The sequence below is a fragment of the Lynx rufus genome, unplaced genomic scaffold (assembly GCF_022079265.1).
Source record: "Lynx rufus isolate CCGP_SWC_20201006 ecotype Redwood Valley unplaced genomic scaffold, mLynRuf1.p SCAF_18, whole genome shotgun sequence".
In the NCBI taxonomy this organism is placed as follows: domain Eukaryota; kingdom Metazoa; phylum Chordata; class Mammalia; order Carnivora; family Felidae; genus Lynx; species Lynx rufus.
Window position 1 is genome coordinate 33,023,934 of NW_025814832.1, and position 72,089 is coordinate 33,096,022.

A 72,089-nucleotide genomic window follows, 5' to 3' on the forward strand; every position below is an offset into this window, starting at 1 on the left:
AGCAGTGACCTAAAAAGTGCAAACTAGCTGCCTGACTCCAGGGGGGTGACTGACTGATTTGTGCAATGTGTAAGCATTTCTTAAAGAGATTATCAAGAACATTTGAGAGGGAAATTTAGTAAAAGACAACCTTCCTGTGTCTCAGCAGAAAGAAACTCCAGAATTTTTTTTTTTTAATCACTAAAAGGATGTGCGATCCTTGAAACATGGAGATATCTGGAAGTTAGGTCACATAATATGTGTGTTACCTTGATTATGGAGTACTTGGCACATGTAGGGGAATGAATCAGACTTAAATTCATCTCATCCCCCAAATCCCCATACCCCATTACAGCCTTAGCGGTGCTGGAAAGAGAAGTGTTAGTGAGATTAGCTACGGTCCCTGCTGTACAGTTGATCCCAAGGCAGTAACTGATACTCGTCATCTCTTTCCTCCATTACCTTTTCTAGACTTCTTTCCGTGCCTTCAGCATTTCTGCCAGCCTGGGTGGCTTGCCTAGGGGGGTGACACAGATTCAACATACTTTTGTTGTCGTTGTTGTTTTTGATACTTAACCATGTGTAGTTAAAACTGGACATGAGAGTAGTAAGACATGTCCCAGTGGCCAGCCTCTTCCTCCCCGACCCTATTTTGTAGTAATGGTTTTACCTCGTCATGATAATGACTCTCTGTGCTTGCACTTACTGTCATGAAGATTCCAAAATTATATGTGGCGGCTTTAGCTTTAATTCTAGTGGAATTTCCCCTGCTGACAGCATACCTTCTGAAGCCAAGGATATCTAGATCATAGAGCCTAAATTTGTAGGGACAGGAAGCACACATTTCTCCACATGGGTCACCAAATGTGTGAATGGGACCATTCCTACTTCTTCCCTTGACTGCCAAGCTCACGTGTTCTACCTACTGGGAGCACAGCACCATACGTGAGACATTGGTTTGAGATGTATACTGCATCATGAAGGATGGTACTCCATCTTCATAGGGTGTCAACTTAAAGCTGGTGCCTGGGCTGAGTCTTTAAGAGGCCATACTCTTTCAATCCAGTACATTCTGGATGGTGTGGTGTGTAGTAGGACCAGAGGATCTGTGGCCACTGCCACACCTTATGTGCTGTAAAGTATGTTCCTGTGTCCAATATAATGTCATGTGGGATCCCGTGCTAAAAGGTGAGACACTCTTATGAGACCTGGACAGTGATGATGGCTAAGCTACTATGTGCAAAAAAAAAGGAAAATGCAAACTCATATCCAGAGTATGAGTCAAGCCAAGCCATGATGAAATACTGCCATTTCTAACTTGTAGCCAAATGACTGGCTGATATACTGGAGGAACTGGACTCTAGAAGGAAGAATGGGCCACAGCCTTGGTCCCTATTGCTAGCCGGTCAGCCACCTACCAGCTCCCTTGGTGGGAGGCCACCCTTGCTTTGAGTCTGCGCATTAGCTCCATCTCAGCCATTATACTCTGTACACAAGCCCATTGCTCAAGCACTGAGATGTCCAAGGATGTCAGAGTCTGGCAGACGTCAACTGGCCTATATCATTCTATCAACTTAGTTGTCCCTTCTGCGGTGGGCATTGGTCTTTGCTAAACATAAATGTGAGATACAGAGATGTTCACTCTGTGTTCATTCCCGTTGGGTCATGTACATGCCTCTTCCCCAGCACTCTTGTCCCCAGTCTTCCAGTATTCCCAGGTCCCTAGCCAATTAGCCAAGCCATGTACCACTGCACAAGAGACCATGTGTATTCTTATTCCAGACCATTTTTTCTCTTCACACAAAGTGGATAACCAGGTGTACCGTCCAAAATTTTGCCCACTAGAAGGTCTTTCTCTTGACTGCTTCCCTTTGGGGCCACGTGTGAGTGGGGCTGTAGTCCATTTTTTTATTGACCCCTACTTACTTAGCTAATCCTTCTGTTGTTGTTTGTGTCTGTTATTTCATTCACAGAGATTTGACTTTTTGTGAGCTTGGTGATAGTGAATGTGAGTGAGCTCATTGGTAGATCTTAACCTGTGTGGTATCTAAAGACCTAAATTGGATATTTTTCCTCCAAGGAAGACTTGCTTTGCTGTTATCCAGGAGTCTTTGCTAAATTGCAGTGTCTCAGCTGATCACCAGAGTTCTAGATTCATCTTTCTTCCTACTGTAGCTGGCTCCAGCTCCATGTTTCAAGGGCAGCGCTACCCTTGGCATTTGCCCTCAGAGTTACTTCCCTCTCTCTTTCTATTCTAGATCTAGTCCATACTTCTGGTGTGGCCACCAATGTCTCTAGAGTGAGCCTTCTCTAAAGTCTAGTTGTTTTGCAGTGGGGCAATCCCTTAAAGAACCCCAGTTGGCATAGTGGCAGAAGAAAGAGTTAATTTCAACTTCCAGAGCATAATTTTTAAAAATTTAATATTTGTGTATTTTTGAGAGAGAGTGAGATACAGTGCAAGCAGGGGAGGGGCAGAGAGAGAGGAGAGGGAGACACAGAATTTGAAGCAGTCTCCAGGCTCTCAGCTGTTAGCACGGAGCCTGATGTGAGGCTCAAACTCACGAGCCATGAGATCATGACATGAGCTGAAGTCAGACGCTTCACCAACTGAGCCACCCAGGTGCCTCCAAAGAATCATTTTGATTGCCATTGAAATAAGGGAGATGTCTTAATGAACAGAAATTCCGGGAAGTTTAACATTGAAGGCATTGACTGATTTCTCTACTGTGATGTAATAATAGTTCACACTGTATGGGTTGTATACGTTTTCTCATTGAATCCTCACCAGACTCTTACAAGGTAGTTCCATGAAGGCCCCTGATTCTAGATGATGAAGTGAAGACACAGAGAAGTTATATAGCTGGCTGAACTAGCAAATGGTGAACCTGGGAATACTCAGCTATTCTTACTTCAAAGCCCAGGCTAACCCACCATGCTCCATTAGCTTCTGCAGTGTTAAGGTATGAAAAAATGCATTGCAACAGACAACAAAGCCAAATAGTCTTGACTGAAGTTGATATTATTATATGCTATGAATTTAAGCAGCCTGATGTTTGAACTGCTCTAGAAAGTTCCCTCTGACCATTCCTTCATTGCTCCTAACACTTCCCCAAGAGCCTATTTTAGTATTTGAATTCTGAGTTCATTGTCAACAACAGACATACTATTAATGTTAAGGGCACTTAACTCTGTCCACTTTCTTTTATCTTGTATTTTTACTACAACCTATTTTAGAAACAGTACGACTTTCCTTTTAATCTGCATTTCAAATTTTAAAGATAGCTACAAGGAAAGAAACAATAAAAAGCACGAGATGAAGAAAACAATCCGTTTCACCAGGAATTATGTTAAATGTGGGCAGTGAAAAACTCAGATAATGATGATGTGAGTGCCTTGTTCAAAAGAATAATTTCGAACATGACATTCAATCCAGAGAAATGGCACATACAACTCTGTTGCTTTGTTCTGAAATAATCCAGAAAACAGTGCTGGGAAATGCTCTAATCTCTCCTTACTAGGTCGGTATATCAGTTTTAATTGACGCCTTGTGCCAAAAAATGTCTTTGGCAATGTTTTACTCTAATTCTATGCCAAGAAACCGCTCCTTGATGGATAACAATAAAAGGAGGTCGTTTACAATATAAAGTTCAATATGAAAGGAAAGTTAATAGGAAATAAAATACATGTAGTGTATTTGGCTGAAGGTGCAGAGTGTCAAGCTACAGGAAATCTTCTGTAGTGATTTTATAATGTCTGTGGTCTGAAATAAAATTGCTCATGGAGTGTCTACTCAAGGCACAACCTTCCACCTTCAGTCACAAGCGGACACATGTGTTTGCCTTTCTTCTGTAGGATGCTTTTGATTCCTTGACTGGTATTTATATTCTACACTGTGAGCTTTCAACATGGTTTCATAAAACCAGTGGACAGCTGGGGGCCAGGTGGTTAGAACGACACAAATAGTTGTGCGACGACCGCGAATTAGCGACAGGAAGAAAACGAAACATCGACAGAAGTCACCAGACTTAGACGCATGGCAAATTGAGCAGTTTATACCAAGAACAAACAAACAAACAAACAAACAAACAAAAAACCTTCCCTAGAAACCTTTGTAATTTAAACTGCCACTGCTGGCTTCATTAAGGTTGGTTTATGTTTGAGTTAGAAACCTGTTGCAATGTCCAAAATGATACCAAAAAAAAAAAAAAAAAAAAAAAAACACCACCACCTAAACAAAATAAAACAAAAGAACAATACAACTGAGAAATCACAGGAGGAATAATTTTAAACATTCCCTTTAAATTTTATGAACTTAGAGGATCCAAAAGACATAGACCTAAAAAATGAAATGATGGTAGTTACGGAACAGTGCTCACGTTTTCCATGCCGAATAGTACCAATATGTGCACGTGCTTTCACACGCTCTGTCTCACACTTAGTCACATGAGAATGGAATAAGGTACATATACGGAGGAGAACTCTATCTCAGCTACTTACCTTTATGTTCTAGCAATCAAAGGTGGGGTACAGACACCTTGGAAGGAGGATTTGATACTTGGCTTGTGGTCCTTAAAGCAAAAGTGTTCTTAAATTTTTGTAGAGACAATTGGCCGTAGAGGTAGTAGGGCTTCTTTTTTTTTTTCTTTTTCCTTCCCCATCTTCTTCTCTTTCTTCTTCAAGAAACCGTAACAAGCATGACTGAACAAAGAATCAACTTCAAAGTCTTGCTGTTTGGTAGGAAGTGCTTTCGAACAAAAATCACAAGCTTTTGTCAATGAGACCTTTGTGAGGAATGATGAACGCCTCTCCCCCACCTCTTGTCAAAGTCATTAAAACGAAAGGTTTGTCTACCATACAAAAGAATACCTCAGTCAGAGGAAGAGTCCTGCCCTAACAGACCTTCCCTTTGCCCCAAGCATGGTCCTGGCACTGAGTTGAGTAGTGATTTTGTAATATATCACAAATAAGGAAACACGGGGCTGTACTTTTTTCCCCCTCTTCTTCCTTTCTCTCTTTTATTTATTTATTCATTTTAATCTGTACCATCCTGCCCTATCTTTGGGGGAATTTCTAAGGCAAGATATTGTTAAGGCGCACATGACAGTTGGAAAATCAAAATAGGTTTCCATAAGGCAGCTGCATTTGTCCAGGCTAGTCCACTGTTTCTTTAGCTATATTTCATGGGAGTGGAGAAGAAATCTGTTTTCTGGAATAGGGAAAAAGCGTCTCTCATCCCTCTTCCCACCTTTCAGATCCCAGTTTGAATACTCCCCTGCACAAATCAGATTGGTCAGAAGAGGACCAGACTAGTAGCAGAAACATTCTATTTTGTGGTAGACGGTAATGCTATTTTTGTTACTTCCAAAGTCAGCCACTTTAGAGCTATATTTGAAGGTTCGAAGAAATAGTCCAGACCAGAAAGGTTTGGCATCAATCTCTTCACGAAAAGTATAGAAGGATAAGTGTAAGGAATTTTGGTTAAGTAGCTGTCATTTTAACTAAAATCGTAACTTGATAAACATCTGTAGTGAGGACAATGAATTAATTTGAACCTGCAGCCCACCTAATTATCATTTCTGTTTTACTTGTCCTCATGATATTTCATCCCCAATCCATTTTCCTTCCATTAAGGGTCATTTTGAGTCCGCTGATGGAAACGAGGTTCTGCATTTCACCCTTGACTTGTCAAAACAAAGGAAATGATGTTTGGCAATTATCAGTCATTTTTTTAAACCTAGATTTTCAGCAATATATTTTGCAAACAGTGAGCATAGAGCACAATTCCTATTGTGTGTGTGTGTGTGTGTGTGTGTGTGTGTGTGTGTGTGTGTGTGTGCTGTGGGATAAAGACAGTTTCTAAATGTAGGAAGTGGGGAAGGGTGATCTATGCTGAAGTGGGTGCAGCCACTTATGTTTGGAGTAACTGAAAGGTGAGAAGGAAACTTACAAGGTGTGATTTGACAATTGGCCCACCTTGGTGGGCTGAACTCTTATGAATGAGAGACCATCCCTTCCCCCCTCACACCCACTCGGCTTTAGGCAAGCATGGAGATAGGAATTAGACACCTGTAATAATAGAGGACCACAGTGAACCCTTTATGGAAGAATTAGTCCCAGCACAGACAATTCCGTCTAAGTTACAGGCTTTTAATTTTCCAAATTATAATGATGTTGCCATCAAAAGAGACTTTCTTAAAGAACAAGTCATTACTTTGTTTTCTGTCATTTCACATCGGGCTTGTTGCTATCAGGCTCTACTGAGAACATTTCATCAAATGGGAATTAAAAAAAGGAAATTGTAGAAATTAAGAAACTGAGCAGTAGCACTTTGATTCACCATGTAATACTAACACCTAACTACCATCTTGTATACAAATGGAATCCAAAACCTATGCATTTACTTTGCTTTGAAAGAGAAGCAACAACACAGGAGCTCTTAACAAGAGTTTTCCGTCTCGTTGATACTCCCAGAGACAGTCTTGTAAAATATCTAGTTCCGCTTAGAGCAGCCTCGAAATGTCTTCATTTCAGGAAGCGAAAGGTGTACTACCATATACCATTGACTGGAAAAGGATGTCGTCCAGTGATATGAGTTCATCTTCCGCCGGTTGAAAGGATTAAAATGTTTCAGATTCTTAATTCTATTATTAGACCACATGTAGCCCAAGGACTAGGAGATTTATGATGCCTGGTTTTCTTAATCTCCTATGTTTAGTAAAATACTTAAAAATGCCAAGGCATTTAATCATTGTATATTGACTTAAGCCTCAGAGTGTTCTTCTAAGAGGGCTTTAGTTCAAAAAGTCTACCTTAAGCACAAGTCTAGACTGAGTAACGTGTTTGGCTGAGAAAATCAAGTTCACGGTGTCAATCCTTACCTCTGACATTCAAAAGCTTCCTTCTTATCTCCACCTAAAACTTTTCCAAATTTTACTGAGCAGGCAGTACATGCATGCAGGAAGCATGTTTAATCTATCTTTCTGTATTTATCTCTCTTTGAAATATATCTCAACCCCACCAGAATCTCTTAATCTGGTATTTTATTGTTAAATGTCATTTAATAATGCAGCATGAATGCTTCGAAAATGTTTTAAAAAATTAAAGCGAACTGTTGCCTCCTGCAAGAGACTGTCATTAGTTTTTGTAGATTACTTGTTCACAGGGATTTTTTTTTTTTTTTTAACAGGAGTGGAAATATTGATGTTTGCACATTCTGGCAATATGTTCAGCATCAATGACAACACAGCAAAATGGCAATGATATGTGGCATTGAAAATGTATGCTATAAAAAGTGTAACTTTTAGAGTTTGCCTTCCCAGGGTTTGAAGGTTGCTAAGATCTGTAAGCCCTCTGCGAAGTTCCTCAACCTGAGTCTCAGTTTCTCTTTCCTAAACCCTTTGTTGCTGTAAAAATCAGATGGTGCAGTAGATGTGAATCCCTCAGCTCAACTTTTGACTCAAAGTAAGCACTTAATACCTCTAAATCATTCTTTCTCTAAATTACTAGAGACATTGCATTACCCTTTTGTTGGCTAAGAAGGCTAACAAGGCTTTTGTTGGCTAAAGGCTAACCTCATGATTCTTGATACCTATGATTTCATGTTAGTAATAAAGCACCAAGCAAATACTTCACTTTCTCCTGAATCTACCCAAAAGAATTGAAATCAGGATCTTGTAAAGATATCCACACTCCCATATTCATTGCAGTACTGTTCACAGTAGCCAAAATGTAGAAACAACTTAAATGCCCATCAGTAGAAGAATGGATAAAGAAATGTAGTATATACATGCAATGGAATATTATTCAGCCTTTAAAAAAAAAAAGGGAAGGAAAGCCTATAATACGTGACAACATAGATGAAACTTGGACATGATACTGAGTGAGATCAGCCAGTCACAGAGAGGCAAATCCTGCATGATTCCACTTACAGCAAACAATAGGTGGTGGTCGCCAGGGGGAGAGGAAATGACTTGCCAATCTGCAGGTGTAAAAAAATTCAGTTAATGCAAGATAAGTAAGTTCTAGAGGTCGGCTGTGCCACACTGTGCCTGTAGATAGTGATACTGTGCTTTACACTTACAGTCTGTTAAAAGGTGGATCTCGTGGTAGGTATTCTCACCACAATTTAAAAACAGAAAGGGAAATTTAGTATGTGCTCTGATAGGGAAAAATAACAATTATTTTTTTAAAACAAATAAAAGCTGTGTACTTAGCTCTAAGTGCAAACTTAAAAAAATAAAAGTTTAAAAGTCTTTATTTCTTTAGTTTCATATTCATAAGAGATTAGGCGTTCCTTAGTAAAATTCTCTTATTTTATACGTGAAGAAATCGATGTCCAGAGATGCTGGAGGTAAGTGATTTAATAAGAAGAGGGTCTTTCCTGTCTGCCACCCAGCCAGAAAGATCAGCAGGAAAAGGAAAGACATTTGCATAGCAGGAGATCAAATTCAGCCTTCCCTACATAGGAAGGGCAGTCGGAATGACCAAAGATCAGATATGTTTTCAGCCTGTTTCGGCACCTGTCCATTCTGAAATCTGTACAACTGAATACATAATGGACTTTGCATAGCTGGCCCCTGTTCTTGTTAATTTTTTCGTCTGTAAGCAAACAAAATATATGAGACCTGGTATAAAACAAAAAGACTTTTAAGCAGGGTCCTAGATTCAAACCTGAGTTCCAATCCAGCCTATTATTTTCAGAGGTAGACAGAGTAATGTTTCCTTTGCTCCATTTCCATGTTTACTAGGATACAACATTGTTACACTTGATTGCATCAGAAAATATGGGAAGAGTGCTAGAAATGGACCTTACCACATGATCTCAGAAGGCTCTGCTCTGTCGCCAGGGAGTTGACCAGCACAAACAAGCTCCAGTAAAGAACGGGCTGCCACTAACAACTGCAGAAAACTGAACCCGTTTCCAAATTGAGATGGGAAGGTTTTGATTATGTTTCAATGAATGTATACATGAATATATATGAGTACATCAACTGCAACATCATATCCCCCCCCCCTTTTTTTTGTATTCCCCTGGAAAGTATTGGTTTCATAAATGCTTGGTAGAAGCAGAAGCATCTCTCACTTCACTCAGTACCTTTGAGACATTTGGCAGGGAAGTGGGATTTGTCTTGGCACCCTCCTTCCTCTCTTGGTGCCTCTCCTTCCCTTTTCCCGTTTCATTCCTCACCCCATCAGGTTTTAATCTTGCTCTCATTTTTCAAGTACTTCCCTTTAGGTGTTTGTGATAATGGCTTAAAGCATTCTGACTCCCAGAAGCTTAAGTAAAGGAGTTTTAACATTTTACTCTGGAGCTTAGAAACCTGGAAAGCCTTCAGAAAAATTATTTGATGACCCTGGGACAGAGACGTGGGGAGGAGATCTTTGAATAGGCATCCCAGGAAGGTTCTGGGTGCCCACAGATGGTCCAGAGGTGTGGTCTGCCCATTCATAAGTGTGATCTTGTGTTCATATGATGGCATCTAAAATATCTGGGGGCACCGTGAATGAGAGCTCCCCCTAAAGGAAAGGAGAGGACACTAAGAAGGCAGAAAAGAGCTGAAAGAGGAGAGTAGAAGTTTGAGGTAGCCTTGTTTAGAAAACAAAACTAAACTCCATGCTGTCTTTTCACTGTTCTTCCTCCCTTAACCTGCCTGCCTTCTTCCTTCCTTCCTTCCTTCCTTCCTTCCTTCCTTCCTTCCTTCCTCCCTTCCCTTCCCTTCCCTTCCCTTCCCTTCCCTTCCCTTTCCTTCCTTCCCTCCCTTCCATTCCCTTCCCTTCCCCTCTTCCCTTCCTTTCTTCCTTCCCCTCCCCTTCCCTCCCCTTCCTTTCCTTTCCCTTCCATGCTCTTCCTCCTACACACCATGAACTTGACCCCCTTTTCTCTATTGTAAGCACTTGGTGCAATTTTGAAGGAAACTTTCCCAGTTACAAATGAGGCCCACTTGAAGTAGATCACGTTGCAAATGAAGTAAGTAAATGCTGACTGACCCTTTGTGTCTGTGCTTTAATGGCTTGTAAGTAGATACAAGCTTGTTAACAGTTGACAAGCAGACCTCTGTGGAAGTTGCCATTCATCCTGTCTTGTCAGTTAAAATTTAATCTTACTTAGTCAAAAATATTATCTGACCACCTACTAAATGCCAGGCCCTATTGCAGGTGCTGGAGATAGAGCAGCACAGTTGCTGGAGAAGTTCTTCGTTCCCATGAGAATGGCAGACATAAGCAATAGTGACAGTGATGAGAGACGTGCTGGTAGTTTACTAGAGAGAGACTGGGTAGCTACTAAAATTTTGAGTGTTCAGGGGAAGTCTACTTGAGATGATGTTTTAGCAGTGACATGAATGTCCAGAAGAAGTCACCAATGTAAAAGATTAGAGGAAGAGCTGGTTCGGTCCTCCTAAAAGAGCAAATCGCTTGATGTGTTTGAGATACAGCCTGAAGGCCAATGTGTTGCAGTTTAGTGGGCTAAAGAGAGTTTGTTGCAAAATGAGAGGTGGATGCAGCTCTGCAGGGCTTTGCAAGAGAAGAAGGACCTTTGATTTTAATTCTTTTTTTTTAAATTTTTTTTCTTTCAACGTTTTTATTTATTTTTGGGACAGAGAGAGACAGAGCATGAACGGGGGAGGGGCAGAGAGAGAGGGAGACACAGAATCGGAAACAGGCTCCAGGCTCCGAGCCATCAGCCCAGAGCCTGACGCGGGGCTCGAACTCACGGACCGCGAGATCGTGACCTGGCTGAAGTCGGACGCTTAACCAACTGCGCCACCCAGGCGCCCCAGATTTTAATTCTTGAAGGAAGTGCTTGTAGAGCTTTGGGAAGAGGAGTAATCCAATCTGGTTTATGTCTTGAATTCCTCTGACTGTGTTGAGTACAAGTTCACTTGCAGGAGAGCAAGAGAGAAGGAAAGATTGCATTTCAGAGACTATTTCAGAATTCCAGATAAAGAGCTGATGGAGGCTTTGGCTGAGGGTATGGTAGTGAAGATGGAGAGAAAATGAATAGATTTTTGTCTTTTGAAGGTAGAAGCTGAATTGCATGGGGAGTATGGAAAAGACGTAAATCAATGATAATTCCTGTATATTTGGTTTCAGCAATAGGGTGGGTGGTGGTGTAGTTTATTCTAGTAGGGAAAAAAGTCTGTGAGAGGATAGAGTTTAAGGGAAAATACCAATAGTTGATTGATACACATTAAACTTTAGATACCTATTGGGCATCAGTGGAGATATCAAGAAGGCAGCTGGAATCCTGAATAGAAGTTAGGACTGGAGCTACTGTGGGAATCAACGTCACTTACACTAGATTTAAAGTCACAGAAGCAGATGATTCAACTCCCTGGAAAGTGTAGAGATAGAATGGAGAATTATTCTCAGAGTTAGGGGTCTGCCAGAAGAGAGTGAAGCAACGCAGGAGACTCTAAGGTGGTCTGTAGGGTGAGATTAAAGCAGAGAATGTGATATTCAGGAAGCCAAGCAGAAGAGTAGTCCTTGAATGCAACCGAGGTATTCAGTGAAATCAGAAAAAATAGAAGTGATCATTAGATTTGGTCACATGAAGGTCATTCAGGATCTTGAAGAGAGTAGTTTCAGTGGAATAATGGGAAGTGAATGGAGGTAAAGAGGTAAAGAGAAGAAGGATCCTAAGTCAGTTCGTCATCATCGTTTGAAATAATAATTACATAATCAACAATTTAGTTTTTATGATCATTGGCCTCAAGGTCACTTTCTGGTTGGCAATCCGTGATCTTTGGGATTCATAGCGAATGAAGCTTGTAGTCTGAAGCGATGCAGAATCAAAGTAGTATTTCTACCCTTGAAAATTGTGGATGTTAAGAGCTACTGTGAACTCTGCAAATATAATTTCCCACCTGAAGTAATAGAGCATTTTCCTTCCCTTTCTCTACCCATCCCTCCTTCAAATTAAATCTCAGGCACACTTCATCCTCCTGGCTTCCCAGATCTTGCCTTTTCTGCAAATTGGTTTGTGGCAACCCTGCAGGGAGCAAGTTTATCAAAGCCATTTTTCCAACAGCATTTGCCCACTTTGTGTCTCTGTGTCACACTTTGGTAAAATATTTCAAACTTCTTTTTATTGTTGTATTTGTTATGGTGATCTGGGATCAGTGATTACAACTTGCTAAAAACTCAGATGATGGCTAGCATTTTTTAGCAACAATGTATTTTTTAGTTAAGGTACATATATTGTTTTTTTAGATATAATTCTGCTGCACACTTACTAGGCGGCAGTATAGTGTAAACATAACATTAATATGCACCAGGAAGCCAAAAAAATTCACTTGACTCGCTTTATCATGATACTCACTTTATTGCAGTGGTCTGGAACTCAACCTGCAATACCTTGAGTTATGCCTATAATGATCTTTAGAAAAAAATTCAGTCTGTTTAGGAACAAAATTCACTCTGCATTCACTCTGCAGAACTTTAAGTTCTGAGGAAATACAGAAAAGAAAGGACAGGACTCTAGATAGAATATCTTGTATTTTAATAAGCTACATGTGTAAGTGGAAACATTTTATGACGTGGCAATCAGAGGGACAAATATGTTAAAGGGATAGATGTATGAATGCTGGCAATCAGGATCTCAAATAAAGAAATAAAACAAAAGGCAATGATAGAGAGGAGAGAGACATTTGGGTTTGTTTTAATCCAGTTTTCCTCTTAAAAACGATTAGCCATAAACAGCAATGGAAGTGGTTTTCATGTTCCTCGAATCCTGAAATTTCTAAACCTTCTGAGGGAGACACCAGAGACCACAAGAATACCTCCATCTCTGGTGTTAGTTGTATTATGGAACAGGATGGTTGGATTTCAATTGATAATTACATGCCTCTTGTATTAACTGTCCATTCTAATTGTTGTTTTAAACTTCTTTGAGTTTCTTGCTACAAAAACATGCGGAACATGTAACATTATGGCTTCAATTAGGAATGATGGTTCTTAAATAACTTTTATTATATATTTTTAAATATTTTGTAACTATTTGGGAGTATAATTTTCCTTAAAATTCCCAAAGCTATGTAACCCAGTAGTTTGCCGATGAAACATTTTGTGAAATAATTTGTTTCCACCCTCATCCTTTTTTAACCATCCATCCGGTCTAGAAAATGGAGCATTTTAATGATAGAGTTAATGGTAAAGTGATGCCCATTGGTTTCTTCCAATATCAGATAGAAAGCCCTAGAAATCTATGGAGCTTTGTTATATCTTGCACTTGAACATTGCTTTTCATAGAAAGTGCTAATGAGAAATAGAAGTCACTTTAAGAATGGAACATGACCTGAATCATCAAAAGGAACTCTTTGGGTGTCCCTAGTTCTCCAGAAACGAGATTATCTTCTTTACCTTTTAATTATCTCAATTTTTCTTTCTTTTTTATTGCTACAAGTCACTTGATTCATTAACAATTCATGAAGGCTTTACATTTTCTGTAAATAGTAGTTTCAGAAAAGTACTTTCTAACAGAAGAGACATTACTCATTTTCTCAGGGGAAAAATAACCACTCATTAAACCATGACATCAAATCTAGACTATCAATGGGATTATTAAAAGCCATATGATGCTTCTTGATGACTCTTATTTCTATTATTACTGCAATTATTTTTTATTCACAACTGAACTATAATAGCAAAATATGTTTGGAATTCTCCATGACAGAAAAAAAAAAAAGATAAAATAACATCTTGGTAACAACAGTTTTAATAGTTTGGGCAGTGTAGGGGCGCCTGGGTGGCTCAGTCGGTTGGGCGTCTGACTTCGGCTCAGGTCATGATCTCACGATTTGTGAGTTTGAGCCCCACGTTGGGCTCTGTGCTGACAGCTCAAAGCCTGGAGTCTGCTTACGATTCTTTGTCTCCCTCTCTGTCTGCCCCTCCCCTGCTCACACTCTGTCTCTCTCTCTCTCAAAAATAAATAAACATTAAAAAAAACTAGTTTGCGGGGCGCCTGGGTGGCGCAGTCGGTTAAGCGTCCGACTTCAGCCAGGTCACGATCTCGCGGTCCGTGAGTTCGAGCCCCGCGTCGGGCTCTGGGCTGATGGCTCGGAGCCTGGAGCCTGTTTCCGATTCTGTGTCTCCCTCTCTCTCTGCCCCTCCCCCGTTCATGCTCTGTCTCTCTCTGTCCCAAAAATAAATAAATGTTGAAAAAAAAAATTAAAAAAAAAAATAAAAAAAAACTAGTTTGGGAAGTGTATTAGAACTTACTTTCATGAGTTAAACAGGCAGGACATACTAACAAGCCTATGTTAACCTGAAAAATAAAATGGCCAGTTACTTTATTAGCAAAATGGTTTGGGCTTTGGGATAAGCGAACTATGGCAAAACCATAGGCAAGTCTAACAAAGGAGAGGAACGTTATTTTACAGAGAAGAAGAGGAAGTTGGGAGGGGTTGTTTTGAAGAAAAGTCCACTAAAGGAAAGCAAGAGTTCAGAGTGATGACGGTTTCTCATTGGCTAAGATTGCCGGGATGATCCATTTCTTGTAGAAGATGTGAGATACACCTTTTCCTGTTGAGGATTCTTCTGTTGGGCTCTGTATTTGACTATTTTTCCTGTGTTTGATGTCACATGGTAGGCTCCCCTATCTAGCCTTCGGACTCCACTTTGGTGAGGTTTTTTCATTTATTAATTTTCACACCTAACGACTCCTGTCAGACGAGGGCCATGTTCCCAAATGTACATTGTATTAAGATGCCAAAAAGAGGCTTTTGTTATCTTTCTGAATTTGGATTATTAGGAAGGTCCTGGTAAAATGTGGGACAATGTCCTTATAAGTAAGTGTTTCATCCTAAGGACATCAGTGATCCAAAGGAAAGGTAGAGCTTTTTAAGACCACTATGGTGGAAGTCTCCTAAATACTTCCGTTTGTAACATTTAATGTTGGCCTCATCAAAGGATTATCTGAATTTCCTTCTGCTAGGAGCATTCACCTTCTTTTTATACTGAAATCAGTGCTTGAAGTTTCGTATGTGTTTGGTAGTAGGATATATTCACAACAAAGGAAAAACGAAATCTTACACTTACAGAATGTGAGAAAACAGTCGTCCTTGTGAGGCTTGTACTGTCACGTCATTTATCTGACAGGATATTAGACAGCTACATGTCCTCAAATGCTTCCCCGACTCCTTGCGCCTACGCTCAGTCTTTAAACACCATTGGGCTTGTGGGGTTACAGCTTACCTCCAAACATCCCCCATCTGTGTTCAGTTGATACCCTTCGAAATATCCTTTTCCTCCCTGCTCTAAGCCCTGCGGGATAGAGCTCTGTCCTGAATGGCTGCCTAGCGCTGACTCCTCATTTCTCCCAGATGCTGTTTTCGGTATACATACTTCCAGAAAGTGCCTCAGGGTTCTTGGTTCTGTCCAGAAAGCTACTTCCTAGAACCAAGATCCTCCCTATCACAAAACTAAATATAAGTAATGCTGTTAGTTAGAGGGCAGATGTACACGCAGACAATCACTAATCAATTACAGAGCTCCTGGTCACAGGACTAGGGTGCAGCTTGGGGAGCTTTCTTTAACACTACCCTCTGGCAGCTGCCCCGTATCAATTAGACTTGGTATGTGGGAGGAAACACAGTTTCCATCCAGGTTTAAAGACCATTACTACTCTGCCCCACCCCCAGATTCCTGCTCTTGTCATGGCAAGACCTAAAGGACACCCAAGATTGCAGCTTCCATGATTTTCAACTGCAAGCAACTCCTGTGGGGAACAAGCCATCAATAGCCTGCCATTCCTGGACCTTCGGATGCCAGTTACTTTGCTTTCCATACTGTCATACCCCTGAGGGCTTTTGTAGAAGTTATGCAGAAGTCCCTTCTGGCACATATTACTTTGGTGGCTAGTTGGTCACTACTTAAATATTTCCAGAAATCCAATTCAATTTCCTTTTTGGGTACTCGGATTCCTAGCCGTGTACCTAATTGTATCATGAGGGTCAGGCAGAGGTATGGCTTGGTCATCACTCCGGTCCCCAGAGACCACCTGGACCTGGGAATGGGATAAAATGTTACTCCCAAGCTCCACTCTGCTGGTGGGCATGGTTGCTAAATGTAAGAGCTAAACTCTTCTGCATTGGCTCCTACCCTCCTGCACCAGCTGAGCAAGTTGGAGATAGCAGAAACCGATATTCTTATGCACGGAATATTGCTGTATCAATCCTATGAGGTGCCAGCATCCAGGCTACAACTGAAATAAGTAATATTTTGGAGTCTGATGTGAGGACATGCTTCATGTGTCCCTTAGAAGCTTTTCCATGATACTGTGGCCTGTTGGAATGGTTTTGAACCTTGATGTCATTATTTATTATTTATGAATTCTTTATACGCTAGAGGAAGGTGAAGTATCATGATTGATGATGTAACCTCTGGAGCCAAAGATCCCGAGCTCTTAGCCCAGATCTGCATTTACTAGCTGTGTTACTTTGGGCAAGTTACTTAACCTCTCTATGCCTTAGTTTCCTCTTCAATTATTATCGCAATAGGGTTTTGTGACTAGTAAATGCAGTATCAATGCAAACTAATTAGTAAATGCAAATATTGATGCAAAAATACAAAGAACATAGGTAAGTGCTAAATGCATGGAAGAATTGATTGCACTAATTAGCTATGTATCCCACAATTTAACTCATTTAAAATTTAATAAATGTGCCTTCTCTGAAAGTTGTTTATTATTTTTGTCAAGAGAAAAAAAAAGGATGACAGATGTCCCATGGGACGGAATTTGCAGGATAGTTTTGGTTGACGCTTCTTAGGTATTGCAAGTCATTCCAGATATAAATTTACCTGATAACATTATTCCGTACAAAGGTCTCCACCTTATTAACTCTTATGACAGGAACAACTACCAATATTTTGTTGGCTGAAATGACTATGTCTATTTCACTTGATCTACCTTTTTATTTCATAAAAACGTAAATGAAATTTCTTCATGCAGTTTATTTTTTAGGACTCCTGTGAACTTCCAGTGCTGCTGACCACACATTTTCTGTCTCTAAACCATTTCACAGTGTATTCTAGAACTTTTCAAAGGGGAGGCATTCTGATTCTACTAGTATACCTTTATTCAAAATTGTCCATTGTCTCTCTTTGAAGTCAAGGCAAATTTTGTTTATGTCTCTTGTTTTTCATTATTCCAAAGATTTCTGACAGTTGCCTTAAGATCATTTCTTTATATATTATAGTTTATCTTGTTCCAGATATTCTAGAAATCATTTATGCAAAGGGTTATTTAACTTCTGTTTTCTAACTTGAATATAGCTTCCAATAGGGGGCAAAATTGCCTCCATTTGAGAACTGCTGGTATACATTATTTTTGTATGCATATAGAAAATTTCTGGAAAAATACAGAAGACACCAAATGATTGCTTCTCTGGATAAAGAATAACTTTCAATACTACCTGAAGATTTTACTCCATTTATGTATAATTTTAATGCAACCGTAACCGTATGTGTAATATACATTCTCAGGTCATTCTGGTCTTTAAATACCTTTCACAGTGTTGTAAATGTTTCTAGTTGTCCATGATTATATATCTCACTTCTCCTACTTTTTAATAATCCCTTTTTCTTTTTAACCTTGCAAGAGGACACTCAAGTCTGCTGCATTGATTTCTTTGGTTTTCACGTCACCCACCATTATCCGGATTAGTTACTGCATGATAAGGGTTTCTTTCTTTGTCTGGAACTCTCTGGGACTCTCCTTCTCTGTGCGTGTGTGTGTGTGTGTGTGTGTGTGTGTGTGTGTGTGTGTGTGTCTTTCCAGTTATTCCTCATTACTAGGTCTTAAATCTGGGATTATACCCATATATTCGCAAAGCTTTTGAAACGGACTTTTCTGAAGTTTGCATTACTTATTCAGACAGGCACTGCTTCTAGCAGCTCTAGACCCTGTAAGGCTTAACCAAAATGCCATTTCACTGGCACAGGGGAGCTTCCAGCTGGCGACAGTCAGAAAATAGCAGTTTCTACTTAGAACAGAGCCTGGCAGCTGGGGAATCCCAGAGTAGCAATCCTCATTTCTAAAAATGGTTCTGATATTCCATTTAAAACATACAGTATATTTTTTTTATTTAGAAAATATTTATTTAGCTGTCAGAAACACTTCAGCTAATCACTACTCTTTGAAAAGGCTGGAATCTGGTTACACCCTCAGACATCATCAGAGCTCTGGGCTTTCATAAGAGGAGTATAATGAACTATAGTTGAAGAACCCTTGATAGTTTCCCCATGTGGAATTTTCTTGTCACCTACTGTATACACAACACAAATATCTCAATCCTTTGCATCTTCTAAGATCCTATTCCTGCCTTGTCTGCACTCCCTTATCTTGCATGGTAAACAGAGACACGCCTTCAATAAGGGGAAGTAGAGAAGATCAAGGGGAGTCAGTGACTCAGTTTAATCTCCTTATGTACCCAGACTGTGAGATTTCAGCACTACAGAGTCAGACATCTCTTAATGGAGGAAATTAGAAAGCCCTGATAAGATAAGTAGGGGGAGGTGGTAACTGATTAGCTGTAAGGGCCTTAGGAACAGACTGACCATGAGAAAAATCAATGGACTTTTTTTTTATTTTTTTCTGTTTCTAAAGCAAGTGGCATCCAAGAGGGTTCAGAATCAAAGCTAAATCAATAGTCTAGGAAGAGAAATCTAGGTTAAGGGGTCCATAATTGACTAAGCGGGGTCAAACTATGACCTAGCTAATCTTTCTTTCTGTTCCTCTCTGCTTTCCTATTTCCTCTCCCAGGTGTTGACTTCATTTTAGAAATTACGTCTTCCAGAATATCTGTATTGAGCGGTTCTACCTGGAATTAGTGTGCATACACACACATATGGTAACATACAGAAATAGACATTGCTCTTTATATTATCATATGCACATACGCATGCACATCTGTTTTCTCATCACTTTGGCTCTTGTGTCCTTAGAGTTTCTCATTCACGTGTATGTTCTGAGCACTGAATCCTGTTTCTTTTCTGCTCTTCCTCATTCAGTGTTCCTTAACCTGTTCTCTTCACTCTCCCCTACAAGTTTCTGTTCTGCCACTTTGTGTGGCCACATATGCTTACCTCTCATGCCACAGTCACTGCAGGATTCTGCAAACGTGACATATGCTTCCAACACGTGATGACCTCCTGAACTTTCTGAATAACCTTTGGCAAATAATAATAAAGATGAAAATCTTAGCGATGTGCAGTCACTACATCCTACGGGACAAATCAGTCAGTGCCCCTATCCATGAGCTTCTTCAATGTATCCCCTCAAAGTCATCACCTACCTCACATAGGAAGATTTCTGCAAACCTTATACCTAGATTGGAATACGAAGGAGCAGTTTGCTCATTTTTATGTGATAGCGTGGACATAGAATGTAAATTTGGCTTTCATGGACATGAAGAATTCTAAGATTTAGGTCTGTGAAGTACTTACTTTATAGCTCATCTAATCTAATAAATCTAATCCTGTCATTTAAGGTCAGTTGGATTATCATTTTGCACGTGGGCATGAATTTTCTGAATAATGTTGTCATTATTATTTTGTAATTCCCGGGGGGTGGGGGGTGGGGAGTGAATTTGCCTATCTCAGCAGAGAAATTTATATTATTTACATTTGTCATTGCTGAGGATTTGTGAACATATCGTAGGCCAGCCTAGGTAAAAGCTTCTGAAGAAAGGGCTCTTTGACAGTTGCAAAAGTTGTTTTCTGTGAGACTCCATTATGCTCAGGCTGAGCTGGTTTTAAACTGGTTGATATGAAGAGTTGCCATCTAGATCCCTGCTGAATTCAGTATTCTCAGAGTAAGACTGGTCTGCATGGAAAATGGTTTTTTACTTCTTTTAGGTTTCAGAGAAATACTAAGTGAGTTGACTGAGGCTGTTGGTAATGAAATGAGTAACCCACATAGTTTATCTAGTTTATTTTGCCTGTATTGGCTACTTTGAAGTATTATATAACTTTTTGGTAATCTGGAAAAGTGATACAAAGAGAAAAGTTGGCTCGCCAACGTTAATATTTGTTCAAAACAGTGAGTCATATAAACTGGGATTTCCTCTTTGGGCCGCTTATTACTGGCATATTGTCTGAGTCTCAGTATAACTTGATGCAATAATCCTGGTTTAGAATGTGGAAGAATGCTTTGTCCAGGTTAATAGGAGATGATCTTTATTTGTCCCATATACCTATTGGAGAGTTAGTTTATTTTGGTTGCATTTAGAGAAATAGGTAATCTCATCAGTGGTTACCTGGTCAGGGTAGTTGTTTGGCTTTTTCATCCCTCTTCATGACATGTGTCCACATCCTGGCTCACCCGCGGTTCTTCTAAGAAACAGTTTTTTGTCTGCCTTTCCCATGACCATCTAAATCAGAAGGAAGTTCAGAAGGTGACCTTCAATTAGAAAAGTCTTAGGTGCTAACAGATTTGAACCTAGAATAATCTACCATGTAAGAAAGCAAAAACTTAATAATTTTCTTTCCTATAGGCAAAACATGTATCTGTTTCTTTGGGCTTAATCTTTCATGATTTCTAAGGGTTTCTTCAATGTGCTAGAGATTACAATGTGCTATGTTATAATGCTACCTACTTGAACTACTTATAACTCTTCATAACTGACCTCAACTCAGGTCCAGGCTTTGCAACTTACTGATGTATCCATTTGGGCAACTCTCTTCATTTGCAAATTGAGGATTAAAAAAAATAAAAAAAACTGTATCATATGAGAATCGCATGTGACATTACAGGTAAGGCACCTAAAGTAGAGGATCTGACACAGAGAAGATAAGCCACACCCATTTGTAATTACTATTGTGTGGTTAAAAGTCAGTGTGCCACTGTGGAAAACAGTATGGCAGCTCCTCAAAAAGAAATTACCATATGATCTGGCAATTCCTAGATAAATACCAAATAGAATTGGTAACAGAGACTCAGACAGATATTTGTACACCCACATTCATGGTCGCTTTGCTCACAAGAGCCAAAAAGTGGAAATGACCCAAATGTCCATCAGCAGATGAGTAGATAAACAAAATGTGGTATATACATACAGTGTAGCATTATTCAGCCTTACAGCGGAATGCAATTCTGACCTGTGCTACAGCATGAATGAACCTTGAAGACATTATGCTAAGCGAAATAAGCCAGGCATAAAAGGACAAATATTATGTGATTCCACTTACATGAGGTACCCAGGGTCAAATTCATAGAACCAGAAATTAGAATGGTGGTTAGCAGGAGCTGGAGGGAAGGAAAACGGGGAGTTAGTGGTTAATGTACATAGACGTTCTGTTGGGGAAGATGAAAAAGCCCCGGAGATGAATGGTGGACATGATGGCACAACAGTGTGAATGTGCTAAATGCCACGGACCCGTCCACTTAAAACCGGATACGTAGTACATTTTATGTGATATATATCTTCTGACAATGAAAATAAAATTTTCTAAATTGTCAAAGTGTTAATCATTTGTAACTAAAAAAGCTTACTCTTCTAACGTAAGTGAGGTCCTTATCTATCTCATGCTCTTCATCGTGATTTTGATGATGAAATTTTTGACTATCCGTTCCTTTTGATTTCTTCTTTGTAGAACTGTAGAAATGAAATGTTGGTGCAGGGAGCGGGGAGAGACAGTGTATGAAGACGACCGATGAAAGGTCATTCACTAATGGGAGAATGGTGGAGAAGTCATAATCAGATAATGTAATTTAGGGAGAAGTCTTTGAAAGAGTGATATTTTAGCAGACCTAAAAGAAATGAAGGTTCATATTTGCAAACATCTCAAGGAAGGAAATTCCAGAGTCAAGCAAGGAACAGCAAAGGGAAAAGTCCTTGAGAAAAGAGTAAGCTTTATATGTTCTAACAACAGAGAAAAGACCAGTGTGTCTGGAATAGTTAGTAAGGAGGAAATGGGTGGGGAGGAGTTGCGAGTGTTTAACAGAGGCCAGACTGGGTAGAACCTTGAAGGCTACGAGATAGATCTTACTTGGATTTTATTCTAAATGCAATGGAAGGAATTTAGATCTTATTCTAAATACAGTGGAGGACATCAGAGGGAATTACAGAAGAGAGATAGTATCTGATTTATATATTTAGTAGACCACATCACTGTTTTTTTGGACAAGTGTGACTGGTAACGAAGTCAAATGCCTTTATATGTTATTCCCACTGTCTCTTAAAATGCATTCAGTAAGAATTACCTTGCCGTGGTCCTGGATGAAAATTCTGGTAGACCTGCAACATTTCTGTTCACTCTTTCATAATACACTATTCTGTAATGACTTGAAATTGCAAACAGAGTTTCAACTTCAGGAGAATGTCCAGCCTTGTGTAACAATCCAAATCCTGAATTTGGTGTAGTGTTTATCTCTTTCTTCTCTCCCAATCAGGCTGCCACTCTATGGGAAACGTACCTGCATTGGAAAAAGGGTATAACTGACTTCTCTCCTAGCTCACCACAGGCTTCCACTCAGCTGTTGCAGGTGGATGAGACTGGGCTGGGTGGCTTCGTGTTCCCTGGCTCAAAACATTAAAATAGAAACGTCCTCTCATGTGCTACTGTGGTGGGCCCATGTTTCCTTATTTCCTTTGACCCAGTATTTAAATCTCTATTCCTCTTGACCACTAAACGTTCTTGCTAGGCCCCTGAACATCCAGAAGTACATATCCAAACCCTTCCTGATGAAAGATTCTTGTTCTCCAGGCAGCTCTATTGGACGGGAGGCCAAGACATCCCTTTACCCAGCATCTTCCTAAATCTTCTTTCTGTTTGATTCTTTCTTGTTCAGAAGGGGTGAGAGAGCTTCAAGGTCATTAGAAAAAGTTATTGAGGATTTATTTTGAAGCACCACGTGTGAGGATTTGCCTGAGACTTACTTTGGTATCTGATATTGGTGTTTCAGGAAAACTGGGGCAAAGAAAGTCCATTTCTTATATCATATCACATGACTCCAGCCACTGTGTGAAGAATGATCTGCATTGGAATAAGAGAGGAAGGAATGAGAATAGTAGCAGTCCAGGTGAGACACAGTGGCCGCTTGGAAGAAAGTTGTTGATGAGCAAAAGGGTTTAGGATGTTTGGAAGACGGAGCTGCAAGAACTTATGATTGATTTGGCTGTTGGGGGTAGTGAGAAATGAAAGTAGACTTTGAACTTTAGGCCCAAGCCAGTGAACAGAAAGAACTGCTATTCTCTGAGAAGCATGAAACTGCAGAATATTGCATCCAGGGTGTGTGGGGGGGGGGAGGAGGGGGTGAAAAAGGAGTATTTATGAATGAATTATTCTGTTCTGTGTATTTTAAGCTTTAGAGTTGGATTTATGAGTCTGGAGTTCAAGGAGGGTTCAGGACTGGAGCTATATATTTTGAACTCACCAACAGATAGAAGACTTTAAATCCATGGGATTGGATGAGATTACTTAGGGAAAAAAGCATATGCAGTGAAGAGTAGCTTTTCTATAGCTGAGCCCTTGGACACAGAATGAGAAGGTGTGTTGGGTGGAATGAATGGAGTTGTAGCAAAGTGTGGTTTGTGGAAGCTGCCCAGAGTCTAGTAAGAAGGAGCCAGATGATTGGTTTCTGAATTTGGCAAGAAATTATTGGTGATCTTGAAAAGAGTAGTTAGTTTCATTGGAGTAGTAGAAGCAAAAATATGATGGGAGTGGCCTGAAGAGGTTAAGAAAAAGGGAGGGAGAGAGGGAAGGGGGTGAAGGTAGGGGGAGGAAGATGAGGGACTGGGGAGGAGGAGGGACCAGGAGAGATCACAGTGTGCCCTGAGCAGGTTGTAAGTTTTATATGTTCTTTATCCCTATTTTTATCAATAGTTCTGATAAAAATATTAGATAAAAAAAAGTAAAAAAGAAGTAACTCCGTGATCTGATAGAGTCTTTGCTTCTGGGTCATAAAAATGGAGTCCCACTGCATCATTAATACTTTTGGCATTCTTAGTGAAAACCAACAAACATTATGGAGAAAGAAACTTGGCAAAATGATAACAAGTCTTTGCTGAAGCAGGACTTCTTTTGTTTTAATTTTTTTTTAATGTTTATTCTTGAGAGAAAGACAGAGACAGAGACAGCATGAGTGGGGGAGGGGCAGAGAGAGAAAGAGAAAGAGAGAGAGAGGGAGACACAGAATCTGAGGCAGGCTCCAAGCTCTGAACTGTCAGCACAGAGCCTGACGCGGGGCTCGAACTCACGGACCGTGAGATCATGACCTGAGCTGAAGTTGGACGGTTAACCCACTGAACCACCCAGGCGCCCCTGTTTGTTTGATTTTAAATAATAATCAGTAGTGCTACACACCTTAAATTAAAATAGTGAAAATCCAAAACACTAACAGCCCCCAATGCTGATGAGGATGTGGAAAAATGACAGCTCTGATTCACTGCTGGTGGGAATGCAAAATGGTACAGCTACTTGGGAAGACAGTTGGTGGTTTCTTACAAAACTAAACATAGTCTTACCATATGACCCAGCAATTGTACTGTGATATTTACCCAAATGAGTTGAAAACATATGTGCATACAAAAACCTGCACATGGATACTTATAGCAGCCTTATGTGTAATTTCCAAAACTGGGAAGCAAGCAAGATATCCTTCAGTAGACGAATGCATAAGTAAGCTGTGGAACATCCAGACAATGGAATATTATTCAATGTTAAAAATAAATGAGCTATCAAGTCATGAAAAGACATTGCGGAAATATAAGTACATATCACCAAGTGAAAGAAGCCAGTCTGAAAAGACTACATACTCTATAATTCTAACTGTATAGCTTTTCGGAAAAGGTGAAACTATGGAGACAGTAAGACAGTAAGATTGATGGTTGCCAGGGGTTAGTGGGAGGGAGGGATGAGTAGTCAGGGCACAGAGGATCTTCAGTGCAGTGAGACTATTCTATACGATATTATAATGGTGGACACATATCATGAAACATTTGTCAAAACCCATAGAATGTACAAGACCAAGAGCGAACCCTAATGTAAACTATGGGGTTTGGGTGACAGTGATGTGTCAGTATAGGTTTACTGATTATAACAAATGTATCAGTGTCATATGGGATGTTTATAGTGAAGGAGGGTATATGTTAGAGGCAGAGGGAGTATATGGAAACTTTATACTTTCCTTTCAATTTTGTTGTGGACCTAAAACTGATTTTTAAAAAAAACAACATTCTTAGGGCGCCTGGGTGTCTTAGTTGGTCAAGGGTCTGGGTCTTGGTTTCAGTTCAGGTCATCTCATGGCTTCGTAGGTTTGAGCCCTGCATCAGGCTCTGCACTGAGAACCTGCTTGGGATTCTTTCTCTCTCTCTCTCTCTCTCTCTCTCTCTCTCTCTTTCTGTCTCTGCCCCTTCCCCACTTGTGCTGTCTCTGTCTCTTTCAAAATAAATAAACTTTAAAAAAGAAATTATTTCTATTAAAAATACTTAGTAGTATTTAAATAACAAGTGGTTTTAGCAGAGATTCAGATTCCTGAAATTTATTCCATTCATGTTGGTATTGCCAACTTTTACAGGTGAAAGGGCCATGCACAGTTCCAACAATTTCATTAGAATGATTCATTTCTTTTTACTTAAATTTAGTGATTTGAACATACATCAAACCCTAGTGCGGAAAACCTTTTCCTTTTTAACCAACTTTCTCAATCATACAACACTGACACATAATCAGAATTGTCACAATTGGTTACTTAGAGATGTAGTATTTGCAGTCATTATAAATGATGATGTAGAATCTTTTGAAACATGGAAAGTAACATTAAATGAAAACATACAGAAAATAAAGGAATGATTGTTACCGTAAAGATACACAAAACTGGACAATAGTTTGCAAGAAAAAAAATAGAAATCAACATTAGTCATTTTTTTCCCTGTGTTCCAAAACAATTAACCGTGTTATATAGATTTTTTTTTATAGCAGATTTTTTTCCCCCAATAGAGTGACTTATTCTGTTGCACTTAGTTGATTTTGTTTTCATTGGAAAGTATTTATAGTTCTTCTCGGGTTAAAAAGGAGCCCATTGCTCTGAAAAACTTGAAAAATCTGTAAGTTTCCTCTGTGCACTTGACACTTATTCCTCTCTTGGCATAGTTGCTGTTTCTCCTAGCATCTACTCTAACACAACTGCTTCCCAATTGATCCTGCTTATTTCTACAGAACAGAAAAACCACGATGTAAATTTTGTAAGCATTGCATCCAAGTGTTAGAACCCACTGCATGGTGCGTTTCTCTCTGGAAACGAGTTTATATCCACATTGCTTTGGGGAAATCCATTTCTTTTTTTTTTAATATTTATTTTTTTTAATTTTTTTTTCAACGTTTTTTATTTATTTTTGGGACAGAGAGAGACAGAGCATGAACGGGGGAGGGGCAGAGAGAGAGAGGGAGACACAGAATCGGAAACAGGCTCCAGGCTCCGAGCCATCAGCCCAGAGCCTGACGCGGGGCTCGAACTCACGGACCGCGAGATCGTGACCTGGCTGAAGTCGGACGCTTAACCGACTGCGCCACCCAGGCGCCCCTGGGGAAATCCATTTCTGAAGGGAGAAAGAAAAGGATAATGCAGATGAAATTTTAAGTCCGTATTGTGTCATTCACACCTCTCTAGTACCTGTCCTGTCCTCCTCTCTCAGAATTATGTGTTTTGTTTCCTTCATCTTCCCTGCTCCAGCTTTGCTGATATGCATTGCTGTCCTCAAACAGGTCTTATGTCTTCTCCTCATTTCTTCCAGCCGCCTAGAAGACAACCCCGCCAGCCATTGTGTTGACTAACACTTATCCAGTCTTCAGGCAAAAACCAAACTCTTAAATAAGCTTTCCCAGACTCCACTGCAGTCAATGAATTAATCACGTTTAATGTCTGTTTTAAGATTGAAGCTCTTAAGTCTGCTGGCTGGCATTGTGCTATTTTGTGTAGCACCACATTCCAAGTGCCCTGTGTGATGCCTGGTCCATAGTAGGTGCTCAAAAATGTTTAGGGTCTGTTCACTATCACTTCCCATTACTTATGCACAGGATTTTTGTAGCTGCACTCCATCACACATGCATGAAAATGAGTTTTCTTAACATTTGCTGTTTGAAATCAAGATGTAAACTTACACTTTACCGAAGTTCCTCTTTTGAAAAGTTGTTTTCCAGCTAGAATTTTCTTCATGAATTGTCCATGGCTGAATCTAATAAAAGTAATTTATCTATTTTGGAGTTTCAGCTTATAAAAGTTTCTGGAGTCCGACAGATTTTAGCTATTTCTTGAATAGTACAGATGTCTTGCTTAAAAAAAAAAAATTACAACACCATATGTTCTCTGTTCCCATGAGTAGGTTTCAGGGAAGTTTTAATAGTTAAAGTAGGTTTTTTCTTTCTTTTGAAACCTAGCATGTGGATTTAGTGCTTATTAAAGTGAGAGACTGAGTGTAGTGGTTTGATTTAGGATTAGAAACGGGAGCTGGACTAAAAGCTTAGTTCTATCGCTGTGCCAAGAACCCTCCCCCGAACAACTCTCGCCCTCACTGCACGTTGTGGACAGACCTTTGCATGCATCGTTTCCATCTTTTACCATTTGCTCACTTAGGCACAGAGAAGCTCGCATCATCAGCTCTGTTCAAGAAGGCCATGTTCAAATGCTGTGCCAAGAAGGGCCTATTTAACAGATGGAGATGTTTACTATTTGAGTCTTTCATTCCCTCTTTCCATGACACAAACCTTCTGAAACTACCAAGTGCAAGCCTTTAATTTTTAAAAATTCACACCGTGTGGCAGAGTATACCCACCCATTAAACACATAAACCAAGTAGCCACAGTCTTGTTGTGCAAACAAACCTATGTGTGAAGTCTGACACTGCCTGGCCACTCCGTGTAGTTAAGACAACACCCCCCTTCCCCGCCCTCAGCCCCCACCCCCCCAAAATGACCAAAATCAGTCTCTGTTAAGGAAAATATTGCACTCGTTGTTTTTCATGACATCAGCAGTTATTAGCTGGGGATAATACGGTTTTCCACAATTTAAAAAATATATTCAGAGGGAATACAAAAAATAGTATTGACATCTGATCTCCTAGTACTGTTGGGCAAAACTACCCAAGGATGCAGTACTCAAACAAGACGTAGGTTAGGCCAGCTCTGCAGCTACAGTGAGGACCTCGTCTGTGGGATCCTCATTCTCCATTCCCTGGCTTGATAAATTAAGGAGGGGTAAAGGTTCCAGAAAGAACTCAGCACCAGAATCGTGTGGTACTTCATTGCAAACCAGGGGATGGCAAACTTTGTGCTCGAGGGCCAAATCTGGCCCACCACCTGTATTTTACTTACTTCTTACTTCTTTTATTATTTTTTTTCTTTGGTGGGGGGAGGGGAGAGAGAGAGAGAGGGAGAATGAGATTGGGAATCTTAAGCAGGCTCCGTGCCCAGTGCGGAGCCCCATCTGGGACTCTATCCCAGGACTGTGAGATCATGACCTGAACCGAAATCAAGAGTTAGATGCTCAACTGACTAAGCCACCCAGGTGCGCCCAAAACCAGTATTTATAAGTAAAGTTTTATTAGAACATCACCACACTCATTTATTTATGAATTTTCTATGGCTGGTTTTGCACAATGATGGCAGAGATGAGTAGTTGTGACAAAGACTATATGGCCCTCAGAGCTGAAAACGTTTTTTATCTGGACCTTTATAGAGAAAGTTTATTGACCCCTATTCTAAACCAAGAATGGCAGTCTTTCAAACTGTGGTCTCAAGTCGTTAAATTCTAGTTTCCTTGTTACAAGGGTAAAAACAAAAAACCAAACACCAAACCAAACAAACCAACTAAAAAAAAAGTGGTATGAGGTAAAGTGGGGTTGGGGAAGGCTTTCAAAGTGTTTTATGTATGTATGTATGTGTGTATGTATTTATTTATTTATTTTTAAAGAATTTAATTTATTTGAGAGAGAGAGCAGGGGTAGGGAAGAGAGAGAATGAGAGAGAAAATCCTAAGCTGGCTTTGCACTGTCAGCACGAACCTGACGTGGGGCTTGAACCCACGAACTGTGAGATCATGACCTGAGCTGAAATCAAGAGTCAGATGCTCAACCGACTGAGCCACCCAGGCATCCCTCAAAATGCTTTAAAGTAAGAAGCATAGGTATGGAGATAGTGGTAATCAATCCAGGTGATACCAAAAATTGTCCCACAGATCATTCCTGGATTTTTGGGATCAACAAAGAGGCTAGGGTAGTTGGTATATAGGGTATGAATTATGAAAAAAGTAAATAAATAGGTCAGTGGGTCAAGACAGCTTCTGCCCACCCATCCTCTTGACACCTCATTTAGTCTTGGACTATGCCTGTTCACCAACCAATTGGGTTCATTCAGGATTCATTTCTATTACCTGGTAACAAGTTGGGGCCAGTTCTCTTCAAAGTTATTTTAGTTGCCTACGAGAAATTTCATAGGCATTTTAACTTTAGAACTTCACCACTTAGGGATTGCCTAGGATTTTACATAATAGTCTCGGAGTCCTTTCTGGCTATGTATGTATGTATGTATGTATCCACAAAATATTTTTTAGATAGTCTATTTTTGCTATTTTAATATATTTAAATATCTAACACCTTTCAAATTCCCCTATGTAATTGCGTTTCTTAAAATATCTATATGGTTCATAGGAAAATCTTCCTAGATACTAGAGACACTTGCTTTTTTTAGTAATCCAAAAAGATATTGAACAATGTTTTCAATATTTTTAAATGGATGGGTCAAGGTCTTATTGTTCAGTATGAACAAAGAATGATAAAAGATAGTGAAAATGAGTCTGCCACTTGGTGATTATAGGCAAATTGTTTAGCCTTCATTAGTCTCAGTTTTCCTATAAGTAAAATGGCTATACCAATAGTACCTAACTTGGCATTGGTATAGCAAATAAGCGAATAATGCAAGTAACTTGTGCTTGAAACAGAGTAAGCTAGCTATTTTTGTTATAATTATCAAGTGGCTTTGACAACTCTGTACAGTTCAGCCATATGACAAGAAAAGAACATCAGGATATTTGCCACGTAATTGTGCGTCAGTCTAAATGGAACATTTCCCACCAACAGTGAAAATAGCCCAGTCTGGCATTTCTCTGGGTTGAGAAGGAAAAAAACAATCATTTGTCAAAGACACTGTTTTATGAGGATTTAACTGAGCACAAATTGAATTTGTGGCTTGGTCAAGGAGAGAAATATTTGCAAAACATCTCAAAGATGACAGTGATATATCCACATTGCCATTGGTTGCAGTTTAAAATTGATAACATTATGCTTCCACATATTTCTGAGAAAATGGTAATATTTAAGAGACAATAAGCCCAGTTTTCCTAATACATTCATTTCTCTTTCTGAACGTTCAGAGCATTTTAACTCCTTTACGCTCTTTTACGGTGCCATGTGGGGAATTCTTTCTCTACGAAATTATAAGGCACACATCAGCAAAACTCTGGTTTTTTTTGTTTTTGTTTTTGTTTTTGTTTTTGTTTTTTTCCTGCTTCAGGTTTGAAGCCTAAGTGACCCTCTCAAATGCTTTATTCCAATGTTATATCAAGTTTGGTTTTAAGTAAAGGGGTTTTCCTTGTCAAAAACAACATATCTAGTAAGTTGCAAGAATTAAAATGGACATATTCTTTCTTTGGTTTATTTAATAAATTATGTTGATATGAGAAAAAATATGTACTTTTTAAAAAATAAAATTTGTTGCTTCATTATTAGTGAAATGCATACGACTTGGGCCTAAATTGAACAAAGTTTCATAATCATCTTAGTCAAGTTCAAATGAAGGTTGCTCATAGGAATGACACCTAAGGTGGATCTTAATTTACTGGAACTGGTTTCCACAGTCCTTTTGTTCTCATGATATTTAGTGTATGGTTACTTCACAGTGATTGGACAACATAATATTTTGAAATAATCCATCAGTGCACCAGGATATAATTGAAATGCATAAGGTGCTTTCTAGAAAAAAACAAAAGATGTTTTGTGTGGACCACATCTGAATACATTTCAATTTTGATATTAATCCAACTAGATGCAACAGCAGTGCTAATAGCTGTGAAACACTTGAAGACTATTATGGTTTCTTGCTTTTTTTTTTAAGCATAAAATAAATCTTTAACATTTAAATATACAATTGATGTTGGCTGTGATTGTGATCATTCTGTCTCATCTTAAAGGAGAAAGCAAACTAACAATGAACTCTAACAAAAAAAAAAAGGAAAGAATCCCACTTATAATAGCATCAAAAAGAATGAAATAATTAGGAATAAATTTAATGTAGGAGATGAAAGATCTATACACTGAAAATTATAACACATTGATGAAAGAAATTGAAGAAGATACAAATAAATAGGAAGATAGCTCATGTTCATGGATTGGAAAAATTAATATGTTAAAATACCCATATTATTTTAAATGACCTGTAGATTGAATGACCTATAGATTGTAATCCCTGTCACAATTCCAATGGCACTATCACAGAACTAGAAAAAAAAATCCTAAAATTTGGATGGAACCATGAGAGACCCCAGATAACTAAAGCAGTCTTGAGTATGAAATGCAAAGCTAGACAGATCATAGTTTCTGATTTCACACTATATTACAAAGCTGTAGTAAAACAGATTGGTATTGGCATGAACATAGAACAGACACATAGATCACTGATACAGAATAGTGAGCCCAGAAATAAACTCACACATACAGGGTCAACTAATTTTTTTTTTTTTTTTTTGGTCAACTAATTTATGACAGAGGTATCAAGAATACATTATAGGAATGGATGTTCTATTCAATAAGTGGTGTTGGTAAAACTAGATATCTACGTGCAAAAGAATGAAATCGGACGCCTATCTTATACCACACACAAAAATCAACTCAGAATGGATTGAAGACTTCAGTTTAAGACCTGAAATCCTACAATTCCTATAAGAAAACATGGAGGGTAAGCTCCTTTGGTCTTGGTAATGAGTTTGGATCTGTCAGCAAAAACAAAGGCAACAAAAGTGAAAATAACCAGATAGGACTACATCAAACTAAAAAGTTTCCACACAGCAAATAAAATACTCAACAAAATGATAAAAGACAATCTATGAAATGAGAGAAAATATTTGCAAACCATATATCCAATAAGGAGTAAATACCCAAAATATATAAGGTAGACTTAGAACTCAACAGTGAAAAACACAAATAACCATATTTAAAAATGGAAAAGAACCTAAATAGAAATTTTTCCAAAGAATACAAACAAATTGGGGTACCCAGGTGGCTCAGTCAGTGAAGCATCCGACTCTTGGTTTTGGCTCAGGTCATGATCTCACGGTTTGTGGGATCAAGCCCTCTGTTGGGCTCTGTGCTGGCAGCACAGAGCCTGCTTGGGATTCTCTCTCTTTCCCACTCTTTCTGCTCACCCTCCACTCACACTGTTTCTGTCTCTCTCAAAATAAATAAGTAAATAAACTTTAAAAAAAAGAATACAAACAAATTGCCAGTAAGTATATTGAAAGGTTCCAATATTACTAATCGTCAGGGAAATGCAAATCAAAACCATAATGAGATATTACCTCATACTTGTTAGGATGTCTATTATCGAAAAGACAAGAGATAACATATGTTGGTGAGGATGTGGAGAAAAGGGAAGTATGACTTATGCCCTAAAAGGACACCTTATTTGGAAAAATGGGAAATCATTAAGAAGTACCACAAAGATTTTTTGGAACTGTAAAAGGAATATAGACAAGTAAGTCCCTTAAGAGTCCGGGGGATGAAAGTCATTACAAATGGCAGGAAAAATTCATAAAGAAGCAATATTTATTAAAAATAAGATACCCGGTTTGTGGCAAAGAAATACAAGCTAAGCGCCACCCCATGGAGAGGAAGAACCAAGGCAAAGCCAAATCGAAGGTGGGAGTAAAGTATGTGTTGGCACAAGTGAAACCCAGTCCACAATGAAGGAGGAGAAAATTAACAGAGCTCCTTCAAGTTTCATGGGAAACAGGAAGTCAAGTTAAGATTCAAGAGTCATAAGACAAATAAGATTTATTAGATAGAATATGTGGTGGTGACCACAGTCAGTTTGTGGATGGGCAACTGGAAAAAGAAAGATCAAGTAGGAATGTATTGCAAAAACAAAAAAAGTAACAGTGTTTTTGACTCAGTGGGAACAAAAAGGAATAGCAGTCATAAACATTTTTGAAATACAGAAAAGACAGGCTAGTCATTATTTCATATCGATTTATGATTGATAGATTTCTTCCTCATTTTGTGAGGTAGGAACCTGATAGATGAGGAAAGTTGAATCTCAGAAAGTCATGTGTTTGCCCAACAATACACATAGCTGAAGCTGAGGAATATGCCTCATGACTCCAAATCTGGGAGACTGTTTTTTTTTTTGTACCCAGAGTTGTAAAAACAAAGAGCTCTAGGATTCAGCCTGGCAGTGTAAGTGGCTGAGGTAGATAAAGTAAAAGGGGGGAAAAATGATGTGAACATTATGACGAATGACAACTGACTCTGACCTTACTGTCTTAGATTAAAATAGAGAGTAGTGGAGACTGTGAGCAATGCTTTTTCTCATTTTTTTCAATGTTTATTCACTTAAGAGAGAGACACAGAGACAGAGCATGAGCAAGGGGAGGAGCAGAGAGAGAAGGAGACACAATCTGAAGCAGGCTCCAGGTTCCGTGCTGTCAGCACAGAGCCCGACTTGGGGCTTGAACTCATGGGAGAAATGCTTTTTCTTAAAGGGAAGTCACCAGCGTGGTTCAAAAGGAGAAAATGTGAACCTTCAGTTACCAAAACCAAAATGTAGGAGCCAATCTTACCCTACAGCCAAATCCTGAACACTTTACCTTCAACCTATCTGAAGAATTTGGTTGCTTCTTCACAATGCCTGCATTGCCTCCAAGTCACCGTCGTCTCTCATTTAAAATATGCCTTCCCAGCTGTTCTCTAAAAGCTCACTCTTGATTATTTAAATTTCCCAGACTTTATTTTGCAGTTTTCCAAAAGACACTTTTACAAAAGTAAAAATGCCAGCCATAGTTTGAAGGAAACGCTTTCATGATATGAATTTGAAAAAGAACTTATAATCAGAATTTTTAAAAATTCCTACAATAACTCAATGATAATAAAAGATAAACAAACCAGTTTAAAATATGGCCAAAAGATTTGAATAGACACTTCACACTGAGGCTACCCAATGACCAAAAGGCTCATTAGGGAAATGCGAATTAAAACCACACTGAGATACCACCATCAAAATGGTGATTCATAGCTTGGGGAAAACATTTGTGATTCATGTATATCATCTACTTGTGTGTAATAAATTATGATAAATTCAGCAGCTTAAAACAAAATAATCTCATGATTTCTGTGCATCAGAAGTTTGGGCTTGGCTCAGCTGAGTGTTTTAGAATCTCTCACGATGCAGCAATCAAGATTTCAGCCACAGCAGAATGTCATCTGAAGGCTGGACATGAAAGGGATTTTCTTCCAAACTCACATGGTGATTGGCAGAATTGAGTTCTTCCAGGGAAGTTGGATTAAGGGCCCTGACCTCCCTTAGTTCCTTGAGTGTGGACCTCTCCAGCGTGGCAGCTTGCTTCATCAAAAGTATGCAAGCCAACAAGACAATAAAGAGTCTACTAGCAAGATGTAAAATACCGTCTTATGTAACCTAAACTCAGTAGTGACATATCATTTTTGCCTCCTACTAATTAGACACAAGCCACAAGTCCTACCTACCAGCACCCAAGAGAAGGGGATTACATAAAAGTGTGAATGCCGAGAAGTGGAGATCATTGGCAACTGCCTTAGGTGCTACCTATCGTGTGTGTGTGACAAAGAACGTGTAGCATATTAATGAACTTCTATAAGTCAGTAATAAATATATGTATGACTTAGTTAAAATAGGGGGAAAAGACTTAAGTAGGCACTTCTCAAAAGAAGATATCTGATAGCCAACATGTATATGAAAAGGTGCATTACATCATTAGTCATCTGAAAATTCAAACTAAAACCACAAAGAGATTCTGCTGCACACCCACCAGAATGGCTAAATTTAAGCAGCTGACAATACTCGCTATTGTCAAGGAGGGAGAGTGACCGAGATTCTCCTTGTTACTCGTGGGAGTGTAAACCACATTGAAAAACACATTGGTAATATCTAATAAAGTTAAACACATACCTACCCATGACACCACAGTTTCACTCCTAGATATTTCTTCTCTCAGAGAAATTAATACATGTGTCCACACACACACATACACACACAAAGTACTTTCTTCATAATAGCTCCAAACTAGAAAATACCAAAGTCTATCAACAGAATAATTCAATAAAAAGAGTAGTATATTTATATGAATCACTACACAGCAGATTTTAAGGACAAGCTAATGACACACACAATAACATGAATGAATTTCAAAAACACTGATCAAAGGAAGTCAGAAATAAACAAAAATTCATAGTGAAGTATTCTATTTTTATGAAATTCAAAAAGAGGCTAAATTAGTCTATGATGATAGAAGTCAGCAAAATTGTCATTTCTAGGAGGGGTGGAGAGAGATGTTTTTGATTCAGAAGGAGCATGTGGAAATGTTCTGGGTATGATGGACATGTTTTATATATTCATCTGGGGGGGCGGATGTACAGATGTACATTTGTGGAAATAGTCACTTAAAATGTGTGCATCTTCCTGCATGCTCATTTTAGCTTAATAAATTAGAGTGAGGAAGACATAAAAACACTTTGATGTGCATTCAGATCACTTGGGAATCTTGTTAAAATTCAAAGCCTGACATAGGCTTGAGATTGTACGTTACCAGCCAACTCCAGGTACCATTGCTGCAGAAGCAGCCAATGCAGGCTTCTCTTGAGACTCCTTCTTTACTATGTCCAGACTCTTAAGATTCTAGAGACTCACTAATTCAATTTTCCTGCAGAGTGAATGTCTTATCTCCTACTGGGCATTTGCCTATTATTTGGTGGTTTGAATCAGATTTCAGTAGGCCAATAACCCAGTGTTTCTGAGGAACTGAGAGAACAACCCCTCCCACCCCCACCCCACTACCACCACCACTCCCAGCCAAACCAGAGGATATTGAGGGGATCAGAATAAAACCTGGTCTTGGCGAAAGCCCTCGGGTAGATGATCTTTGACTATCCCATAGGGCCAAAGGCACACTGCTTAAGTGAAACAGACTTAACAGAGACTGGGTCTGGTAAGTGAGGAAATCATAATCTGTGGCTCATACCGTTCTGTGTCATGAACCTGGACCTGAACTTTTCCAGACAGTCACACCTATATATTTTTTAAACCTAGGAATCTATTTCAGGGCCACAGAAGGTCAGCTTGGGTGCCAGTAGCATTTACAGCTTATACTGTGGGCTATGATGAAGAGTACGTTAGACACCTGATAAATGATAGCTGTATTGTTAGTTTGGCCGTATTAAACATTGAAAATGCGACTAGTCCATACTTGGAAAGTCGATTACTCAGATCTTTCTTTGAACAGCAGAAACTCCGATTTTTGATGGCTTTTTTCTTACCTTAATACTTTTGGCTTCCTTTATGAATAAGCCACTTTTCCCATATCTGAAGATCCTCCTGGGTAATCTTATTGCTCCTTAATATAAACTAACAAAATGTGTTCATTTAACAAAATAATCTGTTGTGCTTAAATTTAAACAAAATATATTTACTAAGCAAGTTGAGAGATAATAAAATCCGAGCAAAGGATGTTCAGATAGATAGATAATTTAAGATTATTAATTGAAGCAGTTTGGTACAATAAAATGTATGAAGACTGGAATCAGACTTGCCAGCTATAAAATTTAGGCAAATCACCTGTCTATACAATGGAGATGATATCTATCTCACAATATTTTTAAGGAAGGTGATATTTGTAAAGGATGAATTGTAATGCAAAGCATGATGTAGATGTTTAATAAGTTTTAATTCCCTTCTCCCCACCCATCCCAGATTTGATCCAGAACACTAATCTCTAGCCATCTCCAGTCCCTGGTATAAGTCCCCTATGAAAAGTACTACGCAAAGCATTTAATCAACTTATAATTCTATGAGAAACTAGGTATCACTAAATATTATATATTTGCAAGCTGTCTTTTCCCACTGATAATCCCAGGAATTGGTTTAAGCATAAAGCAGTCAGTGAACACTGAGTGTGTCTCACTATGATCTTCATTATTTTTGTGTCTTCACTTCTTTTACAAATAATTATTAAAAGTAAGATAAATTTTCTTTTAGAAAACTAAACAAACCACATTTAGTAATGAGAAGATGACAGTCTTACTCTTGGGGGAATTTGTTTAAAAAGAAATGATTAAATTGCCCCTTTCTGGTCATATTTGCTTCTTTCCAGTGTCCTGTCCTCCACTCTGCCATTCTGCACAGGGAATGTTAAAACCAGACTGGAGGGAGGATAGAATCAACCTGCCCCCCCCCCCACAGAAACCATCCTCAATATATACGGGGACCAAAAGTAAGATAAAACAAAAACTCCAGGATTAAACTGCAAGTAGTCACTCAGCAATTATAAGAGATTTTCACAGCCTGAGGAGAGAAGATATAGTGGCCGGAGCAACCAATGGGTGATGGAGAGGGACCAAGGGAGAGGAGAATTATCATCCTTAGAGAGGCGGTCAAATGACGAGGGGGCTAAATTTAGGGACTAAGATGTCTGACAGTGCAATTGCTACTTGTCCAGATGTGTCATTACTTTTTTCAAAATAGTATGTTTTTTCTTGACTACAAATGTATTACAGGTTTTGTTGCAAAATTTAAGACAATGCAATTCCAAAAATTTCACATACTTTGTGTTCTTATATTTTGTATCAGTCAGGGTCCTGCCAGAAACAGAAGACACACCCAAATTAGAAAAAGAAAATTGGGGATTACTTACAAAGGAACTAATTACAGTTGACCCCATATAGTCAAAAATCCACATATAACTTTTGAGTCCCCCAAAATTTAACTGCTAATAGCCTAGCGTTGATTGGAAGCCTTACCGATAACATAAACAGTCAATTAACACATATTTTATATGGTATATATATTATATACTGTATTACTTCAATAAAATAAGCTAGAAAAAAGAAAATCTTATTAAGGGAATCGTAAGAAAGAGAAAATACATTTACAAAACTGTACTGTATTTACTGGAAAAAATTCTCATATAAATGGACCAGCACAGTTCAAACCATGTTGTTTAAAGGTCAGCTATACAAAAGTGTGGCTGAATGTAAGAGACCCACAAGACAAGACTCCAGAGCTAGCAGTGGAAGGGCTGTTACTAGAAAAGATTAAGGAAATATTCCCAGTCAGGAGGAGAGAGAGTGGTATAGAAAAAGATGCTTTGTGAGGAGCATTAAGCCCTGTGACTTTCAGGAACACAGCCAGCTTAATATGCTCTCTCACAGGGAGAGAATCAGGAATATGAATTCCTTGGGCTTCTTCCTGTTTGTTGTTGTTGTTGTACAGTCTTTTGTGTGGCTTCTCTGTTAACTAAACCTACTAGTAAGTCAGAGAAAATGGGGACCCTTTAATATCACCTCGTGAGTTTGGGAAGTCCCCAGTAACTGAGGGTAGTCTCAGATTCAGTAATTTGTAGAATGGCGCGTTGAACTCAACAAAGCTAGTATATTCATTTTGGTTTATTACAGTGAAAGGAAAGATCAAAATCTGTAAAGGGAAGAGCTGCATAAGGCAGGATCCAGGAGGAACCAGGCATAAGCTTCCTGTTGTCCTCATGCAGTGGAGTCATTTGGACAATATTTATTTCTCCCAGCAACAATGTGTGACAATACACACAGAATGTTGCCAACCGTGGAAGCTCACCCAAGCTTGGTGTCCAGAGTTTTATTGAGGTTTGGTCACTTAGACAAAGTATGACTGACCTTAGTCTCCAGCCCCTGCTGAGGGTGAGCTGACACCATGTGGCCCAAGGTGCAAACCATAAATCACATGGTTACCAGAGACTACCAGAATGGCCCAACACCCCCAGGTAAACAAAGTCACCCTTTTTTAGACAAGGGCTTAGAGTTTATCTCCCAAGATCTGGGGGTAAAGGGATAACCATGTTTGTATGTATGAGTGTGTATGTGTGTGTGTGTGTGTGTGTGTGTGTGTGTACATGCAAAGTATATTATTTACTACATAGACCCATGTAGCTTAGTGGGACTGGCTATATAATTTGTGGGACCCAGTGCCAGATGAGAATGGGGGAGGTGCACCTGTTCAAAAATTATTACACATTTCAAATTGGTGACTGAGGAGCATTAAACCAAACATGGGGCACTTCTGAACATGAGAATGTGGACAACTGCGTAGGCCATATGCTAATGAAGTTAGCCTTGCAGGTCAGCTCAGTTTATTTGCTAATTGGGCAAACTTGCCCTCATTCATATGGCACCAGGTGCTGAGGGGATTCCAGAGACTGAAAAAACCAACCCCTGCTCCTGAGGCATTTACAGCCTATTAGGGTAGATAGCTACATCCACAAATAACTGTAATACAAGCTAATAGTCTGTGTACCTTCAGGAAGAAATAGGAAAATGCTATTGAATTTAGAAAGATTTAACAATGTTCCAGCTGGGATTATTAACATGGTTAATAATGGATCTTGCAAGGATCCAAGAGATAATGTTTATGAAAGCAGGTGGAAATGAATATATTTTCACTTGGCAATGTATATATCCATTTGGTAAACAGCCACCTGAGTCTATAGAATCCTTTTGGCTGCCATCTGTCCTATTATTAGAAAAAAAGTAAGATACTAAAAGGAATGTGCTGTTTTGCTTCCAGAGGGCAAATCAGCTAATCAAATGGGAAACATACCCATTCCAGGAGCAAGAGGAATATGGCATGAGACTGTGTCTATCTGATGGCTCTTACCTATAAATTCAGTCCCAGGATTAAACAAACATAAGCAAACGAACAAACAAACAAACATTTTCTGCTACAGTGACTGTGTGTGTATGTATTTGACTGAATGTATTACTTCAAAGAGTTGTTTGGGCCTTTCTGCCACCTTTGTAATTGCATACAACCAGAACCTACGGGATAACACAGAATGACAGGTTGAAAAGAAACAAAAGATTTCAACAGGTAAAATCCATTGGCGCATTTCTGTTCATGTAGGGAAAATGAAAAGCTCCAGTGTATGTGAACATTGGTTGTAATGGAGCCGGTCTCATTTCAGATGGCATGTCCTCAAGAAAATTTGATTCCCCAGGAATCTCTTAAGAGTAACTCAGTCATATATACCTTTCCTGACAAATTCTTGGAAGATAATAGTCAAATATAAAGATGTTGGAGGAGGCCTTTGAGATAACATATGCCCATCCCCACCCCCTACCAGAGACATGACCTTAGGCGATAGAGGGCCCCAAACTCCCCAGGACCCCCCATCCTTGAAATAATGTAGGAGAATAGACCCCCACAACACCCACAGCTGGAGCCATTTCCTAGGATGCAGCCCTGAGACAGACTCTGGAGTGACTGAACCCTGTCAGGCCTCTATATAAACATTTAAGATTCTTGCAGTGGGTGCAGGGCTCTTCTTATCTTGTGGCATCCAGGATGAGCCTTGGAAGTAAGTTCCCTTGCTTCTTAAACCTGTCACCTGCCCATCTGGAATGGCCTGCCTCTGTCTTCTGTCTCTTTGCCTTTCGTGTAAGGGGCAGATTCAGATTTCACCCAGGGAAGTCACGAGGCTGAAAGCCAATAAAGGAAAACCCACAGCTAGAGAGAACAGATATATGTCCCAAGACATCACCAAGTTGAATGGTTGTTGATAAATAGTGACTGGAGATTAATAATTAAACTTTTTAATAGCAAATAGATGGGTCCCACAAGAAGGCTGAATTACTCCTTAGGTGGCAATTCTACATGCCACTGAACGTGGGAAAGAAAACCCCACAACTAATCCAATCTGTCAACCTCTGGGTTGTCCTTTCATTTAATCCCTATTACTTTTATAACGCTTGCTTTTCTCCACCTACAGGTTAATGAAGTTACTGTTGTCTCCAGGATTAAGAAAACATGCTTCCTCTAATAAATCAAAGATCATCAGGTAAAACAACATTTAGGATTTCCTTACAGTATGGAAAAAAAAAAAAGGCACTTACCTGGAGAGTGGGGCATTTCGACAAAGCCAATTTGGAATTCTTGAATTTAGATGTTGTTGCATTGCACTTGAGAAGAGAAGGAAACAAATCACAAGAGACTCTTAACAAAGAGAACCAACTGAGGATTGATGGAGGGAGGTGGTGGGAGATGGGCTACATGGATGGTGGGTGCTAAGGAGGGCACTTGTGATGAGCACTGGGTGTTGTATATAAGTGATGAATCATCAAATTCTACTCCTGAAACCAATATTGCACTGTATATTAACTAACTCAAATTTAAATTTAAAATTTTAATATCAAATTTTAAACAGTTAACCCCTTATAGTGGCCTGGCAAGGGACCTGTGATAGCAGTACAATATTAACCTGTTTACAACAATTTTATGTAGAAAGGAAAAAAAAAAAAAGGACATCAAAAGCTCCATAATCTCAGTTTTTTTTTTTTTTTGAGAGGCAACAACTATAATGGAGCCATTTGATATTTATGTTTATATTTTATTTTGTGACTGGACTGGAATGCAGTATGTGAGATACTTTATATTAATAGATTTTGCAAGGATTTATGTTAGTAGGATTGTGTGTTTGTTGTTTTGCTAGTGCTTTTTTTTTTCTTTTCTTGCCTTTAAGGATGTTAGCATGCTTATGGGGCTCTGTGGGTACATGTGTGCTTTTAAAATACTCTTTTCAGGGTGCCTGGGTGGCTCAGTTAGTTAAGTATCTGACTTCAGCTGGGGTCATGATCTCTCAGTTCATTGAGTTCAAGCCCCACATTGGGCTCTATGCAGACAGTTCAGAGCCTGGAGCCTGCTTGGGATTCTGTGTCTCCCTCTTTCTCTGCCCTCCCCCACTTGTGCTCAGTCTCTGTCTCTGTCTCTGTCTCTCTCTCAAAAATAAATAAACATTAAAAATTTTTTTAAGTTATTGAAAAATAAAAAATTAAAAGGTCTTTTCAAGAGATTTGGAAAATGATAGAAAATGGCAGGGAGAAAAGGTGAAAATAGTTTTGGTCTTTACCAGGAATAACAGCTACAATTAAAAAAAAAAAGTGACATTTGAATTTTACCTACCTGAAGAAGATATTTTAATCCTTAAACAACATTTACCCCACACACTCATACATATTAAAAATAAAGATTAAAAAATAGATCTCCATCTAAAAAAAACAGGCCTCTAATTTAACCAAAGCAAAGCATTTTAATGTTTCATTATTTGTATCCAAATTAGTGGTAGATGAATTCTGGAAAATCTGCAAACATATTAAGCTTTTATAAATTGCTAATACATTATAGTTTTATAAATTAAACCATATTTATTTTGCCAAAGCAAACTCAGTTTTTAGCATGACATATATGCATATATATAAAATTTATACTTTAAACATACGTATTTATAAAACAATTTTAATTTCTTTTTCAGAATTCAATTTCAGTTGAATAAACACTCAATTTTGTTTTCTCAGATACTTCTTAAAAAAGGATCTACCTGCATTTTTCTATGAATAAGTTACAAATTCCCAAATTCAGTATGATGCTTGCTGGCATGGTGTACCTAATTTTATAAAATGATACACACTTCTTAAATTGGGTACTTCCCTGATTGTAACCAAATGATGGATTTCTCTCCATTTATTAAATGTAGCTAGTGTTCCCCAAAATGGAAAGTGTGACCTCAGAGTTTAGAGGTTAAAACGAACATGGCATACTTTGGCTTACTTGATTTCTTTTCTCCTCCTTGAAGTTCTTACTATGCAATGCTGTGCCTCCTCCTTATAGTGGTAGATCAGTTGCATTAATGGTTGAACTGCAGTGTCCTTAATTCTGATCTGGGGCTGGCCACGGGAGTTGCTTTGGCCAAAGAAATTATTGGAGTCATGACAAGGCAAGCAGGGACTTGAAATGATGCTTGCATATCTCCACTTGTGTTCTTGCACATCCTGCATTGACATGAGAATTTTTCCAAGTGAGAGGAGGAGAGACATATGGAACATAGCCAACTTGCCCCAGCTGTGGCCATCCTAGATCAGCCAACAGTCAGCTCAGCCCAAAACTATGAAAGCCCAGTCAGGATCAGCAGAGGCACCTAGCCAACCACACCAGACTAGTGAGCAATAAACACTTATTATTGCATCCCACTGAGGTTTTGTGATTGTTTATGATGGAGCATTATTATGGCAATAGACCCATCCGTTGCTGATACGCTCACCCAAGGCACTGTTTCAAGAAACTGATTGTATTTGCAACCTAGGCAGCTTGCTCAATACCTGATATCTTTGAGTGATCTGAGACTTTGGAGAAGATAGCTTTACCTCTCAGAGCCCTGATTTCTTCATCTATGAAATAAAATGACCAAACAACATCAGCTTCATGGTCACTTCTGCGTCTCTGTTCTTTGATTGATAATCTGATTTTCAAGGTGATGGATTCTTTTAATGTACCTTTAGAAGCCTTTTGCGAAACTAAGTTTATAGTTCTATGTGGCTGAAACAGTCCTGAGCTACTGGGGGGTGATTTTGTTTCTTTCCACTAACACTTACCTACAGAGAACTCTTCCCCCCACCCAATGCCCAGTATCTCCCCCCCGCCTCATAGCAGAGGCAGCATTAGTGGTGGTTAACCTTGCTACCGCCAAAGCCAAAAAAGCCTTCTTCACAGCCCAGCCCTACAATTTAGGGTTGTGCAAACGTGGGGAGTCATGTTGGGTCTCACTGTCTTCATTAGGTAATGCTAGTACTTACCTTGGTGGTTTGCTTTAAAAAAGTGAATGAGCTCATCCGTTTAATTTAATGCAAATATTAAGAATCCAGAATGGTGCCTGGCACACCTAATATTATTACACTTTGGCTATTGGAATAATGATCCTTCCATTTCTTGTGCCTCAAAGATTTGGGTTAAAAACTAAAATAGGGTCTGAGTAGAAGCAAGTGGGTATTTTTCATAGGACAGCATTTAGAAGAGCATGACCATGCTCAGTGGCCTGTTTCATCAGGAATGGTGCTGTGAGGCACACACAAATGTGCATACTAGCATTACCCATGTTGGGAGCAACCATGACAGAACCAGTGTCCGAAAGAACCAAATCAGGTCCGAAAGAACCAAATCAAGTGTCAAATCTTGCCCGCGTCAAGGAGGCAGTCTGATGTAAGCCGAAAGAACAGGGGAAACCAGAAGTCGGGAAAAATCTAGATTGCATTTCTATTGTTCCTAGTTACATATTTATTTCTAGTTTGTTATGTGCTTCTGGTTACATCTCTTACCGATTTGCCGTGGACTCTGATGTGACTTTGGATAAGGCATTTCACCTCTTTGAGCCTCGATGGTGTCTTCTGTAGAAATAGAAATTGGCTGAGCTTTGGGAAAACATCCCGTGGAGATACTGATCATATACTCCAAACTGCTAGCCCTGTGCCTCTCAGATTCGTGTCCTGGGAATCATTAGGGTGCAGGTAAAGATACAGCCTCCGTCAGGGAGTCCTCATGGCGTGTCTGCAGAGTAGAGCTGGAGAATCTGCGTGTTCACCGAGGTTCCTGGGACGCATTTTGTTGCTTCCTTTCTCTGCTAATTGGGAACCTGAACGACATCTGCCATTCTTTGTATGCCAGGGCCTCACGCGTATCCAGAGGGGCTGATGTGTGAGGAGGCACTTTGTGTGTAGTCAAACTCCAGAAACTTTCATTCTCCTTCTTGTTAAGGAAACAATGCTTCCAAACTCCCTGTCCTACTGCACTTTGGTCCTGTTGAATCTTGATTCTCTACATCTCAGCAAGAGGACTTTGAGATGTTTCTAAGGGAGGAGTTATCAACTGAGGAATGTGTGCTCATGTTGCTGGGGGGCGGGGAGGTTTGAGGGGGGCGCAAATGAAAACGAGACAAAGGGCGGCAGGCACCCCGAAAGAGCCTTTTTTGCCCCTGGGGCTGTGCTTGGCCTCCTCCACAGACACCATCTCTTTGGATGCTCACAGCCCACATGTTCTCTAAGAACAGCCTCGTGTTGGTGTTTGCCTCCAATCCACTTCCCGAGACCTCGGCGCATTGTAGTTCCCGCTGGGAAATGGGGAAAGCGGACCGAACAACAAACTACTGCTTTCGGGCCTGCGACCCTTCATCTAAGATTGCCAGCAGCCAGTGTTCACCCCGGTGAAAACCAGACCTTTTCAACTGAGGGATGAAACAATGAAAATAACTCCATAAAAATGGCAGCTCAGGCCCTTCGTGGCTTAATTGCCATTGACAAAGGCTGATCTGGAATTGGAGGGACTTGGGTGAGGATGCTTCCTTTGCTTCTCTCTCTCTCTCTCTCTCTCTCTCTCTCTCTGATGCTTTCTTTGCTCCTGTCTCCCTCTCTCTCTCTCTTTCCCCCTCACTCTCTCTCTCTGATGCTTCCTTTGCTCCTCTCTCCCTCTCTCTCTCCCTCACTCTCTCTCTCATGCTTCCTTTGCTCCTCTCTCCCTCTCTCTCTCTCTCTCCCTCACTCTCCCTCTCTCTGATGCTTCCTTTGCTCCTCTCTCTCTGTCTCTCTCTGTCTCTCTCTCTTTCTGGCCTTTCCCCATCAGCTTTCTTGTTCTCTTGGAGTCTGATCTTCATCTTCAACTTGACTGCTCTCATGGCATCACGCTCTCTGTTTTGGGCTCTCCTCTTCCCTTTCCTTTTTAGCATCTGGCCTGAGAGTCCCTGGGCCTGCCTCACACTCCGCTCGGTCTCCCGGACCCCCTCCCTTCCACTCCACATCCCCCCTCACTCTCGGAGCTCCCCACCGATTTTACGAGTCCCCTGGAAGGTCTGCAGTTTATTGAAAGGTGAGGGAGGGCAAGTCTACCCTTGGGTTGGGGAGGGGGTGGCGGTTTCCTCCATGGGGTTCCCCAGGCATGGCAGAAGGGGCAGACAGCTTTCTGGCTCCCTTCTGTCGAATCCCAATCAGAAAGCCCTATGCTGCTGTGGGTGTCTAAAAGCCACCTTTGGGCAAAAAGGATAATAAAAACGTTCAGTCAGACGTTCAAGGCAGCGTTCCAAACAGCTAGCTGCCAATTCTCCAGTTAAGAGAGGCCTGGCTCCCGGCCGCTCAGATTAACCCCTTTCCCTCCAGCTCTCCATGGAGATATTGCTGCTATGACGCTTAGGACAGAGAAGAGGAGACACAGAGAGACAGAGGGGGAGACACACGCACAGAGAGAGAGACAGAGACAGAGAGAGAGAGAGGATATTGCAATGAAAGAGAACTTCGGGAAGAATCCAGATTTCAGTGTTGCAAAGTTTTATTCCATTTGGACAGCCTGCGCTTCAATAAATAAGATGTTGTGAAGAGAGGGTGGTCAATGTGTTTGAAAGAAAAACACTGAAGGGTGCGACTCAGCTTTCCCTGGCTTTTTAACAGCCATGAACGGCTTGATATTTTTGGCTTGGATATATATGTGAATGTGTGTGTGTGAGAGAGTATTTTTTTCTTTTTAAAAATATGAGGTATTAGGCTCTCTCCCAAAGCACATTCAAGGGAGGCTGCCTGTAAGCCACACTCCTCTATTAGGGCAATGTGTCTTGCAAAAAAGGAAAGTAAAAAAAAAAAAAAAAGAGGAAGGAAGGAGACTCCCTCTCTTATGACACACTCACCTACATCCTGATGGCATTAGCTCCTTATTGTTCCCTGTCTAGCTCACTTTCTAGGTCTCTCTATATAGGGTGCTTATGTTCAGAATGCTCACGTCTTGGCCAGTAGCTTCATTCCATTGCGAAAACCTCAAACATGGTACAGTTAATGGACCCAGGTCAAAAGAGAAGGAACACGAGGCTGGAAGACAGACTCAGAACCCACATAATGCTCAATTTGCTTTGTCATCTGCCTAATGGCCCGAGTTTGAATCTTCGCTGTGCCTGACACTGGCTCAACTATTCGTTTTACATTTCCTCACTGGTTAAAGAGAATTCCAATAGAATCTGTTCAATAGAGTCGTGGCAAAGACTAAATGAAATAATAACTTGCTAAACTCTTCAAAAGTACTCAATGCAAATTCGTGCTGAAAAATATCTGCTCTCGTTGGTAAATATTACTTGTTACTAATCATTATTATCATCACAATTACTACCGTCAGTGTTTCTGAGGCTCTTCAGGGGCTGGTTGCTAGAGAACGGAGTAACGATTTCACACCAAGACCATATCACATTGTTGTTTTCCATCTTGGAAAGGCCACATCTAAGCCCAATCACCCAGAATCCCTATAGTATTTTGCCAGATTCCCTAGATATCAGTGTTCAAAGAAGGAACTGGGTAGCCTTTAACACATTTTCTGCTTTCAGTGAATTAATATTCATTCTGGTTATGGAGGAAGCCCTCAACTGAGATTTTGACACAATTTTAATGAAATCTGTGCTTAAGATAAACTTAGCTAATTAGTACCCGTCTTGGCTGCAGTAGCTAAATTTTGGCTGTCGAAGGAACTGTATATTTGCACAAATAGGAGTCTTGATGAGCCCCCCACAGAAGAACACAAGAAAATTAATAATTTGAGTTGAAGATATGGTAGTAATAAGAGGGATCTGTCTTTATTAAATTCAGTTATTCTAACATAATAATGGAAAGTCAGCAGAACGACCTAGGCAGCAATATCTTAACCAGGTTTGTCTAAAGAATACAAATATTAAAGATTTGCCTCCTATCTCATCCTTCGGTAATATGAATTTTAATGGAAATCTAATATATGATAATTCTTCTCTTATCCTTCACTGGCCCAGGACCCTCAGGCCATAATTGAACTAACCAAGACCAGCATTTTGTTTCTCTGCTTGTTTCCAAGGCAGTGTCCTTGGTTTCTCTTAACTCTACGCTGTCTTCTCAGTTCAGCTGTTTTACAAGCAAAATCGTGATTTGATACAGACGTCTCCACTCAGAAGTTGCTCTTCCTGAGTTTCCATGTGTACACACACAGGACTTTGTAGTACCCATAGCGCCTTATCTGAGCAAATGATCGATTGTAAGAGTGGGAGTACCTAACACCAATTTGAAAATAAAAAAAGATGTTTGCTGCAGAGGCTTCCAGTTTCATATTCTTGCCAGCCTCTCTGGGAGCAGAATATTTTACTGAAGATGCAGTTGTTTCTCCTAAAGACTGCATTCTCTGGCCGGAAGCTAGGTTATTCCATATGATGAGGGCTCCACCAACGAGATGTAAGCATTTTTTCCCCCTTCAAATGCAATGAGTGTATCCTGCTTCTCTGTGTTCTCCTTGATGTCTGGAATATGGGTACAATGGCTGGGTCTCCAACACACATCTTTTTTTTTTTAATTTTTTTTTTTAACATTTATTTATTTTTGAGACAGAGAGAGACAGAGCATGAACAGGGGAGGAGCAGAGAGAGAGGGAGACACAGAATCTGAAACAGGCTCCAGACTCTGAGCTGTCAGCACAGAGCCCGATGCGGGGCTCCAACTCCCGGACCGTGAGATCATGACCTGAGCCAAAGTCGGACGCTTAACCGACCAAGCCACCCAGGTGCCCCTCCAACACACATCTTAAGAGTTCAGTGCATTCTGAGCACTTGTGTTCCTGTGATCTATGACTGTATAATAAACTTGTTCAAACTTAGTAATGTGAAATGACAGCTATTTTATAATGCTTGAGGATTCTGGGGCTCAGGAATTTAGACAGAGCACAATGGGGATGGCTTGTTTCAGCTCTGTGAGACCTCACGGTGCCTGGGAGCTCAGCTGTGAAGGCTCAAATGACCGAGCACTGGGGTGATCTGCAGGCTTCTTTAATCAAGTGTCCAGTGCACTGGGGTGATTTCAAGGTGAGGCTCATCTGGGACAGTCAACCAGAACGCGCACTCACAGCCATTCTGAGTGCTCAAGCTTCTCACAGTGTGGGAGTTGGATTCTGAGAGCAGATGTTCCAAAACAAAATCAAACAAACAAACACACAGGCAAAGGTGCATGGTCTTTGCTGACCTAACTTTAGAAGTTACACAGCATCCCGTCTGCTCCATTTTCCTGCTTACAAGATGCCTCTGATTAAAGGAGGGAGGTGACTTTTCCCTACTTCTTTATCAGAGATTAATTAGCAAGGTCATATTGCATAAGCATGTGTGGTAATTGGATCACCACATTGTGACTGTTGTTGGAAATTTCAGTCTGCCACCAGGATTGAACAAAATGATAGGAATGTGGCTCTCCAATAGCTTTATGGTCACCACAACTGCTAATTCCCATTTATTTCTTGTTTTTTGTTTTTGTTTTTGTTTTGGTGTGTGTGTGAGAGAGAGAGATATTTACCTTGCTTCAAATATTGCTATTTTGATTTTACGTATCATGTAGTCAAATCAAATATTAACTGATCCAGCGATCTGTGACCTCAGATTTTACCAAATCAGTAGCTCATCCAGGTACAAGATTGGTTTAAACATCTACTGCTGCTAAGTCAGCAGGAAAAACTCAACATCAAATCCATTGCAGTCATTAGACTGATAGCATTCTCTTTTACTTCATTTATTCAACTTCTTTTTTATTTCTGCTATTTATCTTAGTGGAGAGCAGTAACCTCTGTGCTGAAATGGCCTGGTGGTATTTCCCATCCAGTGGTGTTGCTGATGGTGTACCAGCACGTTCTGATCCCATTTTTGGAGCTGGAACAATCTAAACTTGTATAGAAAAAGCCTTCATGGGTTTTTGTTGGCATAGGAGAAGTCTAATTACACACATTCGAATACACAAGAGAGAAATGGAAGGTTTTTCCCCATTGACTTGGAAAAGTTGGTGGTTTTGACCTGCAGTACTTGAATGAGAGATCCAGGCTAATTATGGGATTGCATGTTTAAAACAGTTATTTCTTTACAGGATACTCATAGCACATTTGTATGTTTAATTTTCTTTTGGATCTGTGATTTTCGATGACTTTCTACACAGAACTCTTTCAATTCAAGAAGGCACATTAGATTTATTTACCAGGAATAGCCTCATTAATTTTTTGCCTGTGTTCTGGACCCATATTTTATTGCTTACTTTGTTTTATCTGTTTTATTCCCTGCTCATAAAGATATTCCAGGTATATATTTGAATCACTTCTACTGCTTTATCTTCCTTATGGATTCCATGAGGTCTGGCATCTGCTTTGTTTCATTAACTGACGTTTTTCTAGTATTTTGCATAGTAAGGGTGGATAAAAGACACTTGCTACAAAAGAATGAGCAACTAGGTCTTGTTATTATTTTTATATCTCTTCTTCATTAAACGTACTGTTGTGGTAGATATCTAGTCCACTCTTGCTAAAGCACGATTACGTAAATTATCTCATTGTTTTCACAAAGGGGCAAATATCATTGACATACTCTACCTATGGAGATCCAGGCTGATTCTGGTATCTTTGTCATTGATTATGAGAGCTAAGTAGGAAACTCCTTCTAACTGTAATTATGTGCCTGGTGCAGCTCTAGGACAAAAAGTAACCGGTTCACAGGAGTGGCAGAGGTAGGGCAAGGCATCATAATTGGAGCTTTGGAACATCAAAAGCTGTAGGCTTATAGGGTATCAGCAAAAGTGAGGCACACATCTCTGTTTGGCAAGGACTAGCCCTAAGTATGTGATGGTTCAAAGACACCAGCTGAATACAGCAGGTTTTTCCAATGAGGAAATAAATAGAAAGTATGGAAGAAAGATCACCAAGAAAACTAACATGCAACTCAGTGTAACTCCTGTGCAATTTGGGTTCTCTTCATTACTGCTGTATCAGACGCTTCTCATACACCCCTGAGCAGCTTAAAATGAATATTCGTGGAAACCTCAAGAGGTCAAAAGCAGGAGGTGATTGCTAGTGCTGTAAGATTGCCTTTGTTCATGGCAACGGTTTTCAAATCAAAAATTCTCTTTAGAAGCCATCCCCATATCCAAATCCAAGACTGGCTACCCCAGGAATTTAAATGGTTTAAAAATATAATTGCACATATATTTGGCAATTTATGTTAAAAAAAAACAACTACTATGAGCAAGGAAATCTCATTCTACTGAAAACTTACTAATTGCTCGATGGTGTAATAATATGACTACATTTTTATTTACAGATCCAGGCTTATGCAGATAGATTACAGATAGCCCCAACCATAATGTCTTTGTGTTAATTAGGTAACATGTATTTTTTAATATACAACAAACATGAACCTAATTTCAAGTGAAGATATCTATCTATATCTACCCATATTTATATAGACAGGTATGTATAAAATAAATAAATGAATATATATATATATATATATTAAAGTTTATTCATTTATTTTGAGAGAGAGAAAGAGGAGGGAAGGGATAGAGAGAGAGAATCCCAAGCAGGCTCTACACTGCCAGTGCAGAGCCCGATGCGGGGCTTGAACTCACAAACTGCAAGACCATGACTTGAGCTGAAATAAAGAGTTGACAGCCTAACCAACTGAGCCACCCAAGCATCCCATCTATATAGACAGGTAAATGTATTTATATAGATAGATGTGGATATATATATATATATATATATATATATACACACACACACACACATATATATATACATACACATATATACATATATATATCTAGATATCTAAATATATCTATATCTATCTATATCTAGATAGAGAGGTAGACAGACAGACAGACAGATAGTTCAGCACAAAGTGCAGTCAGTGCCCGCGTCTATGGAGAATTGTCTCCCAACACGTGCCAGTAACATTCTTGTTAATAAGTAGATAGTTTATCATTCTGCAAAGTGATTCGTTCAGCATGCAGATAAGCATCCAAAAGAGTGCCCTAAGAAATGCTATAGTTCTTTGAAGCTCTTGTATACATTTTAGCAAAAAAAGTTGCTCTACTTCCAAAGAGAGCACTTTTCTGGGAGAAGAGGCAGGTTTTATTATTTCCATTGATTATTTAGTTAAGAATTTACTTCTCCCATTTCTTTCTCTCTATAAAATAATGGAGCGAGAGCTGCAACTCTAACACATTGGACCATAAAAAACTTGGCAGACAAAAGCGTAGGATAACGAGGAGCTGGGTTTCAGAATAAGACAAAACTGGGTTTAAATTAAAACTCAGATTCTTACTGGATGCCGGTTAACTAAAGCTTGCTAAACCTCAAGTCGCCATCCTTAATATAAAGGTGACATAGCCTAGTTAAAGGATTATGTGAATAGGGTATGGAAAATGTTGATCCCTGGGGTGCCTGGGTGGCTCAGTCGGTTAGGCGTCCGACTTCAGCTCAGGTCATGATCTCACGGTTCGTGAGTTTGAGCCCCGAGTCGGGCCCTGTGCTGACAGCTCAGAGCCTGGAGCCCGTCTCAGATTCTGTGCCTCCCTCTCTCATTGCCCCTCCCCCACTCATGCTCTGTCTCTCTCACTCTCAAAAATGAATAAATGTTAAAAAAAATTTAAAAAGGGGTGCGTGGGTGGCGCAGTCGGTTAAGCGTCCGACTTCAGCCAGGTCACGATCTCGCAGTCTGTGAGTTCGAGCCCCGCGTCGGGCTCTGGGCTGATGGCTCGGAGCCTGGAGCCTGTTTCCGATTCTGTGTCTCCCTCTCTCTCTGCCCCTCCCCCGTTCATGCTCTGTCTCTCTCTGTCCCAAAAATAAATAAACGTTGAGAAAAAAAATTAAAAAAAAAATTTTAAAAAAAGAAAAAAAAAATGAAAGTGTTTATTGGGGAGCCTAGGTGGCTCAGTGCATCAAGCGTCTGACTTTGACTCTGGTCATGATCTCACGGTTCGTGAGTTCGAGCCCCACATCAGGCTCTTTGCTGTCAGTGGAGAGCCCATTTCGGATCCTCTGTCCCCCTCTCTTTCTGCCCCTCCCCTATTCACACTTTCTCGCTCTCTCTCTGTCTCTCTCTCCCTCTCAAAAATAAACATTACAAAAAAAAAAGAAAATGTTTATCAAAATGTGTAACATCTAGTGCTCAGCAGATGGTGGAATAAAGGGAACTACACAAAAAATTTAATTTCTTCACAGAGCCGATGGGAGGTGCTCTCATGAACCTCATCAAAGGTTGCATAATGTGGACAAGGAAACAGAGTCATGAAGAGGTTAAAAGGATTGTCTGATGTTGAGTTGGAGTACAACTTTTTGCCAGTGCCTGGGTCTGCTTAGACCACACATACACCTTATTTGGTTTGTCCCTGATAAATGATTTTTATAACAAGGGCTGTTGTGTGGCTCCAAGTTCATACCCAGTAGTATCCACACCAATGTGGGGGAGCAGCTCAGAAAAACCAGTGGGGAACCCGTGAGCACGAGCCAGCACAACAGGATGCTAAATCAATCAAAGAGTTAATGGTAGTCAGTTCTAATTAACCAGATTTTAAAGACTTTTTCTTTAAAAAAAAAAATGTTCAAAGTGTGACAGCTTCAAGTTGGCAATTAAAAGCTGTTGAGTTGTAGGTACCTCAAGGTAAGCTCTATTTTCACTTGTCTCAAAAACTAAAAAAAAAAAAAAAAAAAAAAAAAAAAAGAATCCATTTTTTTCCCAAACAGTTCCTATTTTCTTTTCTCTGCTTTTACTCTGAGCTGCCAGTGTATATGCTTTTGAATGGACCGTGTTTGTTTTATTTTAAGTAATGCCGCAGTTGATTGAGACTGTGGGCAGCCACACTCCATCCCTAGCAAGTTTTATCCTATTCCCTACATTAATATTTTTGTAGTTATGGGTGTGTGTTTTTTTCCTTACGTGCATATCATGGTGTTAGTGACGGAAGAGGGGGAGGAGTGTGTGTGTGTGTGTGTGCGCGTGCGCGTGCGTGCGGGTGCACTGTAACTGTCCACTTTCTGCTAGTTGAGACTTTAGCTATGTAGGGCAGGAGGATTTTGGCACACTTTCTTCTAAAGAAAACACAGCGTGATCTAAGGAGTGCCTACCTCTTACAAGGCCTCGATTGTGTGAAAATGCCAAAAGAGAAACAAATACAGGTTAATTGCGTCGGATGCTTGGTGACTAGTTCACAAATCTTTTATTTGTTTGGAGAAGTCCTGCCATAGCACTAAATTTTGTGTGCGTTCAGGGAGATTCAGACGCAACTTACAGTAGGACCTAGAAGCCAGTGTAATTACCTGGGCTCCTGTCACACTAACAAACTAATAGAGGCTTTAAATAAAATCAGGGAAGACCAGAGATTTGGGAAACTTGAAGAATGAGACTAAATGTTGACTCCTGTTAAGTTTTCTTTCTCCATGTGTTCGAGAGGGCAGAGGCCCCATGGAAAATGTATTATATATTTCAAATTAAAAAAAAAACCACATCTTTTAAATCTCTGGTTAGGAGAATCCTGGTGTTCTGGAATCAGTGTGCTACTCTTCTGTTTTATTCCAGTTATGTGGGAGTTGCAAAGATATCTTTCCTGATAAGAGAAATCTCCTAGTGTCATGGCCCTGTCTACCTCCAGATAACCATAGGCATTTTGTGATATTGTCTGTAATCCAAGAAACCACATAAAAATCTAAGAAAAGTTAAAAGCTCTGAATAGCTATTGAAAAGAGTCTTTTGATGATGGAAAGAATTGACTTGGTGGGCATATTCCTTTAGGAAGGACAAGGTACATTTCTCATCTGATAAAATCGGCCTCTTATATTTGGGATATCCTTAAAAGTTTTAGGGTGCCACATACAGGACTATGTAGTGGTCTACCCATGGTTCTTGATCTGTATGTAGACTGTAAGGAAGGCCTTCACGAAATTGTGGTGCAGCACAGGTCAAGGCTGGGTAAAAGATTGACTCTGTGAATGGGTGCATTTCTTGCAGTCGATCCAAACACTAACTTTGGATTGCTCTTCAGACTTGTGCTGTCCGTGTCACTAGTAACCAGATTTAGTTGCTAATCCCAAAGATGAGTAATTTGTTCTGCATAGAATATAACGAGTCTATTTAGAATGAGATGCATTAAACCACTCGTGGTAACATAACTGAGATTGGGACTATACTTCTGTCTTTCTTCAATTTCCTTTTTATTTTTTTTTAATGTTTGTTTTTGAGAGAGAGAGTGTGAGCAGAGGAGGGGTGAGGGTGGGGGGTGTGCAGGGAAGAAGACAGAGGATCCGAAGTGGACTCTGCACTGCAGCAGTGAGCCCCGCGTGGAGCTTGAACTCACGAACTGTGAGATCATGACCTGAGCTGAAGTTGGATGCTCCGCCAACTAAGCCCCCCAGGCTCCCCTCAATTTCCATTTTAGTAATAGAGTAATTTATCCAGTCACCTATTCATTCAATAATGTGCAAGCGTTCTGTGTGTTCCACGCAGTATGCTGTGTATTGGGAATAAAATTAAGGCTAGGTTAGAGTCCTTTTTCCTGAAAAAGTCGGTGGTTAATAGGAGACTCTGAGATATAAGTAAATAGCACAATGCAAAAAATGATGTAAATGAGTCCATGTTCAATATATGGTATAAATCCAGAGAACTATTTCACTCAACCATGGTGGAGATGGGAAATCTCACAATAGGTATGGCACTGGGTTGGATTTTGAGTTACAAGTAAGAGTTTGCCAGAGGAAGAATGGAGGGAAATATATGGAAAAGACATACAAAGTAGGCACACTTCAGTGAAATAGGCACTCTCTTCATTGTAAAATGCTCTGAACAGAATCACACAGATTAGATTTAAATAACTACTATTATGTAGCTATAATTTGAGGCAGCTATTTCCTTTTTGGCGGCCCCTTCTTCTGGAACAGCGTATTCTTGAAGATTACATATTTCTGGGTCTTTTTTTTTTTTTTTGTCCTGAAGAATTGTGTGGCTATGCTTTATTTGATTTTGTGTCCCTCATACCCACCACTGTGTACATAGTTATAGTAGCTGCTAAGAAAAAATAGGTTCAATGAAGACATAAACGAATAAATATTATGGATCTCAAAGATTCTAGGTTTTAGGAGGGGCTTAGGAACAGCAAACTGATTGGAGGTATGGCTGAGAAGTTGTCTTCAAGCTTTTTGCTTAGCGAGTGTGCTAGTTACATAGATTGTGGCTTTGGGGAATTGGAAGCCATAGGGAGCTAAGGCCCTTTTCCAGCCACACTTTGGCCTTGCCCCTAGAATGAGCAAAAGACTGAGTTAATACAGCGTCTAGAACCAGCCTTTCTCAAAGTATAAGAGAACTGGAAACTACTGGAACGATTTTCATCAATGCCCTATAAATAAGTAAAAATCTAATTGTAAAATGGCGAATTGTAAATGCTGTCCTTAACCGTTTATTGTAAAACTATCTGAATTTCTTTGCTTAATCCCTCACTCAGTGACTGTGCATGAGACAAATCAAATGTTCTTGTCACTGAACAGGGCAGAGAGAGGCTGAGCCATCTAGCCAAATTAACCAATCTGCAATATACTTGGAGTCTCAATTTTTGCCAAAGTTGTAAGTGAAAATATCCAGGATAAAAAGCCATATATAGAAAAGAAGTTTTTCATCCACATTTCATGTAATACCATAGATCACCAAAGCAAAAAGAATTTTAAAATCTAATTTGCTTTACACAAGGGATTGGGAAGCCTGGCAGGATTTTGGGTTCTTCGAGTATCTTGAGTTATTTCTCAAATATTTTGGGTTCAATAAAATCCAAAATGCATTTTGCCCTGAGCACTTTCCCCCTTAATTTTGAAACCCATGTGTAATCTAAAGGAAATGTAATCCATATGTTTCTGATTCATTTACACTTAACTCATCAAAATATTTTTCTAGGAGCTATTTGATGTTGAAGAAGCATTTCGAGACTTTTTAATAAGCTTTTTAAAACCTCCCCCTCCCCACTCCCTTAAAACAGAAGGCCATGTTTTGCCAAGGAGAAATAAGCCCCAATACCAAAATATTTGGGTTCAGTTCCAAACTCTGAACCACAGAATTTAAGATACGTTCTCAACTTATCCAGTTTGTTCTTGTATCCCATTTTCTGGGGCCAGTTCAGCATGTAAAATTCAGTAGAGTTGCCTAAGATGAAACGGTACTCCTCTGACTTTACCACAGGATCAAGAGGAAGGATTAAAACTGTGAGCTCACAAGGTTGTGATGTTAATACAAAAAAATTAAAGATGACCTCATATGGACCACGGCTTCAGTTCCAGGGAGGGATGAAGAGTTGAGGGAAGTAAACGGTTTCAGTTAGAATCACAGTCAAGATCACCTAACTGCCATATTTTGTCTTGCTTTGGAAGCTTGGCCCCGAGAAGTGAAAGTACTCAGTGACTTTTTCCAACTTCCTCCAGTATAAACTAAAATTTCCAAATGAACTTATCTTTGCCACAAATTGGCTCATCCCCCAAATCCCCCACCGCCATTCTTAGTTGCGATGCTTGATGGTCAGAGCTTCCTGTTCCATGCCCACCACAGTTCTGGCCCAAGATGCTCTCTGCCTTACTGCCTTATTGACACTTGCTGGTCTCCAACACAAACTATGACCCCAAGATAATCAACGCTTTGTACCGTTCCTTAAGCAGACGTTGACTTTGCTGTATTCGTCCATACCATACTGGTTGTCTTTAATGCCACTGTGTTCATTTACGGAAGCTTTCTATGGTAACTGGGCAGAAGTGTTGCTTCCTCTAACCATATCCTTTTATATCACAGTTTCTCAACTGTGGCAATATCTTAACTACTGACATTTATGACGAGATCATTCTTTTTGTTTGTTTGTTTTTTAATCTGGGCACCTTAGCTATTACTGTGCATTTTTCAGTTTAGCATCCCTGCCCTCCACCCACTAGATGTCAACAGCACCCCCTTGGTCATGGCATTGGAAGATGTCTCCCGATTTGCCAAGCATCCCAGGGACAATGAACATGGTTGATGATTGTTGGTACCATTCCCATGGGCAATCGTAGATTACTTTACTCATATACATATAGATGGCTATATATCCTAAGCTTCCTAAAGGCGGAGCATCCTGCTCAACTTTGTACCCAGAATAGTGCATTCTTTGGTGATTTGTATACTTTTGATTCTGTATATTCACTAAGTATCTGTTGAATTAAAGTGCCAGGGGAAAAATAACATAAGTTGATTACATTTTCTAACGCTTCCAGACCCAATAGTAACTAAATGCTGCTGGAAATATCTGGGGTGTGCCCTTTCTGCTCTCTAATCCCGGTCTTTGCAGACTCATTATCTTAAACCATTTCAGGCCTTGTAATAACCACTATCTGGCCTTCTTTTTTCCCTGTCTCTTCTGCTGTAAGGGAAAGAAAAATATAAAATATATTACCCTGTCCTCTGGGAAGTTAAAATCTAAATTTGGAAAGAGCTATGCCCATGTGTAACTGAAAGTGTAAGAGTAAGATAGATGATATCAGCAGAGTTGATGGATTTATCAAAATAAAATGCAGGTTGGCTGGTTAAATTTTAATTTCAGATTAAAAAAACCCTGTTTTTATTGATATAAGTATGTGCCATGCAATAATGTAGGACAAATTTATGCTAAAATTATTTGTTATTTATCTGAAATTCAAATTTAACTGAGTATTGGGGTGCCTAGGTGGCCTCAGAGAATTTTGATTTCAGCTCAGGTTATGATCTCACAGTTGTGAGTTAGCGCCCCACATTGGGCTCTGCACTGGGTGTAGAGCCTGCTTAAGATTCTCTCCATCGCTCTCTGCCCCTCCCCCAGCACATGCACACATGCTTTCATGCTTTCTCTCTCTCTCTCTCTCTCTCAAAATAAATAAATAGATATTTTTCTTTTAAATTATCTACCTTTTTTTTTTTGAGAGAGAGAGAACGGGGGAGGGGCAAAAGTGGGGAGAGAGAGAGAGAGAGAGAGAGAGAGAGAGAGAGAGAGAGAATCCCAAGGAGGCTCCACGCTTAGGATGGAGCCCAGTGCAGGGCTTGATCTCATGACACTGAGATCGTGACCTGAGCCTAAATCAAGAGTCAGACACTTAACCGACTGAACTACTCAGGCACCCCAACTGAGTATTGAGCCCTAACTATCAGTGTAGAAATTCCAGGAAGGACAGAAATAAGGACATTATAATAGAGGGACAGGAAAAGCTATGGTTTGCTTGTAGAAATTAGAGATAGGTCAGATTTTAGAGAAGGGTGTCTATTAGGAAATAACATAAATATGATGGTGAAAGAAGGGAATAAAGGTGCTTGAAAGCCATGTGGATAAACTTATATTTGAAGGAGAAAAACTTAGGTGTCCACTGAAAAGTGCCTTTTCTCGCCTCTTTATTCGCCCATTGTTTCTCTTGTGCTCTTTTCTCCATATGAACTGCTTTCCCACAGCCCCTAGACACCTTGTCCACATCTGTATGTAATATATTAGCAGCTGTTCATTACCTGTCTGTTTTCCTCTTTTGATGATTAGCTCTCTGTCATTGCTATTACTACCTTCTACCTTGTCCACTATTAAATTTCCTGACCTTAGAAACTGAAAGGAATAATCTGTTTACCCGCTTCAAAGTTCGTTTCCAGTGTATAATCCATCGGTAAAGCCTGAACTTCTAAGCCTGATCCTGAAGATGCTGATCAGTCAATTTCCTCTGGTTTAACCAACTTATTCTCCGAATGACCTCCAACATACCTTTTCTTCAATAATCAAGCATGTCTTCGTACTCTCTGCCCACTCTCCTATTTCCTTGCTCCACATTTTCTCCACATTAGAAATTGCTTTCTTTCCCTCTCCATTAGGCCCTGATCCATACTTCCTTCAGAAATCACTTCCAGCTTCACAAACCAAGAACTCTGGTGACGATCAAGGCTGCACCAGTGCTCTGAATTCTCATAGCAACTCTATTCAGTTTGAAGTAATACACCAACCATTTGCTTATATTCTGTCTTAACATTTCTTCCTTGCTTCATGGGCATAATTTTTATCTTTCTAACTAAACTATAATATTCTCAACCACAAAGAGAACTCACAAAAATATTTTTATATCTCCCATGGTGCCTTCCATGCTTCTGGGCATACAGCAAATGATCATGAAGTACTTTTTTGGGTTTAATTGAATTAACATTCAGAGAAAACAATTTTACAAAATAGTATATAATTCGTATCAAATGTTTGAAAGTTTCTTACGGAAATTTGGAGGAAAACCTGTTTCAAAGATTAACCCTTCTTACTTAGAGAGTTCCTGAAAGTCAAAGCATGAAAAATTTCTGAATATTTTTATAGGATATGGTATTTAAGGGTCATGGTTTGATTACCTTTAGCCTAAGCAACTAAAATGATAATCACAATTAATTACTGTCCTGAGTACCAACTAAAATTTTGGACATTGTGTTCAAGCAGTTTAAAATGTATAGTCTCATTTAATCTATACGTGTGATACATATTATAAATCTCCCTTTTTATTCTAAATACGAGAAGTTAGGATAAAGACGGTTGAATAAGTTAGACAAAGGCACACAGGAGAGAAGTGACTGCACGGAGATTAAAACTTAGGCTGGTCTGATTCCAAAACCTGCACTCTTTACCGCCATGCCCGTTTCTCTTTCCTAGCACAGAGGAACAGGGGAAGGCAGACAGCACCTCCAACTCCCATGTATAATTTTCTGGAAGGCCAGTGGGGGAATCATGAAGACATGCCTAGCTCCAGAGTTTTCCCATAAGAACTTCTCATCAGTACCTTTCTATAAATCCAGCCTTGACACCTTTCATCTCCTACTGTTTTTCAAAAACGTTTTGATGTGGGACAAATTGATTCCCTTTATTTTCTCCTTGTCCTCACTGCTTGTGTTGTTTTTCCAGCTTTCTTTTCTCTTGCCTACACTATCACAATACCTTACTAACTGTTCTGGTCACCCTCAATCTCTCCCTATTCAGTACATCAGTATATTCTATTCAAGAATTATCACAGAGGTGCCTGGGTGGCTCAGTTGGTTAAGCATCCGACTCTTGATTTTGGCTCAGGTCATGATCTCATGGTTCCTGGGATTGAGTCCCACGTCAGGCTCTGTGCTGACAGTGTGGAACATGCTTGAGATTCTTTCTCTCTCTCCCTCTCTCTCTCTCTCTGCCTCTCCCCCATTCATTCTCTAAATAAATAGATAAATAAATAAACTGAAAAAAAAAGAATGATCACATAAACAATAATTTTCAGCATGGCATTCTATTGTTAAACAGACAAAAAACAAACTTAATGACATCCAATGAAAACTGGCCCAAAACCGAGATCTAATATCAGATTTCTCTGGGGTTTTGCGTATGCCATCTGTTGTTGGGGTGTGTTTTGGGGGCACATGGCTCTTGTTTGATTATGTTCTTATTTAGTTTCCCAGGGAATTAAGTACATTGCCTGCACGTAGTAGATACTCAATAAACGTGTGCCAAGTAGACAAGAACCAGGTTGAAAATCTAGGATTTTGAGATTGGTGACTAACCTGCAGCTCTTCAGATTACTGAAGATAAAAATCCATGGTCCAATTAGGAAAGAAATTATTCATCAAGATCATTCTTAATTTTCTGATTGTTTTGAAAGGAATCTATTTGAGAATCAGGATGATTCTTAGAGTGTTAAGACAATTTGATGATTCTTCAGAAAACCTGGTAAAAATGACAAATCAGTCCTTAACTATCACATAACTGTCTTCATCTGCCCTCACTCTCTACTTATGATCTCCCCTCAGTTATAACAACCATCTCTGAATGATGGGGAAAAAATAACCCTGAAAAAGAAAATCACTGAACTTTTGGAAATACCCAGTTTTTAATGAAATTTGAAGGAGAAAATGTCGATTAAGGGCTTGGTGATTTCACAAAAGAAAGATAATTGTACTGACATGTTTACTTGTGCAGGAAATAAGGATATTCGATGGTAGAATACAATGCTCCCGTGATTGTAAGCATCGGCATTTGGTATTCCATTTAGCCCTAAAATAAAATTCAAATTTCACAACACTTCATTTGAGCAGAATATTAATCCCCTGAGACTAGAAAGGAGAGCCAGTGTGAGCAAAGCTTTACAGGGTGGATCAAGTTAAAAACACACATACACCCATATATGTACATACACCTATGCTTGCACATGTGGATGGAAACAGCTTTGAATGGTTACAGAAGTCCCCAGCTCTGTGCCTGAAAGTTTATCTGTATTTTGGCCACTGATCCACCTGCTCAGAATGGAGCAGGGCACATCGTGATGAATAATTATTTAATCAAATACTTGCTCCATGCCTCCGACACCACTCCTTTAAGAACTGAGCTGGAAAAAAGACCAGCAAATATGTAAATTGGAACTGATTAGGGGATTAAGTTTCACTAAAAAAAAAAAAAAAAAATTAAAAATTGGAATAAAAACAGCCTGCAAATCCCTCTAAGCCAAGCCCTGTCTCTGAATTACAACACCAGCGCCTGTCGGCTGTGATAATTTCACTTCATTAAGTTCCAGATATAAATAGAGAGCCTTTTTTTCCATTCACCACTTTAAATAAGCATGGGACTGAAAACACAGGGGTTATTGATCCACTCAGCTGTTTGTTATTGGGGCTTTGGTCTTGCTTCATTGTTGCATTAGAAACTTTCAAACACCTATATCATGGAGCCAGGGACAATTCACCTCTGTAGAAACCATTTTAAAGCTATTGTTTCCACTGCCAAAAAATATTAAAAGAATAAAATTAATCAAGCATGCTACATACTGAAATGCAAAACAGACGTATATGTACATTATATGTAAAGAATGCAGAGAAATTAATAAGCAAAACTTCATTAAATACCAGTGCTTTGGGCACTAATACCAGATTGCTTTATACAGTAAGGTAATATAAAACACGATATTTTTACTGGATGTTTAAAGGTTCATATTTTTCCCAAGTCAGAGGCTTCCATATATAGATTTTTCAGATAATGTATAATCCAGTTCCTTCAAATTAACTATATTTTTTGTCACTCAAAACTTTTGAAAAATAAGACATATTACATAAAATTCTACTAATTCTAATCTTAGAAATAAAGTCCATGACAAAAAGAAAACTGTTGAATTAAGAGAACAATAAAAAGCTTACTTTTTATAGTTTAAGGCCAGGATCAGCAAATTTTTTCTGTAAAACAGGCAAAATCTGACATATTATGTTAATACTTCTATAACCATTTAAAGTGTAACCCTTTAAGAATGTAAAAGCTATTCGTAGCTTGTAGGCCCTCCAAAAACAGGTGTTGCACTGGATTCCTCCAGAGGGCCACAGTTTGCCCACCCTTGGCTTAAGATCGACAGAATAGTGATGCTTTACCATTTCATATACTGTTTATCATTTTTATCTTGGTTCATATCTGGCCACTGACAAATACAGACATTTAATGGATTTTAGTTTTTATAATTAAAAAACTTTTTTTTAATGTTTATTTTTGAGAGACAGAGAGAGAGAAAGAAAGAGACAGAGTGTGAACGGGGGAGGGAAAAAAAGAGAGGGAGACCCAGAATCCGAAGCAGGCTCCAGGTTGTCAGCACAGAGCCTGACGTGGGGCTTGAACCCATGAGCCGTGGGATCATGACCTGAGCCGAAGTCAGATGCTTAACCGACTGAGCCACCCAGGTGCCCTAATGGGTTTTACTTTTAAGCTTTTATCTCCAAAAACTCACTGGATGTTCAAAAATATTTTAAGTCTGGGGGGAAATGACTTTACAAGGTCTTTACTTAATTTCAATGGGCATTTGCCCATATAATAAAACACCTTGGCACCTCTTGGTACCAACAAACATGATGGGCTGGGGGCACTGGCACCAACCTAAGAGTGAATAGCTGAACAGGCTGTGGGTCAGCACCGAAGAGGAGAGTCTGAGCTGTGGGGGGGGGGGGGGGGGGAGGTATGGAGAATGCTCAGGGTCTGGTAGGGCTTGGGCTTCACATAGATCATTTAGTTCTATAAGTTTTCTTTCTTTCTTTCTTTCTTTCTTTCTTTCTTTCTTTCTTTCTTTCTTTCTTTCTTTCTTTCTTTCCTTCATTAGCATTGGTTTAGAAACCAGTTTCAAGAGGCCAACACCCAAGGGCAAGGTGATTCAGGAAACTGTTTGGGAGATCTGTGACTTATTTGGTTTTGGTTTATATTGGTCCAGTGGTTTTTATTTCTCAACAACTGTGTGAGCTTAATAGAAACCAATCATTACTCTGACTTTAGGTCATATTCCTATTATGGATGCCTGACTAGTTGAGAGGGGGAGACAACTCTTGAGCAGACTTTTATCCTTGTTAGGTCTCAACTTCCTTAGATGAAAGACAGTGTCAGCTTTGTTCGAAATTACCCGCGTTCAAGGGATCAAGGAAAAAAGGTCCCATCAAGATCTGAAAACATAGCTCACATAAGGCAACTGTGGAATATGTACTTTAAAAGTCTAAGAGAAGAATGGTCCTACCAAAGGAAGCTGGGAAGTTTGGAGCAAAACTTCCCACTTCTGAACCGGGGACTCCCAGAGAGCTATGACATTAATGGCAGGGCCTTTGAGAATTTGTATGTGTTCAACGCACTGTTTGTAAATTGGGCGAATTATACACATATGCCTTGTCTTTTTTAAGGTATGTGTATGCTTGTTGTTGTGATTGTTAGGATACAATCTATGTCAAAATCATTATCTAATTATGAGAATAATAGCTAATATGTGATGAGTGTTTACTCTCCACCAGACACTATTGAAAATATTTTATAGATACTCTGCCATTTAATCACAGTATCCCCAGGAGATCAATACCATTATCATCATTCCCAGTGAAAAGAGAAGAAATTGAGATATAGAAAAGTTACATCATCTGAACATCACACTGTCAGTAAGTGATGGTGGCAAGATTGGAACCCTGATGCTGTAGCTCCTTCTCTTAACCCCTAGTCCTCAAATCCGTGTGCCATCTCTCCAACTAGGAGAGAATCTACACCTATTGTCATGTGGAGATCTGGGGAAGTTTTGCTGTTTCAATGAGGCCCCCAAATTTCCATGGTTTAGGGATAAAGCTCAGTAAAGGAGAACAGGGAATGGGATATACATCAATGTTTGCATCGAATTTTTCCGAAAGGAGAGTGCTGTTCATGGACGGGAGAATGCTGGTCTTTTCGATACGGTTAGGTACATTGCAGAAGGAGAGCATAAAAGCTTTGGCTCACTTGGCTGTAAGAAATTCCATCCAGATATTTAAATGGTCTGTAAATAGGTTGCCATATGCCTTGCCTGTGGCACCAGAACCTGTTGAGGTCTCTTCTCAGTGAATACTTACTTCCACACTATAATGATATAGTACTCATATACACATATAGGATCACACACAATTTTCTTATTGCTCTATGTATATCTCTCTTATGTTTTTGAACCTACTTTCCGGAGGCTGATAACCTTTGAGTCTATTGATGGATATACATTTTTGGATTTGGAAAAATGGGTAATCAGACTCTTGAATTTATTAACCAGATCATGAGGCTCTGGCAACCTCTAGCTCGACACTGACTGATAGAAATATAATGCAAGCCACATATGTGATTTCAGATGTTCTAGAAGCCGTATTTAAAGAGTAAAAAGAGGGGTTCCTGGGTGGCTCAGTTAGTTAAGTGTCCGACTCTTGGTTTCAGCTCAGGTCATGATCTCACAGTTCGTGAGTTCGAGTCCTGCCTCGGCCTCTGAGCTGACAGTGCAGAGCCTGCTTTGGATTCTCTCTCTCTCTGTCACTGTCTCTCTCTGTCTCTGTCTCTCTCTGCCCCTCCCACACACACTCTGTCTCAAAATAAATAAATAAACTTTAAAAAAAGTGAAATTAATTTTAGTAATATATTTTATTTTGTTCAATATATCTGAAACATCATTTCAACATGTAATTAATATAAAAATTAATGAGATTTTTCTTTTTTGTGTGCTAAGTCTTCAAAATATAGTGTGAATTTTACTCTTGAATCTCAATTTAGATGCTAAATTTCTGTGGGAACATTTGATCTGTATTTATGTTCCATAAAGCATGCTGTTGAAAAACCTATCCACATACCCCAGCTGTTGTAAACATAACTGCTTTCCAATAACTGAATCAAGTATTAGACATTAAATAAAAAATAATTTGAATTGTATAAGTTTTAAAATTCAGTTCATTCATCACAGTGGATATATTTGAATTTTAACCTCTCACGACGCATCTGATCATTTATAAAGCTTACTGAGCATGATTTAGGTTAGTAAGTAGTAAGGAAGAAAACAGCTGACGTGTGTTAAGCCCTTCCTCTACCAGATACTATTCAAAATGTTTTCACTTTAATGACTGTTAGTATTATCATTTTACAGATAAGAAGAATGAGGCACAAGAGGGGTTAGATAGTTTCCCATGGCTGTGTAACTAAGATGTAAGAGAGTCCTTCTGGAGCTTGTCCTCTTAAAAACTCTATGTATAGTACAATATCACACCATATACAGTAACCCCTGGAACTGCTAATTTACTGTGTCTCGAGTCAGGCTCTGAGGTCTACATTTTCTAAAAGATCCATTGTAATTGTGATGTGCACTGCTGATCTGTGTGACATCATTGTTGGCTTTCTTCAAAAGCCAGCAGTGGAGGGGCACCTGGTTGGCTCAGTCAGTTGAGCGTCAGACTCTTGATTTCAGCTCAGGCATGATCCTAGAGTCGTGGATTTGAGCCCTGCATTGGGCTTAGTGCTGGGCATGGAACCTGCTTAAGATTCACTGTCTCTCCTTCTGCCCTTCTAACTCGCTCATATTCTCTCTCTCTAAAATTAAGTTAAATTAAAAATGAAAAAAACAACAACTAGAGAATAAATATTGATTTAATTTAAATAAGCCATCCTTCCAAAACCTTTGTTGAGAATTCAAACATGATCATTGAAACAGAAGTCCTTTGTACCTCCCTGTATCTTTGGTGAAGTAATACTCCATACTCCATGTCTGGTCCTCATTGTTGCATTTGATGCAGTTTTCTAATAATTCTTAAAGGGACTAACTAAATCTTGAAGCAGCTATAATCAGTAATTTCATACTTTTAAAAATAGAGTGCTTCCTGGATATTTTGCAAATACCATCTAGAGGGCAATTGAGTTATGTGATTAACGGGTGGGATAGAGAAAAAAACAACAACAAGAAATACAATGTTAAATACCACTCCCTTTAACCTCTCTAGGGCTACAATAATGCATTGCAAAGTCTTGTGTTTTAAGAATTTCTCAATGTGCTGGCCTTGAGAAATTCTGCTAGGTTTACTTGAAACTGAGATCTGTGAATTAAGAACACAACTTTCATTTATTCGGCAACAATTGGAAAGTGTGCACGTTTCCATGGAGACAAGTAAGCCATTTCCTTTCCCACATTATGAGCACAGGCCCTTCTACCAAGTCTGATTTCCGTCCTGTCACCCAAAGGTTTGGTGAGATTGGGGAGTTTGATCCTAGGGTCTGGCATGGCTCCAGGCAGAACAATAAAAAAAGACATAAATCATGGGGAAAACAAGTTGACACGGTGGGAGGTGTGAAGGTGGAGAGTTGAAATATGGCTGCCACCGCACATCTGTGGAATACAGAACATTGAAAGAGCGCATCTTAATGAAAATGTGTGTATAACCTCTGGTATCCACAGTGCGGATGTTAACGTGTGTAATGCTACTAAAGAATCATAGCCCAGTGACATTCCTCCAGTTTCGTAGATAACTCCTGATCCTTAGTTTTACTATTTCAAGATGTTATTTTACTTAGTTACTCATTGACTGCTTAATCCACTCTTTTCACAACCATTTATAGAGCACATGCTAAGTATAGGCAATCATTTTAGCTTATGGGGAAGGGTAGGGAGTATGAGGGAGATCCAGAATTGTTTCAGACGTGAACCCTGCTGTGAAAGAGAGGTCCAGAAAGAATCACATCATGAGATAGATACTCAGAAATGCCAATGAAGTACTCTAAAAATGGATATCTGCTCATACTTTGTTTTGACACTGAATACAAGTAAAGCACAAAGTTAGGAACATTTGACCTGTATTTACTCCATCCACAAAAAAAAAAAAAAAAAAAAGATTGCATTGTAAAACTAATTGATGTCTAAAGTAGAATCTCCAGGAATAGGACTCTAGAATGTTAAAAAGGTTTATTGGACCAGTGAATTAACTGGCATTGAGATCATTGACACTCATTGGCATCAACACAGAATCTGGAATGCCAAGTCTGTATTCTGCATACAATGTATAGACAAATTGTCAAGCACCTGCTCAAAGTTAACATAAGGAGACTGTGCCAACTCAAGGGGAGGAAAGTGGAAAATGGCCTAGGTTTCGTAGGTAAAGATATATACTTTCAAGATAAACATGGCGTAGTCCTTTTGAATTATTTAGACTTTAAATAATCAACTACTAATTTTTAGGTGACCATCTCATTTCATACAGAACCTCCTTCCAGTTTTCCAGTTAAGACCTAGGCTTGGATTCCACCAAAAACATTAAAATCCAAGAAGAAATATAAAGCAGAAGCAAAGTGTCCTGGGGCGCCTGGGAGGCTCAGTCAGTTAAATGTCTGACTTTGGTATTGGTCATGATCTCATGGCTCGTGAGTTTAAGCCCCATGTCAGGTTCTCTGCTGTCAGCACAAAGCCCACTTCATATCTTCTGTCCCCCTCTCTCTCTGCCCTTCCCCAGTTTGCACGCTCTCTCTCAAAATAAATAAATAAACAAACTTAAAAGATATTTTTTTAAACAGTGTCCTTTTTCTTTCCCCTTTCTTTCTTTCCCTTCCTTTAAATAAATGATAGATGTGAATTAACCCGCAAATGATAAAAAAAAATCCCATTATGATCCTAAGCGACTCATTAGATATTCTAAATTTCTGTTAACACAACTTCAAAGTTATTGAGAAAAGACAGCTTTTGTCTTCACCATCTCTCATAATCTCACCTAAATCAGGCTCACTTCCCAGGGTTAGTACAGAAAAATGTACAGGCCACTGAGATTGCGGGCAGGGACCATGAGATTTTCAGAGCTGCTTCAGGAACCTTTGGAATGAGTTTCCAACTGCAGTATGATTCCTTTATTGAGAGCTCTTTGCTTATCTTTATAGCCCACTCATTTTATAATTAGTCATTTATAATGTGTCAGAGATTGAGACTGAGACTAGGGCTTATGTGCAGGTACTTCACTTTGGGAAGTGATCCAAAGAAACCCAAGCGGGAGACAGGAAGAGTGAAAAGGGAAGGAGAGAGAGCTGATCTCCGGTGTGTACAACTGGAACTTGATCTCTTGGGGGAACCTCTGAGCCGCTGTGCAGAACGGCATTGGAACTAGAGAGGCAGAAGGGGGCGTATCTATTGGCTATATCTCCCATTTGTTAAGAGGAGACATATGGTGTGTTTACTTGTACATTTTGGTTTGCACATGAGTCACACTGACTGAGCAATTTGCTCAGGCACCCCGCAATGCACAGAAGAGAAGCCCGAGGAAGAAACGGAGACTGTCCTACGTGGCTACCACGACACCTGAGAGTAGCTGAGGGGACTAAGGCTGAGTGAACGAGGTAGTTCGCAACCAATATCTCTCCCTCTCAACGTAGGTTTATCCAGGGCAGGGACCAAGTCTCACTTGCCTGTGTATATCTCTCATGATCCTTGTCCAATGCCTTGCACTCAAGAAGTGTTGAAAGTGCATTTGTTCCACTGAGTGGAGTGGAGACTCTCAGAAGCTGCCGTGTTTGTTCCTCAGTGCCTTTAGTTATGCATGCATATTATTTGAATACACTTGACCTCATTTATTCATTTATTCATCCGTTTGAAATGTACAGAATCGATGAGAAGAGAACTGTTCTACTAAACATGTAGAGCATGAAACAAAAAAAAATCAGTAAAGGTCCCTGTTGTCACAGTTACATTAGAGAGAAATATATATACTTTAGAAAAAGTCTTAGTAGAACTAATTAGATAAACTGGTATGTGCTAATGAGAAGAAGATGTCTGATAAGGCATTAATGGGAGATTTTGCCCGTCAAGTACTATTAAAGCTGAACCCTGGGAGCTCATTAGGTATTGACTGGGTAGTGATTCGGTCTCAGCTTCTTATTCTATATAAAATCATAGACAGCTTCCTCCTGCCCGTTTTATGGGACAAAATTTAAGCTTGGTTTCTAGAAAAGAAACACAAGTCCTCAGAAGCTTACATGAATACATTTTGCTGCCACTGGATATGTTTCGGTAGATTTTCCAGAGTGTGACAGGATTTACTGGTGAAATATTAAATTAGGTTTCTCTTTTTTTGTTGCAGCAGACTTGAAAGAATAAGAAAGTAATATTTTTTCTTTTTTTTCTCTCGAAAGAGCTGAATACTTAGCCTTTGTGTTCCTGTTCGAATACCCTGACTTGCTTGTGGAGATTTTAACAGCTTTTTTATTTGCAAAAAGAGAAGTTAGCAGGCATCTAAAGCAGTCTTTAGACCTAGGATTCTGTTTGGAGTCTAGGACTTCTGAGCTTGACCCACTGGTTTCATGACTGAGAAGGCATGAGGTTAGTGTTGGAGGTGACTTGGCCCAAGTAGTCGACCCCAAGTGGGAAAAGGGACAGATGGCAGATTTTGCAAGTGGCGAAAACATATATATTCTATTCCTGCGTTCTTTCTGGGGGAGCGTGTTGGGAGTGGTGATCGTTCTGATGGAATTGTCCATGAATGCTGGAGTCATTGAAGACCAAGAACCATGGACTTGGGATTTTCCTTCTCCAAGATTCCCATGATGGACCTCAAACTATTGGTTCTTTCCCATAGTTTTCTGTTCTGTTCTGCATATGACTCCGAGGCCCTTGAAAGGTCCTTCTGTGGTAGTTGGTACCATTTACTTTTCATCCATTCAAGAAGAACATAAAAGAGATATAATTTGATGTGGAAAATCAATCACAAAAGTTATCTCTGGTACTTGAGGGCTCTAGAGAAAATCCAGTTTCTATATTAGATTTGAGCCATGGGGTCCATTTTCATTCTGGCTCTGTTTATCAAAGTGGTATTTTTCTTCATCATTTTATCAAGGTGCTGATTATGTACCATTTGTCCTCCTAAAGTGATAGAGACCACACGTACCTGATCACCCTGATTGCTCCAAGAATCAGAGAATAGCTGCTACCTCCTCTGAACATCTGTGTGTTACTTCTTTGTAGTATCCTCCCTTCTGAACTTTTTCTTAGGATCATTGTCACTATTTTATTGTCATTGACTCTAGTATGGTTCTTCGCCTGTGGCATCATTCAGCTAGCTGTTTATCAAGTGTACAATGAATCAATTGATGGAACTGATTGACATTCGTAAATGGAAACAGGTTTAAATATCTTTTGGCAAAAAAAAAAAAAAAAAAAAAAAAGGAAAAAATCCACTTCTCCTAGCAACAACTCAGCTTACTTATTTTCCTTTTCCCCTCCTCCTACAGAATAGATCCACAGAAAATTAAAGTGTGTTTAATCCTTAAAAGTGGATATATATCATTTATTCCTAGAAAGAAACAGAAGAAAAGATGAAAGGAGAAGAAAGAAAAAAAATGAAGGAAATGGTAGTCTGCATAGGGCGAGGGAAGGAAGCATCTGGGAGCCAGCTCTTTCTATCCCAAATGGAGTAATGACAACAGCAGCAATTATAATGTGTTACCTTTATTGAGTGCTTTTTGTGCCAGGAATTTGTACTATTAACTCACTCAGTCATAACAGCAACTCTTGGAGGTATGTAATATTGTTACCCCCGTTTGACAGATGAAGAAACTGAGCCACGTAGAGTTGGGTAGCTTGTCCATGGCTGTGCCGCTAGAAAGATTTAATACTGGGGTATGTGACCCAGGCAGTAAGGCACTATATACAACCCAAGCTGGCAGGCCGCACTGTGCTGCCTCTCCGTGAGGCTGTCTCTCACCAGATGCTTAGTTTGTACCCATGCCATTTTACTTAATCATCGTAACAATGTCGTGAGGTGGTTTTGTGATTACCATTCCAGTGACGAGGACAGTGAGTCTCAGAAAAAGCATGCCAATTACCTGTGATTCTCTAGCTTCTAAAAAGCAGGTTAGAATTCAAACTCAGATGGTCTTAAGTCCAAAGCCCCTGTTCTTTCCCTGTGCCAAATGCCTCCTTTTGGAAAG